General features: G+C 37.6%; 2 protein-coding genes, 1 long non-coding RNA gene and 1 pseudogene across 3 annotated transcripts; 2 read left to right on the forward strand and 2 right to left on the reverse strand.

Moving 5' to 3' along the window:
- Nucleotides 1-21708: 21708 nt before the first annotated feature.
- Nucleotides 21709-21961, forward strand: LOC122280477 (annotated as a pseudogene).
- Nucleotides 21962-27896: 5935 nt separating this feature from the next.
- Nucleotides 27897-29351, reverse strand: LOC122282174. The gene is made up of 3 exons (XM_043094129.1): nucleotides 29034-29351; nucleotides 28908-28988; nucleotides 27897-28796 (listed from the first exon to the last, which is right to left on the reverse strand). Exons 1-3 carry the CDS (start codon nucleotides 29349-29351, stop codon nucleotides 27897-27899), a joined length of 1299 nt encoding a protein of 432 aa, XP_042950063.1.
- A 5435-nt stretch (nucleotides 29352-34786) lies between these two features.
- Nucleotides 34787-35655, forward strand: LOC122282751. The gene is made up of 2 exons (XR_006230462.1): nucleotides 34787-34924; nucleotides 35124-35655. It is a non-coding gene; the product is annotated as an uncharacterized LOC122282751 (long non-coding RNA).
- A 35122-nt stretch (nucleotides 35656-70777) lies between these two features.
- Nucleotides 70778-71819, reverse strand: LOC122282059 (eukaryotic translation initiation factor 5B-like). The gene is made up of 3 exons (XM_043093985.1): nucleotides 71751-71819; nucleotides 71120-71239; nucleotides 70778-70976 (listed from the first exon to the last, which is right to left on the reverse strand). Exons 1-3 carry the CDS (start codon nucleotides 71787-71789, stop codon nucleotides 70911-70913), a joined length of 225 nt encoding a protein of 74 aa, XP_042949919.1. The 5' UTR covers nucleotides 71790-71819; the 3' UTR covers nucleotides 70778-70910.
- Between the last annotated feature and the right edge of the window lie 270 nt (nucleotides 71820-72089).

The following is a 72089-nucleotide window of genomic DNA, read 5'->3' on the forward strand; positions in this document are numbered from 1 at the left end:
TATTTTAGAATAAAGAGCAATTTAAATGATAAACAATAATTAATAACAAGAAAGACACATTGAAATAAATTTCACAACTTAAAATATCATAAAATAATATAACAAAACTCATGTAAATTTTAAAACAACAGGACCAATAATAAAATAAATAAAATAATTATTTAATTAAAATACATGTAAATACGAGGTATCACAAGCACCAATGACCCACATTCTCTGATAGAGGGGACCAGGAGTGATTGCATCGTTCATCTATGGCCAGGACTCTCCCTAGGTGCCACACTACATTAATGGTGTCATTCTAGAAGTCATGCCACATTAATGACTCTGCCATAGAAGACTATCTTATTAAATGCCCAGACTATTACAAACATGGGCAAGACGATTCCACCCTAACAAGGGGAGCAAAATGTCCCCTCGAGACCTCTTATAAAAGCCCATCCCATGTGCAAAAAACTCTCTCTTAATTCTAAATACTCAAGCTATCACAATACGTACGAAGAGACTAACTTAAGTATCGGAGGTTCCCAGGCAACCCCAAGCCCACTTTCTTCTTTGTGTTCGCAGGTGAAGATCTAGGCCTGAGTTGCTAGGACATTGCCTAGACGTAAAAAATATGATGTTAATAGTGTCACCGTCTATGTGATCTTTTCTATAAACATAATGTGTCCTTTGTATACCAGTGACAACAGAGGTGTACAGGAACCAAGAGAACCAACCAAAACCAACAAGAAAAAGCCGCTAGAGTCGAGAACTAACCATAATTTGTTGGGAGGCAGTGGCAATTTGAAGAACCAATATAGGCCGGTTTGGTCCAGGCCAATTAAACCAAATGACATCATTTGGAATTAGGGTTCGAATAAATCCCTCCCCTTCCTCTTCTTCTCTCACCCGATCTCATTTCTCTCTCACTTTCTCACTCTAAGCTCTCTGTTTCTGCAACCTCTATTTTGGTGTTTCCTCCATAAGTTCCTCTTCATGGCGGACAACAAGTGTTTGTGTCATTGTGAATCTTGGCAAACAGAAAGATTTCCTCCATGAGTCTGTAAGTTCCTCTCCATTCCTCATTATTGAGTCTGTGAGTCTGTCAATCAATGATGCTTGTAACTTTGTGAATCTATGATAATTGCATTTGAGTGTTTGTAACTTTGTAAATCTATGAATCTCTGTTTCTCACTCCTCTCTTTCACATTGCTCCACGGCCGATTTCAGTTGACATAAACACATTTCACCTTATCGATGCGGTTTCAGTTTTGGACCAAAACCACATCGATACCTTCGGTTTTCACCCCTAGGTGACAACCTGTTCTAAGACAACTCGAGGACCATAAGCCTTATTAGAAGGCATGGAAGCACACTTTTTGAAAATGGAACAGTTGGTAAAGACACTGATGGCATAAGTGCAAACACCCCAAGAGGAAAAACAAGGCTCAGCGGGTCGATACTAACAAGTTGCCCGAAGAAACTAAACCCAACCATAATAGGCAGGACAAGTCACGAGTCATTGGGAGCAGGGGGAAGGGCGCTGATGATGAGGGAAAAAAAAGATGTAGCACGAACTTTGTAATCTCATGGACAAATACGAAGTGATGGCCAAAAAGGTGTGGGTCCCACTGTTTAATAGGGTAGCTGAATTTTCCACTATTCATGCACTGTTCACGCATGGTTCATACAATGCACGTAAGTGCACTATGAATTTATGTGCACTATGCATTCCACCAGGGGCTTCTTCCTCGGTGCTACACATTGGGTGCATGTGCTTTATGCATCATGCATACTTAAATGTACAACACACTTGATTATATGGTTGAGAAACTCTCTCCCGGGTTTATGTGATTTATGCATTATGCACTTAAATATCCAATGCTTTAATCACATGGGTGAGGAAAGGTTTGTTCGTCCATTCTTTGCAACAGTGTTGCTTATGGAAATAAACGTTAAAAGGCCAAGAATATTTATGGAAAGTTTATCTGCTCAGTCTGAGATGATTTAGCACCTTGGAAAATCATCATTCTCCCACTTCTAGTATAGAAAACAAATCATAGCCTACAGACAGCATGAATTGTAGATGCTGAGAAAATAACAAAACAAGTCGGAATGGGGGAAAGAGTCATTCACTACAAAAAAAGGCGAAATTAGCGGCGTTTATTTATGCAGCGGTAGATATATAAATATGCCGATGAATAATTTTTCCGCCTGTAAATTATTTAGCTTCCTGGCGTTTAAATTTTTACGTCGATAATAATATATGGCATTGGCGGCGTATATAACAACGCTGCCAATTTCATAATGATGCGTTGGGACATTAATGGTGTTGGTGGCGTTTATATTGTTACGTTGGTAATAATATTTTTTTTTTTGTTGGCGTTTAAACAAATGCCAATAATTTATTAATTATACGTCGTTATATTAACCGTGTTTGTCGGCGTTTCTAATATACCGACGGTAGTAACATATAACATCAGTGGTGTTTCACAAAATGCCGACAATTGATAGAGTTTACACCGATAAAGTATTGAGTTTTCAACGTTTATATCATTTAAACAAATGCTGGCCATTGATTAATTTTACGCCCGCGTTTATATTGTTAGGCCAGAAATAATTATATACATTGGCGGCGCTTATAAAATGTCAAAATTTGATCAATGAAACGCTGGTAAAACTATTATAGATTTATTGGTAATAAAATAAATAAAATACAATAACTTATTTAAATGATACGAAAATACACCCAAAAATTGTGCAAGTCTCGTACAATATTTCTTTTGAAAACAATAGAGTCTATTATTTAAAATTTAATCTTTTAATATGGATCTTATATTTATTCTTTTTTTAAAAAAAGTGTGTGGTGCTTGCGAACTTTATGACAAGATATGTTAAACATCATACTAAGATTCACAACTTCCAAAAAGAGTAGTAAAAATAATGCATAATCCAACACTTCTCCTTTAATTTCATAATTCATCCTAATTCCAACTTAACAAAACATAGCAAACGTCGATATATGGCATAACCATAAATATAGTCTCAATTAAGGAAAGTTATGAATACCACCAAAACAGAGCAAATGTCGATATATTGCAAATACCATAAATATAGTCTCACTTATAATCCCGACCCTCAATCATCATTCTCTTCCTTTTCTTCATTTTCCTCTTGATCTTCTTCCTCTTCAGCATTTTCCTCTTCTTCATCTTTCTCTTCCTCTTCATTATCTTTTCGATTTTGTCCTGAAGCCTGAATATAAATTCAAATGAGGGTCCAAAAATTTCAATATAAGGTTGATTTATATCAACTAAACATATGGTGCTAACCTGTGCATGCACGAATGTGTTTACTAAGTTCCGTAATTCAGCTAATTTGTTCCGCATTTTCTCAAACTCTGCCTTTGATACACCATCTTCTTGGTTTGAAGTCGGTAGTGAATGTTGACAAGTTTGCTTTGTAGGGGTTGGCCCAAAACCCAAACCACGCACACGTCCAGGCCGTTATGGTCCCATGACTTTTGAATAAACATCATTTGATGCCCAAGTCATGGTTCCTCCAGACCCCATGTCTATAGAATTCATGTCCTGTGTTAAAAGTTCCTCCATCTTAACTTGTAATAGATAATAAAAAATACACATTATTCTTCATTTATAAAACCTTTAAAATTAAAAAAGTTATAAATTTGAAAATAAACATACCACTTTCTTCCTCGTGTCATCATTGTAGTGTGTGCCATCCTTTCTCTTATAGGTCTTGACAAACAACTGGGCTTGACTTGGCATTGCCCCAGTTGATTTTTTCTACGTCCAATATTTTAGATTAAACACATATAGCGAAAATAAAGAACTAACAAATATTCAACAATAAATAAATACCATATCATGGGCATATCTTGCTAAACTTTTTGATCCTCCGCTATGAACAACCACCTGTTTCTTACGACACTCCTTGTTTTTATTACATTTGGACTACGACATGTAAAATATTATGAGAATTATAATTAAAATAACTAGTTGGTTGACTTTATAAATCTATAATAGAAATACACGCATTGTTACCATATATTCTGGATCAAACTAGAGATTAGCCAACTCTGCTAGTTGCTCTAAGTGCACCATATTGGGACTTGCCCTTGCCACAACTTGTGCTGCAGAGGTGTTTTTTTCATTAAGTAGCTTTTTCTTCAATTCATGCTTATAGTCTTTCCATTTCTTTCCCGAGTCCTTTAGTATCCATTTTTCGAATACATCCAAATTGTCATCAGGAACTTTAAACTTGCCCTACAGTCAAAATAAATTTACAAAGGTGAGTAAGTAGCTTTCTAACAAAATTTTCAAAATATACCTATTTAAATAATAATAATATTTAAATATGAAAAATCGTATATACCTTTATAAGACCCCACGCTTCCTCCGTAATGGTTTTAGGTACTGACCTCCAATCTTTGTAAATTATCGGAACCAACTTATTACTTCTCGCTATCAGACCACCAAACCTTACCACCTTTGAGTCTTGCTTTTTGATGGGCTGACCAAGATTGTTGAGCTCCATTTCAATTCTCTCCCCTTCTGGAAGATGCCAAATGTCATGAATAGAGTGCAATAATCTCTTTACTCGATCTCCATTACTATCTGCAAAAATAGATTTAGTTACAGTGTTAGTATTTCGTAAATCTGCAGTCATTGTGAAATAAATAATAAGTAAGAAAAACAAAAACATGCCGACGATGATGAGAAAGCGATCTCCAATGTCAGAACACATATCGACATTTTCTGCTTCCGAACTAGGTGCTATTGGTACAGATGTGCATGGCTCAGTCTCTCTGCTTATCCCCATGTGTGTGGATAGTTGGCCTCCCATTTGACTCGATGTAGAAGGTTGGGTCCCTTACTGTGAAGATAATGATGGTTGGGAAGGACAATCTATAGAAGGTTGATTCCCTTGCTGTGAAGATAATGATGGTTGGGAAGGACAATCTATAGAAGGTTGGGTCCCTTGCTGTGAAGATAATGATGGTTCTATAGGAGGTTAGGTCCATTGCTGTGAAGATAATGATGGTTGGGAAGGACAATCTATAGAAGGTGGTGACTCCACCATCCTATCAATTGAAAGGGGTGGCCCATCGACAGAGGGTAATGAATGGGCTACCCTATTAGATTGTGGCTCACTATGGATAGCAGCTTGTAGTCTTGTAGATTGTCTTCGCAACTATGGTATGGACATCTTTGCCTTCTTTTTTGGACCCATTGTACCTAACTCGTCCACCTTCAAACCTCTACCCCGAGCAACGTCTGCCCAATCACATTTGAATAACACATATCGAGACCCATCATAATATATAATCTCAATTATGCATGTTAATTGGCCATACCAAGTAGGGCCATCTTGATCAGTACATACACTAACACCACAATTCTGAGTTTTCTTCCCATTTTCATGATTCCTAGTGCGAAATTTTGTGCCATTAATGACAATTCGCTTAAATTCTTTGGGAACTTGCATGGGAACTTTAGAATGCATTACGACTTTATGGCCCAATTCACTTCTTCCATTGTCATCCATTTTCATTACCTGAAAGGTTGGATTATTAGCATTAATTAAAATGACGAAAAAAAGCTACAGAGGCATAATAAAATTGGTCTTAGGTGTAATCCTTACATAGTCTTGGAACCAATTGCAAAATTGGTCTTCATGCCTCTTTTGTAATTCATCATTAGATAAATCATTCCCATCAACTGTATTCCTTATTATTTCCAAGTGCATCCTATATATATTCATGACATCACAAATGTATGTTATAATTACACAAATATAAATGAAACATAATTTGATTCGTACGTATTAAGCATTGCAACTCACATGCGGAATGGAGTGAAATCGTCAGAGTTGAAGAGAATATAGCGATGTGCTTGGGTCCACGATGTAAAATCGAGTCGGACGTCAATTACTTTCCCTTTAGAATCATCCAGGTTTCTAAATGGTCTATTGAAAACCGTTTGAGGGGATTCTAAATAACGAGAACAAAACGTTAATAATTCCTCCAACAAATATCCTTCAGCAATGGAACCTTCTGGTGTAGTTTTGTTACGCACATGAAACTTAAGTCGGTGTAGGTACCTACCACATAAATCATTAGATGACTTTTACAATTTTTTTTTAAAAAAAAAAAATCTCATTCAACTAATATTTATGTGTTTTTAATTCAATAACTATAGCATACCTTTCAACGGGATATATCCATCGATAATGAACAGGTCCTCCAAGCTTACATTCTGCAACTAAATGTATGGTCAAGTGCACCATAACCATGAAAAATGATGGCGGAAATATCATTTCTAATTGGCACAATATGTAAGGTATTCTAGATTCCAATCGGTCCAAATCTTCAAGCCGCAATGTTTTGGAACAAATTCCCCTGAAAAATCCAGATAGCTCAATTAATGGTTCTATTACCTTCTTAGGTAATAACCCACATAATGCAATTGGCAGGAGTTGTTGCATCAGTATGTGGCAATCATGACTCTTCATGCCCACTATAGTACGGTGTTGAAGCTTGACACAACGTGAAACATTTGAAGAATAACCGTCTGGTACTTTTACATTTTGTATAACCTTCAACAAGTCTTCTTTCTCTTTGTTACTCATTGTGAAAATAGCTGGAAGCAAATATGTCTTCTCTGCAACTGTTATAACTGGATGAAGTTGTTGTCTCAAATCCATCTCTTGTAAGTCAAGGCGTGCCTTTATTCCATCCTTTGATTTTGTATCAATATTCAACAATGTGCCGACAATGTTATCCACCACATTTTTTTCAATGTGCATCACATCAAGATTATGACGCAATAAATTATCTTTCCAATAAGGCAAACTAAAGAAAATACTACGTTTCTTCCATGAGTATTCCTTAACATTAGTCGGCCCTACAACTCTTTTTCTTTTACGATCTGTTCTATCGTTGCAATTTAAATCATCTAACTATTCTAAAATTTCATCAGGTGTTGGCATAGTAGGTGAAGGATCAATTTCTCGTGTCCCATCAAATGTTTTTGCCATCATTCTCCACCTATGATCACTTGGCAAGAATCGTCTATGCCCCATATAGGAAAACTTTTTTCCATGTTTCAGCCATCTAGATCGTGTGTTACCCATACAACAAGGACATGCTAAACGATCTTTCGTACTCCACCCAGACAAATCACCATATGCAGGAAAATTATTTATCGTCCACATTAAAACTACCCGCATTGTGAAGATCTCTTTGGAGCAAACATCATAGGTTGGTGCTCCAACCTCCCATAATTCCTTTAGTTTTGATATTAGAGGTTCTAAGTATACATCTATATTCATTGAAGGTGATGATGGTCCTAGTATAATCAACGATAGCATGAAACTTGATCGTTTCATGCACATCCAAGGAGGTAAATTGTAAGGTACCAACATAACCGGCCAGGTACTATAGGAAATGCTCATGTTTCCAGAAGGATTAAAGCCATTTGCAGATAAACCAAACCTAACATTGAGGGGGTCAGAGGCAAAATCATCATGTTGTGAATCAAACGTCTTCCAAGCTATGCCATCTACTAGATGCCTTAGTACCCCATCATTACTACGGCCTATAGCATGCCATTTTATTTGTGAAGAAGTTTTCGATGACATAAAAAGCCTTTGCAACGTTGTCTTTAACGGAAACCACTGTAATATTTTAGCTGGACTTCTTTTACCTTTTCTAGACCTATCATCCATAGACTCTTTTTGCTTCCATTTTGACGCTCCACATACCACTCATGTTTCCAGATTCTCATTATCCTTCCAAAATAACATATAACCATTGGGACATACTAAGATCTTCTCGTATCCAAGACCTAACTCATTCATGTACTTCTTCGCCTCGTACGTATTTTTAGGAAATGATGCTCCTGGTGGGAGCAACTCAAGTAGTTCTGTGAATATGCTATTACTCAATCCACCCAAACACTTAATATTCTAGAGACGTACAATAGCACTAAACTTAGTATGTTTCGTGCACCCTTCATATAATGGTTCATCAGCATCTTTCAACATATTGTAAAATTTATTAACTCTTTCGCTAGAACCTGTATCACCAATTCTCGCATGCAAACTTCAAAAAGTCATTGACACCATCGACATACGCTTGTGTATGTTGAGGTTTTTTCATCCAACTTCTGTCCATAACTTAACTATATAATAAATATGAAAACAAAATAGAATCAGAATGAAAGATCATCAATAATTTTAAACTTCGATTATAAATAGAATAAATTATAATACATGTTGAGATACAGATTGGGAGAACATCTGGCTGGTTATATAGGAGGAATATATATATATACGATGGTGATGGTTTAAAGGCCTATAATAATTTTCTTCTAGAAGTAAGGTGTACTACATGGAGCCGACAACAAACAAATTAACAAGCACCAAAAGTTAACAATTTGAGAGACAAAGATTTCTCCCTCAACATGTATTAATGTTCTACTGTATTAAGACAAGAATATTATAAACATAATTTGAGATAATATCATTAATATATCTATCAATATAGGAATATATATACCCAATTTTATAGCAATTAAAGCCGATAGATCATAATAGTTTTCATTCTTTAACAGAAATCAAGAATCACATTCAACTTTAACTACAAAATAGAATGTTCAAATTAAGGACCGTTAGGGAAAATGAAGAAAATCATATAAGCAGAAATTAATAGAGGAAGCAGAAATTAATCAAGGCATGGTGGGCTTATCACATAAGCAGAAATTAATAGAGGAAGCTCTTATTCACTCATATGAAATTGCACTGGACACCAATTAGCTACCAAAAGTAGCAATCAGAAGTTGAGGTTTGTGATTCTTACTCTTAATTTTTTTTTCTGTTTAATCACATGATTTGGTTCTGCTAAATTATTATTTTTTCTTCACTTTTAGTTCTTCAGTATAATATTTGTTGCTTTTGGCAGTTTACTTGTGTTTATAATTATATGCTTGCACGCCCAATATGGAGTGTGGAGAATTGTATGTGGATTGCTTGTAATGCTATCATTCCCATGCATGCCAGATGAATTGAATGTTCATAAAGATGTTAAAGTGAAGCTAAATCTCATATAGGAGGCAAATTAAGGTAGTCTCATATAAGCAATAGAGAAATGAAAACTTTTACTTTATGGTCTGTGATGCTATACAGCACGGATATGGTATTGATAAAATTCTAGTAGGTACGTAGGGATGCTCTTTGTTAGTTATTTAAGTTTTAGTTATGAAGATGTTTGTTTAATGATGAGAAGTTTGGCCCTTAAACCATCATCTTCCATGCAAAAAATAGATCAACTGAAAAGTTTGGCCCTTAAACCATGACTACTACCAAATCGGCATTCTTACTACCAAATCGGCATTCTTACTTGTTCTGTTCTGTTCCTCTATTTTCATGGAAACCAAACAAAAGAAAATCTACCAAACATACTTAAATAACTATATCAGTGATAATAGTTTGTAGCTAGAGAACTTGTAAATAAAATGGGAAACCATCAAACGGCATTGAGAAACCATCAACTTCTAAATAAAATGGGACTAAATTTAATATTACCTGTATGTATATGGCGCCCTCTGCTACAGCCTCTGTATTACCATGTACCATGGCTTTCGATATTACTAATATGGAGTGCTCTGTTTTGAGCCTACAAAACAGAGCCTGTCTGTTCTATCAATCGATGGACACTGTGACGGAGGAAGGGTGGTGGGTTGAGCGGGTTTCCGTGTGGGGATGTTGTTCTGTGGAGGATAAGATGTGATCAGGCCGAGCGATGTGAAGGGACGATCTGTTGAGGCATTGCTCTGTCGGAACGTAATGCACGAGACAATTATGTGGCGGCAACCCTAGCCATGTTAATTACGGTGAAGATCAAACGGCGAGATATTCCAGCTCTGGTGGTGGAAAAAAATAATAATAATACATGCAATGAATTAAATACCCGACATATTACGTATTAATAAATAGAGAGGAATTACTTTGATCATTGGAATGTGACGTTTATGGGTGAAGATCATTGAAGATTTAAGTATGCATGAGATAATTAACTATGGAATGGTAATTAGATTACTACATTGTTTAATCTTTTTAGTCTTTAAATTTACCAATCCATAAATTTACTGTCACACAATGCACACTCCATAAATTTAGTCTTTTTTTCTTTAAATTTGAAAAAAAAAAAAAAGATTACAGCATTAATGAAGCCTCAAACTTAGTGGACTTTATTATAAGGATTTATTTCCTGTCATTAGTTATTGGCTTAATTTAGTTTTAGACAAATAAATGGTTCTAGTAAATTTGAGCGAATTATATTTCATATATTAAGGTTTAGTGGTCGAGTTGTTTCAAGGTCTATTTCAATCGAACTACATTTTATTATTTAAAACTAGGAGTTAAGAGTTTCTTTAAGGTCTAGTGATCAAGTTCTATATATTTGCTGTCGAAGATCTTAAGCAATTTCTTAATCATTCGATTTTCAAGCATTAGCCTTGTACAAGCATTTTCATAAGTGATATAGTATTAGTATAGTGATTTAAGTCTATAATTTATATATAGACTTAAATTATATTACTAATAGTGTGATGACCCGCTTTTACGTGTATTTTCACTAAAGGGTTGTTTTTAATTTAATTAATATATTGGTTTATTTATTTTAAATTATTTCATTTTGAATTGGTTTTTTATTTATTTGATTTTGTGTTTTATTTATTTAGTCGTTTTACGGTTTTTAATATCGTTTTCGGCGGATCTGTTTTAGTTTCCGGAGTGAGGACTGGACCTCATTTCTTTTCCATCATCTTTTCTTTTTCTCTTTTCTTTTTTTTTTCTTCTTTCTCTATTTTCTTCTTTTTCTTTCTGTTTTTCTTTCTTTTCTCCCCTCCCCGGTTCTCTCTCCCGCGCGACACACTCTCTCTCCTCTCCCTCACGCCGTTTCGTCCAGCTGCCCAGACCCACTGCCGCCGGCCACCGTGCAGTACACCACCCTCACCATTTTCTTCCCCTCCCTCCAGTGAACCACCCCACCAACTTTCATCCCCAACCGTGCCACCGTTTAGCCGGAAAACCACCATCAAGCCACACAGTTTTAGCCCCGATCTGCCGCCGTCGCTCCACCTCCGGCCACCACCTCTTCACCACTTCATCACCGACTCATTTCCATCCTAACCCACCCATTTTCGGCCTCTAACCGTCGCCGGAACAGCTCCCACGAGCTAGCTTTTCGATTTGGGTATTTTGACCTTCTCCGCCGTTTTCACCGCCACTCACGGCCAAACTCCACTTCCAATAGCTTCATAAACATCCCTAGACTATTTCCTATCAATCTCGAGCTTTGGTTTGTCTCCGTTCAGAAGTGGGTATTTTACAACCCACGGCCACAGTGAAATTTCACTGTTACGTTGCTTTTCTTCCACAGTTTGCAATTCTTCGAGCTTTCTAAAAATACCATATAGCGCTGTAAGTATTTTCTAAACTTTACTTTTAGATTTAAATATATTTTGCTCATTCAATAAATATTTATCTGTTGGTTGGCTGATTCCGGACTGAGTCCGAGGAGTTCAGGGGTCGGATGGTTTGAGGATGGAGTGCTTAGTTATGTTTGTTTGTGATTTGGTTGGTTATTCATGCCATGAGGCGTGCGTTGCATATTGCATATTTGTGCATTTTATTTTAATCGAAAAAATCCCGTTTTATTGGTGTAAATGGTTTTTGGGGTGCGTGTGTCTCACGAGCCCAATCCGGGATGGGTTATTATCTCGGTTGAGCTCCTCTGGTCACTTGGGAGTGGATAATACTGAGTGACATCCCCTGGGTTGTCGTAGGGTGACGACCGGATCGCACGATACGGTAACCCTGTCGTGTCGACTCTGTGGTCCCTAGAGTGGCGGGGACTAGAGGATGGCCTGGACAGGTATGCGCGGGGTGTGAGTCTGGACATCGCTCGTTTAGGTGTCACATGCGTAGTCATTACCTGCGGTGTGGCACAGAGCCAGGGTGTGCGGATGATCCCTAGGGGAGATCATGGTGCATGCATAATTGGATGGTTTCTATGGTTTTCGGATACGGGCCATTTTCTGGGAAAATGGCAAGGATGGGTTGAGGCTTTTGATCCATTTTTTGAGAAAATGGTGGTAGCGATTTTGGGCCATTATCTGGGATAATGGCTAGGAATGGTTTTAATGGTAATGTTTTTGGGCCAAATGGGTGTTTGGCGTGCGTGGAAAAATTATGATTTTATGGGACATGTGCATTGGTTTTTCTTTCATGCATATTATTTGACTTTTATATGTTTTTATCTAGTGGCGTTTGGATTTTACTTACCTGCGGCACCATTTTTGGTTCCGTAGATTTTGGTGCAAAGTTCGAGGAGGAGGAGGAGGCTGAGCCCGAGGATGCGGCTCCGCCGGAGTTCTGAGTGGAGTTTATGTTTCGTATTTGGCTTTGAAATAATATTTGTGTTTTGTAATATTTTATTATGTATATTTTGAATAGCTTTGTATTTAAACTAACAAGAAATTTTGGTACTTAGTTATTGACTTTGCTTTTCGCTCCATATTTTCTCGTGCACATTTGTTGCTTATACACACACTTGGCACACGTCGATAGGGTGATGACCCATGATGTCATTATCCGGACGTCTCGTTTTTCCCGTGTTCGTGTGTGGGGATTTGGGGGCGTCACAGGTGGTATCAGAGCGGTTTGGCTCTGGGTAAAACCACATGTCTCGTAGGTAGTACCAGAATGTTTTTTTTTAAGTTGTGTTTTAAAAAAAATTATGTTAAGTAAAGTTGCTATTTGATTTGTTTTATTTGTTTGAGCTTGTTTGCTTTTATTTATTTATTTAGTTATGTTTTTGCAAGCTGGTTTCTTTTTGTTTCTTGTTATGTGGTGTTGGTTTTTGGGTTTTATTTTTTTGTTGTTGGTTTTATTTGTTTTTGTTTTCTTAAAGGGGGTCAAAGGTTGTGGTGGCAGGAAAAATGGTGAGACCAAAGAAATCTACTCACGAGCCACGGGACGATACATCGAGAGATGACTCCATAGCCCAAGCAATACGGCAGATGACAGAGTTTATGCAGCAGAATTTAGGCCACAGCAAGTAGGGCCTTGGCCACAACAAGGAGGACCTTGGCCACAACAAGGGGGTCCCTGCCCACATCAAGGAGGGCCTTGTCCACAACAAGGAGGGCTTTGGCCACAACCAGGAGGTCCTTGGCCATATCAGGGAGGGCCTTGGCTATATCCAGGAGGACTTAGTAGCATGGTGCAAGCCGGATGCACCTATGAGTGCTTTCTGGCGCATAGAACTCCACACTTTACTAAAGAAGAGGATCCACTTCAAGCTGAAAAGTGGATCAAAGACTTGGAAAGAACTTTTGAGGTGTGTGGTTGCACAGAGGCGCAACAAGTACTCTATGCCAACTATCTGTTGCAAGGCACCGCTTCTGATTGGTGGGATACCAAGAGGGTGATGCTGGAATCAGAATTGGGATCTTTCGCCGCTGTGAGCTGGCAGCGCTACAAGAAAGAGTTTAATGATCGCTTCTTTCCCGCTTCCTGTAAGGAAGCAAAAGGTAAGAGAGTTCTCAAATTTGGTCCAAGGGAGCACGACAGTGGAACAGTACGCTCTAAAATTTATAGAACTTAGGCGATTTGCTCCCCACCTCATCGAGTAAAAGGAAATACGAGCTGAGCATTTTCAGGAGGGACTACGCCCTAATATACGCCGTATGGTGGCCAATCACTGGATATCTACTTTTCAGGACTTAGTGGATGTGGCCACTCTTGTGGAGCGAGAGAATAATCTGAGTATGGGCTCCCCTTTGGGTCATAAGAGGCGGAGTTTTTCTGGTGAAGGAAATAGCTCGGGTTCTCCTCAGAAAGTTATTCAGCGGACCGGAACTCTGCCGTAAGAATCCTCAGGTGTTCGCATGGGAGGACGTGTGCCAGTTTACGGAGTGGTAATAGAGCCCGTGTGGGTGAGTGCCCTTCTGGTGGGGCTCAATGCTATAATTGTGGCCAGCAGGGTCACTTTGCTCGTGAGTGTCCCAGACTAGTTCAGGGAGGCCGTGGAGGTAGACGCGGTGGAAGAACAAATCCAAGGCAAGCAGTGCAAGCCCGAGTTTATGCTGTCACACCTGGAGATGTGGATGATGAGGCACCAGCGACCTATGATGCTGGAGTAATTACAGGTATGGATTAATTTAATTTAATTTTATGTTGGATTTAATTTTTGGTGTATTTGGTTTCTCCTTTGTTTTTTGGATTTCATGGGTTATGTGTTTGGTTCAAGGAGAGTCCGTTTATATGAGTTTTATGCTTGCACTTTGTTTGATTCGGGTGCTTCACAGTCCTTTGTATCTTCCACGTTTGCTCGGATGTGTAATTTGGTCACGGAACCTTTGCCGAAGTCATTGGTAGTGGCTCTACCCAATGGTGAAATGATGTGGTGTTCCAAGATTGCTTTGGGATGCCCATTAAATTTTGATGGAAGGTTCTTGGATGCTGATTTGGTGGTGTTTAAGCTGTTAGGTTTTGATATCATCCTCGGGATGGATTGGCTATACCGATATTCTGCGAGTATTAATTGCAGAAGTCGGATAATTAGCTTTCAGCTTCTAGATGGTGATTGTTTGGAATTTGCGGGAAGTAAATTAAAAGAAAAGCCGGTAATTATATCGGTAATTCAAGCAAGAAGAGAGATTGCATGGGGAGCGGATGCATTCTTAGTTCAAATGGTGTCTACACCGTCTGAGAAGAAGTTTTTGGTAGACATTCCAGTTGTGGAAGAATTCCCCGATGCGTTTGTGGATGACTTGCCTGGACTACCCCCTATTCGAGAAATGGAGTTTTTTATAGACTTAGAACCTAGAGCAGCTCCTGTACATAAAGCTCCTTACCGCATGGCACCGGCTGAATTAAAAGAGTTGAAGACTCAGTTGCAAGAGCTGGTAGATAAGGGGTTCATTCAACCAAGTACTTCACCGTGGCCAGTTCTGTTTGTTAAAAAGAAAGATGGAACCCTCCGTATGTGCATCGATTATCGGGAATTAAATAAGGTGACCATAAAAAATAAATATCCTCTTCCACGGATTGATGATTTTTTTGATCAGCTTCAAGAAGCAGCTGTGTTCTCGAAGATTGATTTGAGGTCGGGATACTACTAGTTGAGGATCAGAGACAAGGACGTGCCTAAAACTACTTTCAGGTTGAGATATGAGCATTATGAATTTAAGGTGATGCCGTTTGGATTAGCCAATGCCCCTGCTGCTTTCATGGATTTAATGAATCGAGTATTTCGACCTTATCTTGGGCATGTGATTTCTCGATACGGAGTGGCTGTTGATCCTAGTAAGGTGGAAGCCATTTTGTCATGGCAGCGTCCGACTACAGTGTGCGAGATCCGGAGTTTCTTGGGGTTTGCCGGATATTACCGAAGATTTGTGGAGGGATTTGCTAGCCTATCCGGACCTCTCACAGCTTTGACTCGGAAGAATGCAGAATTTGTTTGGTCAGATAAGTGTGAGAGAAGCTTCCAAGAATTAAAGAACAGGTTGACGACAACACTAGTGTTAGTGCTTCCAGAATCGCATAAGCCATTCGTAGTCTTCAGCGATGCGTCTAAATTCGGATTGGGTTGTGTCCTTATGCAGGAAGAATGGGTTGTTGCTTATGCATCTCGTCAGCTAAAGGACCATGAGAAGAATTATCCGATGCATGATTTGAAATTGGTTGCGATTGTTTTTGCTCTCAAGATCTGGCGACACTTTTTGTATGGGGAAGCTTGTGAAGTATACACCGATCACAAGAGATTGAAGCACTTGTTTTCCCAGAAAAATCTGAACATGAGACAGAGGCGATGGCTAGAGTTAATCAGTGACTACCAGTGCGAGATCAAGTATCATCCAGGGAAGGCAAATATAGTTGCTGATGCTTTGAGCCGAAAATCGCACTTGGAAGATGAAGCCGAGCCGTCAGAATTAGATTCTTTGCTTTGTGGGATGAGAAGGCTCCTTATTGAAAGTTCACAGCAAGAAGAGATTTTATCTTCAGTTCTTGATATTCGGGTAACTGATTTTGAAGAATTGAAGACTCTTCAAAGGAAGGATCTGAAGCTGCTGGATATCAGGAAAAGAGTCAGAAAATCTCGAGGGCCGTTGCATTATAGTATGGATAAAGATGGGATACTTTGGTTCCGAGATCGTAGAGTGGTCCCCAAAGATTCAGAATTCAAGGAGCGGATCATGGCAGAAGCTCGTGCAGCTCCTTATTCAGTTCATCCCGGCAGTGCAAAGATGTACTGAGACTTGAAGAAAAATTATTGGTGGGATGGAATGAAGAGGGATATTGCCTGGTATGTTGAGAAATGCCACACATGTCGTCAAGTGAAAGCCGAGCATCAAAGACCTGCAAGTATGCTCCAACCCCTCCCTATTCCTGAGTGGAAATGGGATGACATCACGATGGACTTTGTAGTGGGTTTGCCGAGAACGCCTAGTGGGAAAAATTTTGTTTGGGTGATTGTTGACCGGTTAACAAAGAGTGCTCATTTCTTGCCTACTAATAACACCGATTCCTTGGGTAAGTTGACACGCTTGTACATGAAAGAAATAGTGCGGCTGCATGGCATACCAAAGATTATAGTGTCAGATCGAGACCCAAGGTTCACGTCTCAATTCTGGAAGAGATTGCAGGCAGCTTTGGGTACTAAGTTGAAATTTAGTACTGTATATCACCCGCAGACAGACGGCCAATCAGAGCGCACCATTCAGACCCTTGAAGATATGTTACGAGCATGCGTCATAGAATTTCAAGGGAATTGGGAAAACCATTTGCCGCTCATAGAGTTTGCATATAATAATAGCTTCCATGCGACCATTCAGATGGCTCCTTATGAAGCTCTTTACGGGAGGAAGTGTAGATCGCCCTTGTGTTGGGATGAAGTCGGGGAGAGTAAGATTATTGGACCCGCAATAATTCAAGAGATGCAAAGCCAAGTTTGGATTATCAAGGATAAAATGGCGGCAGCTCAGAGTCGCCAGAAAAGCTACGCTGATACCAGGAGGAGAGAGTTATCTTTTGAAGAAGGTGATTGGGTTTATGTCAAATTCTCTCCCATGAGAGGAGTTAAGCGTTTTGGTAAGAAGAGGAAACTGGATCCGAGGTATGTTGGCCCTTTTCAGATTCTGGAGAAGGTAGGGTCCGTCGCCTATAGAGTTGCTTTGCCAGAATATTTTGGAGATATTCATGATGTCTTCCATGTATCATCCCTGAAGAAGAGCTTTGAACAACAAGAGCCACGCTTTGTCGACCTAGAGAGTATTCAATTGCAACCAGATCTTACATATGAGGTTGTTCCGTCGCAGATCATGGATTGGAAGGAGCAACAGTTGAGGTCCAAGACAATACCTTTGGTTAAGGTGGCATGGGGAGATCCGTTAGCTCAAGCTTTCTCTTGGGAGCGAGTAGCAGACATGAGGGAGCAGTACCCATACTTGTTTGAGTAAAGACGATACGTTTCTTAATCTCGGTCACAGGTGGTTGATGTGATTTTATGTGGCTTGTTTCAAGTTGGTGTTTGATCTTGCAAATTTCGAGGACGAAATTTGTTTTTAAGGGGGGGAGGATGTGATGACCTGCTTTTACTTGTATTTTCACTGAAGGGTTATTTTTAATTTAATTAATATATTGGTTTATTTATTTTAAATTATTGCGTTTTAAATTGGTTTTTTATTTATTTAATGTTGTATTTTATTTATTTAGTCGTTTTACGATTTTTAATATTGTTTTCGGCGGATCTGTTTTGGTTTCCAGAGTGAGGACCGGACCTCATTTCTTTTCCATCATCTTTTCTTTTTCTCTTTTCTTTTTTTTTTCCTTCTTTCTGTTTTTTCTTCTTTTTCTTTCTTTTTTTCTTTCTCTGCTCTCCTCCCTAGTTCTCTCTCCCGCGCGACACACTCTCTCTCCTCTCCCTCATGCCATTTCGTCCAGCTGCCCAAACCCACTGCCGCCGGCCACCGTGCGGCACACCACCCCCACCATTTTCTTCCCCTCCCTCCGGTGAACCACCCCACCAACTTTCATCGCCAACCGTGCCGCCTTAGCCGGAAAACCATCATCAAGCCACACAGTTTTAGGCCTGATCTGCCGCCGTCGCTCCACCTCCGGCCACCACCTCTTCACCACTTCATCACCGACTCCTTGCCGTCCTAACCCACCCATTTCCAGCCTTTAACCGTCGCCGGAACAGCTCCCACGAGCTAGCTTTCCGATTTGGATATTTTGGCCTTCCTCCGCCATTTTCGCCGCCACCCACGGCCAAACTCCACTTCCACTAGCTTCATAAACATCCCTAGACCATTCCCTATCAATCCCGAGCTTTGGTTTGTCCCCGTTCAAAAGTGGGTATTTTACAACCTCCGGCCATAGTAAAATTTCATTGTTACGTTGCTTTTCTTCTGCCGTTTGCAACACCGCGAGCTTTCTAAAAATACCATATAGCGCTATAAGTAATTTTCAAACTTTAATTTTAGATTTAAATATATTTTTCTCATTCAATAAATATTTATCTGTTGGTTGGCTAATTCCGGACTGAGGACAGAGTGCTTGTTTATGTTTGTTTGTGATTTGATTGGTTATTCATGCCATGAGGTGTGCGTTGCATACTGCATATTTGTGCATTTTATTTTAATTGAGAAAATCTCGTTTTATTGGCGTAAATGGTTTTTGGGGTGCGTGTGTCTCACGAGCCCAAGCCGGGATGGGATATTATCTCGGTGGAGCTCTTCTGGTCACTCGGGAGTGGAATACTGAGTGACATCTCCTGGGTTGTCACAGGGCGACGACCGGATCGCACGATACGGTAACGCTGTCGTGTCGACTCCGTGGTCCCTAGAGTGGCGTGGACTAGAGGATGGTCTGGCCAGGTACGCACAGGGTGCGAGTCTGGGCATCGCTCGTTTAGGTGTCACATGCGTAGTTGTTACCTGCGGTGTGGCACAGAGCCAAGGTGTGCAGATGATCCCTAGGAGAGATCATGGTGCATGCATAATTGAATGGTTTCTATGGTTTTCGGATACGGGCCATTTTCTGAGAAAATGGCGAGGATGTGTTGAGACTTTTAATCCATTTTCTGGGAAAATGGTGGTAGCAGTTTTGGGCCATTATCTGGGATAATCGCGAGGAATGGTTTTAATGGTAATGTTTTTGGGCCAAATGGGTTTTTGGCATACGTGGAAAAATTATGATTTTATGAGACATGTGCATTGGTTTTTCTTTCATGCATATTGTTTGAATTTTATATGTTTTTATCTAGTGGCGTTTGGATTTTACTTACCTGTGGCACCATTTTTAGTTCCGTAGATTTTGGTGCAGAGTTCAAGGAGGAAGAGGAGGCTGAGCCCGAGGATGCGGCTCCGCCGGAGTTCTGAGTGGAGTTTATGTTTTGTATTTGGCTTTGAAATAATATTTATGTTTTGTAATATTTTATTATGTATGTTTTGAACAACTTTGTATTTAAACTAAGAAGAAATTCTGGTACTTAGTTATTGACTTTGCTTTTCGCTGCGTATTTTTGTTGCTTATAGGTGTTCCAAGGTTGCTTTGGGATGCCCATTTCACAATTCTGGTACCTGTACATTCGTTGCTTATACACACACTTAGCACACATCGATAGGGTGATGACCCGTGATATCGTCATCCAGACGTCTCGTTTTCCCCGTGTTCGTGTGTGGGGATTTGAGGGCGTCACAAATAGTATTAGAGTACGTATTAGTATAAGACCATAAAGTATAAATTATAATTAATATACATTATATACTAATGTATATTAGGATTACTTATGTACTAATATAGTCATTAAAATGAATATATTGAGAATTTATTAATTAAGCGATAAAATGTTATTAATATATATATATTATATTTGCTGTCGAAGATCTTAAGAAATTTCTTGATCATTCAATCTACAAGTGTTAGCCTTGTACTCTGCCTAGGCTGCCACAATTTGATTGGCATTATAATACCGTGTTGAAAAGTTTGTGTTGGTAGTATGTTTATATCATTAATAGTTTAGTATTAGTACTATATCACTATAATTAATAGTATCATAGTGATATAGTATTAGTATAACTAATACTATAGTGATTTATATAATAATCTATATATAGACTTAAAGTATATTACTTATAATGGTATTAGATTGTTAGTATAAGGCCATAAAGTATAAATTGTAATTAATATACATTATATACTAATTAATATACATTATTTACCAATATAATTATCAAGAAGAATATATTGAAAATTTATTAAACGATAAAATGTTATTAATATATATATGTTATATTTAAAGCATATGATTAAATAAATATTCATGTTTAAGATTATAATAAATTAATAATTGTCTTATATATATTTTTTAAATTAACATAAAATTATAATAACATTATCTTTTATATAACATAATTATATATATTATAAGATATAATTTATAAAAAATGTTATATTAACATTTCAATTATACATAGGATTGGAATATTTAGATCAAAGAGTAATAAGCAAGCATAATATTATAAGTTGGCGCCTTCAGCCGAATCAACCCACCTCAAATATTCGTACATACCCACACATATAATTTCCCTCAAAATATGGTGAAAACAAAAACTAAGTTGGCGCCCTAAACGTTCCTCAAATTTTCATAAAATTTAAATTTCCCTCCCATGGCTTACACACTGCAAACGTTCCTCTTTCTAGCTTATAAGTACATCGTATTAAACCTTCTTTTTGCTTCTAGGGCTTCAGAGTATCAACCAACAATTTTACCATCACCACACACACGTTGTCAACCAAGGAGATGCAGCCCCAATGCAGCCGAGTCCTCTCCTGCACAACGGAAGTCCCTCCAACCAACGCCACCACCTTCCACACTTGGAGAGATGCATCGGAAGCCATAGAGATGCAATTCAAGAACCAGCAACCACCTACATATAAGTATCGAACCAGCCTCTGTTTTAAGCAAGAAGAACAGAGCATTGTTCTCCAAACCGAGGGCCATGTCTTGCTGTAGTTGGGCCATGTGTTTCTGCATATATGCATAAAAAAATCTTCTTTGTTATTCTCATGGCATTGTTTCTGTGTATGCTTTCTCTATTTCAAAAGCTATGGAACATTTTAAAAAAATTTAACCGTTTTAACTTACAGAGAGCAATGAGTATTACTCCGTCCATGGCACATCAAGTGATACAGGTACCAGGTTGCCATATTTCTATTAGTCTATGCATCTTGATCTAGTTCTAGATAGCGAGTTCATTTCCATCAACACTTTTTTTTTTTTTTCGTTTGGACTAGATTCACTGCTAACAAATGTCTCCTTAGTGACTTTTCAGGTTCTTAGATCTGGGATATATTAGGAATATGTGGTGGCTCCATATAAGGCTGTTGCACAACTAGCATATCTGTGCAGACTTGAAGCTAAAAAGGGTGGTATCATTTCTGTGGTTACAAAATATAGTGATCTAATAGCATATGGTTTCCAAGCTGTAAGAACTACCCATAAATTTTTTGACATTATGCAGATGGAGGTCTACTATGTGCTTCCTGAAAACATTAGTGAATATGGTGTTTTAAGCAATGTGCACAGATTGGTAAGGGTTTGAAGAAGTAGTTTACACGGAAGCCAAGATGTAGAACGAAGAGGGGCTTATTACCGAGCTTTACATTCCTAGGAAATGCATATTTACAAATAGGTTGATTACTTCAAAGGACCATGCTTCCATTCAGATCAATGTCGGGCATGCATTTGGATGAGAATGGCGTGTACAACAGCCATTTCTCCACCTTTGTTCTCTGTGGATTTGTTCGAGCTTAGGGAGATGTTGACAGTGGGCTTGATTGCCTTTGGCAGAAAAAGAAAGTTGAAGTTCGTCAACAGTAGAGTAACGGAGACAGAATCTAGTTCATTATTGTGTTTGAAATTCTGTTCTTAGGTCGATGCAATGCGGTCTAAGGATTTTGACTCCTTTCATTAGTTTTATGAATATTGAAATTACTCTATGATCTTTCATGTGTGGCTGTTTGAATTGTGGATATGGCATAAAATCTAACATACCTTTTACAGAAAAAAAAAAAAAAAAAAAAAAAAGAAGCAATGTGCACATTGTATTAATTTTTAAATGTCGTTAATTAATGCAATGTGCCTGTAATGTATTCGTAATGGCACTTATATTGATGTCGTTAATTTAAAAAATGTATCGGCAATGAATTAGTGGCAGCGTTTACAATAAGCCTCAATACATAAAAAAAAATTCATGGTGGCGTTTAGATAAACGACGTTAATAAATTCAATATGCTGCCAATGTACTATTAGTGATATTTAAATAAATGCCACTAATTTATATGATGTGTTGGCAACGTAATGGGGCGGCGTTTAAATAAATGCAGTTAATAAATTCGCCAAATTACTAGTAGCAACATTTATCGTAACGCTGCTATTTTAAAAAAGTGGTGGCGGTCATATAAATGCCGTTAACAAATTCAATGTGCCGCCGCCAATGTACTATTAGTGACATTTAAATAAATGCCATTAATTTATATGATGCATTGGCAACGTAATGGGGTGGCGTTTAAATAAATGCCGTTAATAAATTCGCCAAATTACTAGTAGCGGCATTTATCGTAACGCTGCTATTTTAAAAAGTGGTGGCGTTCATATAAACGTCGTTAACAAATTCAGTGTGCCGCCGCCAATGTACTATTAGTGGCATTTAAAGAAATGCCACCCAAGTTGTATGATGCGTCGGTAATGTAGTAGCAGTGGCGTTTATGGTAATGCTGCTAGTATATGCTAGTGATGGCAACGATAAATTGGCGGTGTTTCTAGAAATGCTGTTAATGTGGGTATTGTGGTGGCGTTTCAAGAAATGCCGCTAAATTGAAACAAACGCCACTAATGAGATTTACAAATACCGGCGTTTGCCCAAACACCGGAATAATGAAAATAGCGACCCTCCACTACCGGCAGACGGTTACGCCGTTAGAAAAACACCGCAAATTGATAAGCGGCGTTTTTTGAGATAGTTGCCAGCGTATAACCAACGCCGCCAATTTAGCCTTTTTTTATAGTGATATTCTTAGCCTATTATGACAATTTGGGCCTCGATCGGTGTGGTATGAAGCCCCAGGCATTCACTGGGGGTGGCTATATGACGACGGTGCATATATCAATGGCGATGAATAGAAAATAAATGATAAAAAATAAATAAAAAGAGATACATAAATTTATGTGGTTTGGAATAATGCATATTTCCACAAGCATTTGGAGAGAGGAAATCTATTATAATATGATTATTTTACAATCTCTTATAGTCACTCCTTTCTCACTCTATAATGAATGTCGTAGATCTATTCACTAGATGAGATATTCTCACTAGAACTCTCATCATGAGGTTGAAGAAACTAAAGAAGAAGTTGAAGTTGAAGAACCCACTTCTTGTTCAATTTGATCCCATTTTTATCCTTTTGCCTTAGGAGTGGTGAGTAATGATAGTTTTATTCCACTTCTCGTTAGTGTGTCTGACTTACTTTCCTTCATTTCTCTATTTTCTCTTCTTTTCTGTCCCTTCCTTCTTTTTCCTCTTACGCTTTCTCTTCCCTTGTCCCCCTGCCCCCTCCTTATCTCTCCTTCCTCTCTCCTTCTTTTATCTTCTAGTTCAGGCACTTTGATGGACTGGACTGATTATTTGAGTTTAAGATATTTTATCTCTTCATGTATATTGGTCAGAATTTTATGTACGTCACCTGAAGTGTTTATTGACATATTATATATGTTACCTGAAGTAATTTTATTGAAAAATTCTCTACCCTCTCCACTTCTAGTCTTTATATATCTTTATTGGGCTTTGACAGCATGTTAAAATAGTAAGCCCATTGTTTTGGGCTAAAGTAAGGTTAAACCTGTAGGCTAATATTTGGCATCGCCCTATCTATTTGTGATGAAACAAGTAAACTTGCCAGGTTGGCATTTTCATATACTGTGACTCATGAGTCATTGGAATCTATGCAAGATGTGGGTTATATAACAGTGTAAATTTATAAGCCTAAATGATATAGTTGACATATAAAATCGAAACATATCTTATTCACGAAAAAGAAATAACCATTTTAATTAATTGACGTACCTAATATGATAAGCAGGAAATTTTCTCGCAGTCTTTAGACCATGCACCCTTTGCATACACCATCCTTGACTTATACGGTTATTCCAACATCTTCATCATCTAACTTATTGCTTGGGGCTGAGAGAATAAGTTGAATTAGCATAGTTAATAGTTTAATCCTTTTGATTTCATGATGGAAAATAAAAGGGAATTTGTTCAATGAAAATACATGCCTCTTAATTGCATGCTATCCAACGACCAGTTATTGGAGAAAGTCAGGTTCCTCGACGGGCCTGTCCTTTTCCTCTCCTTTTTTTGGTTTTCTTTCCCAAGCAATAAGTTATAGACGAAGATATCCATCTGATTTAGAAAATTTTGTATAGACGATGATAGAATGTGTAAAGGTCTGGTATGCTGGAAGAAAAATGCAGCAGAGTAGTGAAAGAGATGATAAAAGTTACTCTATTATTTCCTTCCCCGAAAAGTAAACTGAGCAAATGTACAGTAGCCTATATATACAAGAGGAAAAAGGAAAAAAGGAATATACAATATTAGAGATGGAATATACAAAAGTGCCCTCAAGCATATGTGCAGCACAAACGTAATGATCAAAACTGTTGGGAATCTGTTAGGCATGTAGTGGTGTTGCTCTCTCTCGGTTTTGCTCTTGTTTGTGTGACAGCTGACTCATCATTCTTTAATATCCCCCCGCAAGATGGAGAATAGATATTTTCTATTCCCATCTTGGACAAAAGAAAGCTAAGTTGAGTAGAAGGAAGTGCCTTGGTGAAGACATCTACAAGCTGAAGTGAAGAACTAACATGAGATGTGCGTAAAAAACCTGATTGAATTTTTTCCCAAATGAGATGACAATCGATCTCAATGTGTTTTGTGCGCTTGTGAAACACCGGATTGGCTGCAATATGTAATGCAGCCTGATTGTCACAATATAAGTCAGCTGGAAGAGAAACCGGGATGTGCAAATCCTGTAAAATGTAGGACAGCCATTGTAGCTCACAAGAAGTGGTTGCCATGGCTTGATACTCAGCTTCAGCGAAGGAGCGAGAAACCACAGTTTGCTTCTTTGAACGCCATGAAATCAAGGAGGATCCAAGGAAGATGCAAAAACCCGTAATGGAGCGGCGAGAATTGGGACAGGAGGCCCAATCCGAATCAGTATAACCCCTGAGATGAAGAGAGCTGCTGGGGGGAAAAGGAGACCCTGACCAGGGGCATTCTTGATGTAGCGGAGAACTTGGTGAGCTGCATGCTGATGAGAGGAAGTAGGAGAAGTCATAAATTGACTTAAGACATGGACAGCGTAGCTGATGTCCGGGCGAGTAATGGTGAGGTATATTAATCGCCCAACCAACCGTCTATAAGGGAGAGGATCCAAGAGAGGTTGTCCATCATCAATGCAAAGCTTCAAGTTTTGTTCCATGGGCAACTTGAGTGGTCGGGTACCAAGAACACCAACATCAGATAGTATATCAAGGGCATACTTTCGTTGACAAATTGATATACCCTTGGAAGAACGAGCTACTTCAATCCCAAGAAAGTAACGAAGATTACCAAGACATTTAATCCGAAAATGCTCACTGAGAAAGGACTGAAGGGCAGCAATGGAGTCCATGCTTGAGCTGGCCACAATGATGTCGTCAACATAGACGAGAAGAGCTGTGAAGGAACCATTGTGTAGCCGAGTAAACAAGCTGTGGTCAGCCTTAGATTGATGGAAACCGTAGGTGAGTAAGGCTTGAGAAAACTTTGAGTACCACTGGCGTGGGGCTTGTTTTAAGCCATAGAGACTCTTGTGTAGGCGGCAAACTTGATTTGGTGAGCCTTTGAAGTAACCAGGAGGCTTCCGCATAAAAACTTCTTCTTCCAAGTCACCGTGTAGGAAAGCATTTTGAACATCAAATTGCTTAAGAAACCAGCCTTTGATAGAGGCAGCTGCTAACAATGTCCGAACAATAACAAGTTTGGCTACCAGGGCAAAGGTTTCGTTGTAGTCAAGTCCCTCTCGTTGTGTAAATCCTTTGGCAACAAGACGAGCTTTGTAGCGCTCAATGCTGCCATCGAAATTATGCTTGACTTTAAAAATCCATTTGGAGCCAATGGTGTGCTTACCAGGTGGTAAATCAACAAGTGACCAAGTGTTATTGAGTTCAAGAGCAAATATTTCAGAATTCATAGCCTCGCACCAATGAGGATACTTGACAGCTTCTCCAAAAGACTGAGGTTCAGGTGTGACAGATAAAGTAGAAATAAAAGCATGATAGGATGGGGAAAGTTTATGGAGAGAAATAGAGGAAGAGAGAGGAAAAGGTTCACCTGAGTTGCGGGGCCTCGCCGTGGACAAGGATGAGGAGGCAGCATTGTTACACGTCTCATTCAAAGGATGAGGCTGCATGGTTTGAGGAGGTGGAGGGACCATTGGTGGAGAGCATATAAAGTCACTTAAATGAGGGGGACGACGACGGGAGCGAGTAGACCGATGAAGTAAAGGAGGAGGAGGAGGTGGAGAAGGAGGAGGTGGAGGAGGAGGTGGTGTGATGGATGCGTTTATGGGAGGTGATGCAGGTGTAGACGTGGTTGTGTTGTGCTGGATTGGTGAAGGTTCGGCTGCTGTGGAGTCTGGATCAGGTAACTGGAGGTTGGGAGAAAATGTAGAAGGAGAGAATGTGGATGACTTAGGAAGAATGGATGGAGTTTGGAAAGGAAATAGTGTTTCATGAAAGATGACATCCCTTGAGAGGAAAATTTTATGAGTGGTGAGATCAAGTAGCCGATACCCTTTTACACCAAAGGGATATCCAATGAAGGCACAATGACGACTCCGGGCATCAAATTTATGACGATGGTGAGAGGTGGTGGAGGCAAAAGCTAGACATCCGAAGACACGAAGATGAGAGTAGGAGGGAGGTTTATTGAATAAGATTTCATACGGAGTCTTGTTGTGAAGAAGGGGGGGTGGGAATGCGATTGATTAGGTAGGTGGCTGTAAGGACACAAGCAGACCAGAATTTTAATGGTAAGTCAGACTGAAAATGTAAGGCACGGGCTACTTGAAGAAGATGGCTTGACTAACCCATTTTGTTGGGGAATCTCGACACAAGATGTTTGGTGAATTATGCCATGTTCAGAGTAGAATGCAGGCATGGAAAATTCTAATCCACTGTCACTACGCAGGAATTTAATTTTTGTATTAAATTGAGTAACAACTAGATTACAAAAGGATTGCAAGCAGGGACGCGCATCAGATTTATTTTTCAAAATATACACCCAAGTGCAGCGAGAGAAGTCATCAACAATAGTGAGGAAAAAAGGGGAACCATTGTGGTCTGAAATGTTGTGAGGTCCCCATAAATCACAGTGAACAAGATCAAAGCAATGAGAAGTCAAGTTAGTGCAAGAAGGAAAAGGGAGCTGTGTTTGTTTGGCAAGAGGACAAGTAAGACAAGGAAAATTTTCATTGATATTCATATGAGTAGTTACATTAGTATCTTGTATGTGTAACATGCGAGAATGGGAAGGGTGACCCAGTTGACAGTGCCATAAATAATGAGCACTGTCGAGAGGTTGTACAGAGGCTGAAATAGAATTTTGATTTGTAAAATGCCGAGAAAAACTATGAGCTAAAGTTTGAGGTGAAACATCTTCAGTGTGGAGGTGATAGAGACCATGTAGCAAGCTACCCTTCCCAATCGTTGTCTAGGGAGAAAGGCCCTGTATGAAGCAAACATTAGAGAAAAACAAGAGACAACAATTCAGTTGCTTAGCAAGCTTAGCAGCAGATAACAAATTGAATTGAAAATTTGGAACACATAACACGTCATGAAGGAGAAGAGTTGCTGTCACTTGCACGGTACCAATGTGAGTGACAGTGGCTACTTCTCCATTTGGAAGTTTAACAAAATTAGAGGTGGTGGATGTTATTGTGGTGAAGAGAGAGGGGCTGCAGATCATATGATCTGTAGCCCCTGTGTCAATGATCCAAGTTTGAGAAGTAGAAGAAAAGGAAGACAAACATAAAGAGACACCAGCAGCGGATGAAATGGGGGCTTGAGTTGGAGGAATAAGTTGAAGTTGGTTTGCAGATGGAGAAGTAGTCGAGTTTGTCTTGTGCAGCAAGGCTATAATCTCTTGATATTGCTCTTTAGTCAACATCTTGCTTGGATCGGTGATTGTTGCTAGAGAATGATTGTCCATGGAGACAACATTGGGGTGTGACTTGTAATACTTGTGTCCAGGAGGATAGCCGTGAAGCTTGTAGCAACGCTCAACCGTGTGTCCAGTCATCTCACAGTGAGTAAAAACAGGGGCTGTAGCATTTCCAAACTTGAAGCATTGGGCCAAAGTATGGCCTGTGATTTTACAATGGGTGCAGTATGGCTTGTCACGCTTGGGAAAAGGTTGAGATGGTCGGCGTGCAGCCAATGCAATGGTCTCAACTGGAGGAGCAGCGGAGGTGATGAGATGATGACGTTCTTGTTGTTGAATGTAGGAAAATACCTTGTTGACAGGTGGTAGAGGATCAATTAACATAATCTGGTCACGAACATTTGTAAACGAGTCATGGAGACCCATCAGAAATTGGATCACACAGTCTCGCTAATATCGGTCAGAGATGACTTTCGTTGAGGCACAAGAGCAAACAGGTAATGGGTCATAGATGGAGAGTTCATCCCATATTGATTTAAGTTTGCCATAGTAGTTACTTACCGTATTAGATTCTTGTGACAGATTGGCAAGAGCTTTCTTCAATTCATAGATGCGGGGGCCATTTTGAGGAGAAAACCGGTCCTATAATTCAAGCCACAATGCACAAGCATCATCAACAAAGGCAACCGATGGACGAAGAGGTAGGCTGATAGCATTTTGAAGCCAGGACACAAGCATGTCATTGCATCGTTCCCACAAAGAGAGAAGGAATGCAGAGGTAGTGGGGGGTTTTTGGATAGTGCCATCCAGAAATCCAAGTTTATTCTTGGCCCTCAGTGCTCGCTGAATGGATCGGGACCAAGTGGAGAAGTTCTCGGTTGTGAGATGTTCGGTGACCAGAATGGTGCCAGGATTATCAGAGGTTTCTAGACGGTATGGGTTGTTTGGATTGTTGAGATCAGTGAGGTTGAGAGTTGGAGTTTCAACCTGGCTCTCTGATGCCATGATAGAATGTGTAAAGGTCTGGTTTGCTGGAAGAAAAATGCAGCAGAGTAGTGAAAGAGATGATAAAAGTTACTCTATTATTTCCTTCCCCGAAAAGTAAACTGAGCAAATGTACAGTAGCCTATATATACAAGAGGAAAAAGGAAAAAAGGAATATACAATATTAGAGATGGAATATACAAAAGTGCCCTCAAGCATATGTGCAGCACAAACGTAATGATCAAAACTGTTGGGAATCTGTTAGGCATGTAGTGGTGTTGCTCTCTCTCGGTTTTGCTCTTGTTTGTGTGACAGCTGACTCATCATTCTTTAATAGACGATATGAGTATTTATTTTTTTCTAACATATTAAGTGTGATGGTAACAGAATCATAATGAAAGGGTTGAACAAAACCATTGACAGGCTCATAGATATCGATGTGAAAGCAACCTGGAGCTGGAATACCTGGTCATGATTTTTTGAAAATCAAAGATAGCGTTGAATTGAGATAAATATACAAGATGAGAGAGTGAGGTTCCCAATGCAAAAACCTATTACCATAGCTGCAATGCTCGGAGAGAGAAGTAAGAACAGAAAAGAAAAAGCTAATGAATCATAGGTTCGATCGGGGCCCTTGTTCCTTAACTGAGCTATATATTGGCGATCTGTGTTGATTGAACAAACAGATTGATAGGGTGTAGTTGTAAAATACATGCGATAAAAATACACTACATTTGAGCATTCAAATACACTCGAAGCGATAAAATAGCACCCAATATTGACTATCGGCCGCATAAGAAACAACAATATAATTCAAGATCGCAAAACATTATTTTACCATCGTTTTACAGAAAGTGAACATTTTCCTCCAACAAATTTTCTTGTTAAAGAAAACTTTTGAAAACAAAGTTCATGTTGTCACTCAAATAAAATAAAAATAATTATATCCATCATCCTCTTAATCACTATCTCCTTAGGCGACATTTAATGTTTGGATCATACATATATTGAATGATAAATAATTTTCCAATCATTTAATATCATGATAGAGGAAAATTACAAAAGTGATGGTGTATAGTACTTCTCAAAAGTTCAAAACACAATAAGAACATATTGAGATAGTTACAAATGGAAAACCCGATGTCAGTAGCAGCCAATAAGCATTGACCACAAAAGAAAAAAATAGCATAATTCGAGATTGCAAAATATTATTTCCCAATTTCTGAATTACTATCATTTATATGAAGGAACATATTTTCCTCTGATTATTTATTTTCTTGTGAAGTAATAATAGATCCTGAAAACAAAGTCCAAGAGTTGTGAGTTGAGGCATATGAACTTGTTTAATGATTATCTGGTTTGCCAAACATTCTGACTGTCATTACAGAGAGTACCCTTCTAATTCTTCTTACCCAACTTTTCCAAAAAACTCTAAAACCAAATCATCACATTTGAGGCTTCAAATACAACAACATACTCGGCTCATATCATAGACAGATCAACAATTTTTTGCAAATTTGAACCCCAAGACACAACAGTACCACCCATAGTGTATACCAAACATGTAGTACTCTGTAACCCTACAGTTCCAGACTAGCTCCAATAAAGCAATGACACATATATGAAGAACCCTTAGGTACCTCAAAATCTACTTTACTGACTCCCAATGTTGCTTTCCTAGATTACTCATATACCTACTCACAACTCCTACTACATGGGCAACGTTTGGCCTCATACATATCAGAGCATACATTGCAAGGCCAATAATTGAGGCATTGGGTACCTTAATCATATAATCATGCTCATTTGTCTTTGGTGACTGATCCCCAATAAGTCTGAAATAACTTTCCAAAGGTGTGCCCATTGGTTTGACTTTGTCCATATTGAACTTGTTGAGTAATCTGTTAACATATTTTGCTTATGAAATTGTCAATGTGGCTTTGATTCTTTCTTCGATAATTCTCATGCCAATGACTTGTTTTGCAACTCCAAAATCCTACATTGTAAACTATTTTGACAATTGTTTCTTAATATTGTTGATTTCCTCAATACTGGACACTGTAATAAGCATATCATCCATATGCAATAATAGAATAATAGAGTTGTCAAAATGCCGAGTATAACAACAATAGTTTGTCTGGCATCTAGTGTAACTAGAACTACACATGAAGTTCTCAAACTTTTTGTACCACTACCTTGGGACTTTTTTCAATATAGATATTTAAAAAAAAAAAAAATTGTTCCATACCATACACATTAAAATAACAATTTTTTTTTTTAATAAAACATCGTCGTTTAGGTGAGAACTCCAAAACTTCCCAAAGCATCTACATTTTATATTAGGTTTTATTTAAAACTCTCCCTCCCCCAGCGCGTGCTCTCTCTCTCTCTCTTAATTTTTCTTCTTTTGTTCCACTGTCTTCAAGGCATCGGGTCAGGTTCTGAACAAAGAAAAACCCACAGTTTTATTCAGCAAGAACAGTAAGACAATAGATAAGGTCCAGATAATGCAGCTAGCAGGTGTCAAGGCAATCAGCGACTTTGAGAAGTACTTGTGGCTACCTGCTCTAATGGGAAGGAAGAAAGTGGCAGCATTTCATTCACTTCTAGATAACACTTGGCCTAGGATGGCAAATTGGAAGAATAAATATCTCTCGAATGCAGGAAAAGAAGTTCTCTTAAAAGCATTGTCACAAGCCATTCTCACTTATTCCATGGGGATTTTTTTGGCGCCAACCTCAATCACACGTAAGCATAACTAACTTATCAGAAAATTTTGATGGGGCTATAACGAGGACACCTCTAAGATACAATGGGTCAGGTGGAAACAGCTCAGCTACAATAAAGAGTAAGGTGGTCTTGACTTTAGAGATTTCAAAAGTTTTAATTTAGCATTGTTAGCTAAACAAGGGTGGAGAATTCTACAGAATCCATCTTCTCTAGCTACTATGGTACTTGAACCAAAATACTTCTCCAAGTTGGGCTATTAGATGCTAAATTGGGGTCAAGGCCATCCTTTGCATGGAGAGGCATCTGTGCAAGATTGGAAGTGTTGAAAAAAGGGCTCATGTGGTGGGTGGGCAATGGACACAAAATTAACATATGGAAGGACTATTGGATAGCCTCCTTACCATCAAACAAAGTAGCCTCCCGTCGACCAATTGACTGTGGGTGTGAACAAGTAAGTGATCTTATTGATACAAACCCTAAAATCTAGAAGCACCCTCTCCTCCAGGAGCTATTCTCTCCACAGAAACTTGAAGCAATCAAAACTATACCTCTAAGCATTGGAGGAAGAGAAGACAAGATGGTATGGCAACTCACCACCAATGGTCAATATTCAGTAAGAAGTTGATATCACCTTCACAGACAAAGGGAAGATGATCTTGAAGGGGAAACATCCAGTAGAGCACAAGTCAAGCATGTATGGAAAAGTATATGGAAGTTAAGGACCACTCGAAATGTCAAATTGTTCATTTTGAGAGCATGTAGTGAGGCTCTCCCAACTCTAGCCATCCTGAAAAAAAGAAAAATTGTGGAGGAAAGTACATGTTTCATTTGCACACAAGCCCCAGAAACCTCGAGTCATGCCTTATGGAGGTGTGTTGTTGCTCAGGATGTGTGGAACCAGAGTTGCAGAAAGGTTCAAAAAATGACTTGCCATAGTGACCTGTTCTTTGATATTTGGTCTACTCTAGTAGAGAGTCTAGATGATGCTGAACTAAAGGAGACGGCTGTTACACTGAAAAGGATATGGACCAGGAGGAATGATTTATGTCATGGTAAAGCTTTCATGCATCCTACAAGAGTATACTAGGATGCCTTAGAAGAGCTATCTACATTCAAAGAGACCACCAAAGTATCAAATGGGGTAAAGAGACAGGCTGCTGCAGTATAAGTGGTCTAAACTAGTTCAGCATTACTTCAAACTCAACTGGGACGCAACTGTCAAAGCAAAGGAGGGTAGAATTGGGGTAGGAGTGATAGTCAGAGATTACGAAGGCAGCTTATTGGTTCTTTACGTGCTCAGAGGCCACCAAGAGGTAGTCCTTTCGATGTTAAAGCTTATGGCTTATTAATTGCAGCTGCTTTTTGCAAAGAGTTAGGACTGCAACAGGTCTGTTTAGAGGGGGATGCTAAACATGTAGTGGACTTGTTGCAAAGCCAAGCTCTGGACTGGAGTTTGGGGTTTGCAAGATGGGTGCTGAACTCTAGTGTCGACTGGACAGTAACACATATCCATCGAGAGGCAAACATGGCAGCCCACCAACTTGCAAAAGCAGCTATTGAAGAAGCAAAGGATGTTTATGATATTGAATGGTGCCCAACTTGTATTTTCTGTATTGTGTACAAAGAAATGATGTAACCATGTAACTCTATGTCATTTTGGACCATAGAGTGTTATGTTCTATTGTTACCCTTATTAATGATATCAGTCCTTCAAAAAATAAATAAATAAGTTTCTATCCCACAGGAACAGTAATGAACAATAATTTTCTTTTTTTTGTTATGTAGTTACGTTTCTGCCCCTAAGTTACTTTTACTTTTAAACCAATTAAAATCTTTGCTTTTACTTTAATGGTTTTTGCCCCTTCACATTCTAATACCACAAATATTAATTGCTCATTAAAAGACATGCATGCAAAGTGTAAGAATACATTTATAAGCACAAAGATCGTATGATCAAGATGTGCTAGCTGATATTTTTCTTTTTCTATATACGTGGGTCGATTAGAACATATATAAATATATATTCCAATTACATTAAAATATGCAATAATAAAAACAGTTTCAAAAAGCTTACCAAAATAATTTCCATATCCCAAAAGAAAATTAAAAAAAGAAAAAAACTACTTACACGTTAGTAAACTATTTTCATACTTTGAAACCTTTCATCTCTATATAGTATCTATTGACATTTGTGTAAAAAAAAAAAAAAAATAGGTAAAAAACAAACAAATAGGCCAGAGAAAGAAGATGATGGGAAAAAAATAATCCGAACGTACGTAGAATTTGCAGGTATATATATAATGTTGTATATTTGATTTTAAACTAAAATATAATTTAACTACATACGTAAATTAACTATTATGACATCTGGCCAAAATATATATATTAAAAGATATTATATTTCATTAATTTATTATTATCTAAAAATATTTCTTAAAATTTATTTTTTTATGCATTAATTAATTATTTTTATAAAAATTATTTTTTTATTAAAAATATTGTCTCACCGAAAACGTGATTTATACGTTGTTCGAACTGGTATATATATAAATTAATGTTTCTTTATTCTAGAACTCTTCCATTTATTGCGCTATAACCCGTCCCATCAATTAGCTCCGTGTTAAAGGGCTCCAGCTGACAATCCAATTACAAGCTTTGATTGCGTTGCGTCATGCGTTGCGTCAACCATGAGCTTTGGCGTTCGTGAGAAGTCATATAAAGGGGGTGTGGATTCCTCTTCCACGCATCAAACTCAAGAAAAATGGCCCTCAAAGTTTCTACTGCCATTGTATTTTGCTTCATTGCGTTTCTCGTCCTCGCTCATCCTATAATTGCTTCCCGACAAATCGAGACTGTTCTTAGTGGTAATTTCAATACTCTCTCTCTTATAATTTTAATCTCGTCTCTGATGTTTGCATGGATCCCACTTTTCTGCCCATATATATTCTTATAATCGATCTTTGTCGTCAGAAATTAAGCAGATAATAGCAGTAGTACTTGCTACGTAGCAGGGACCTATGAATTAGTTATCTTATTTATTTAATTAACTTGGCTGAATTGCAGAGACTATAGCCCCATCGAGTGTTGTCATCCGAAGCCCGTCTCCCGAGTACCCGTTGAGTTTCATCGGAAGCCCGTCCCCTGGAGCCGGCCAACCTCAATTCTTGGAAGAATATCGAGGAAGCCCGTCCCCAGGGGGTGGAATACTCGCATGACATAAGTCTCCATGGCGAGGCAAAGATCATGATATACAGTTCATGAAAAGTTCAGTTCGATCATCCAAATTAACACAATTACAGCCTTTTTATGATCTGTTTGCATTTGGTACGTACGTTAATAAGCATGCATGCATGGTTCTTGCACCAATCCTTCATACAGACAATCATAATATTATTAATATCCCCATTCTGTCTCTAATCTAGCATCGTTTGTTGTCATCAATAAGAGATCATTTCATCAGATCTGGAATTTGTTTCTGTCCAAAATCTCTAGTCTGGATCGATGTGATCACCAAAGATATATCTGGCATTTGTTTGATCTTTTCATTGTTGTGTACAGCTACAAATATGGTTCCTTCGGCTACAAATTTAGCAAATAACTACCAAAATTTGGTTGAAATCATGGATTTGAAATTCTTGAATTGCGTATTTGTAGCTACTTCCACGAGGGAAATACTCACAGAATTAAGGGCTGGACTTCCAAAACTATATATATATAGGTGGCCTGAGTACTAATTAATAAGGGTGATTTTATTTTTCAAGTCATGTTCTTCTAAAGTTTTTCCTTTGCGCACGACCTAACACTACAACAAAAAACATTTTTTGGGACGAAATTACTTTGGGACGAATTGGAAATCGTCCCAAAAAGTGGGATTTTGGAACGAAATTTGAATTTCGTTCCAAAATGACGACGGTTATGCCAGACCGTTCGAACGCGTTCGAACGGTATTCTTAGGGACGAAAATTTTTGTCCCAAATAAGTTAACCGTTCGACCGTTAATGATTAACCCTTCGAACGTTTAATTTTTCCCGTTTGAACGTAATATTGGCGCGATAGGCAAAAATATTTTGGAGGGAAATAGATAAACCGTTCGAACGGTTAATATTAACCGTTCGAATGATGCATATTCACCGTTCAAACGTTATTTGAATCGGTCGAACGGTGACAAAGCTTTAATTTTTTAAGTTTTTTGCCAAATTATATTTAGATTAACTAGTAATTATAAAAAATTGGTTAATTAAATAATATGAATAATCTAAATTAAGAATTAGTTTAGAAAATATAAAACAATACTATTTCATATAACTTAAATACTGAATTTGCAAAACACAAAATATTGTCCATACAAAAAACAGGAAATAAATAAATAAAATTGATCATAAAGTAATTAAGACCCCAAGTCTTTGCACACTTCCTCAACTGCAGCTATACGTTCCTCTATTTGTGTCAGTCGAGTACTGATGGTGACCTGAGTCGCAGACATGGCAGCAAACTCTGTACGAAGCTCAGACATAGCAGAATGGATCTCCGTACGCACTGCATCAATCACTGCTGATGTCTGCTCGCTGATCGCTGCACGCACTATGTCAGCCATCTCCTCACGAGTAACACTGTTGACTGATGCCTCAGCCCGTGTAGATGTCTCTGCAGCTGCAGCTGAGACTCCATGATCTCCCGGCTGTGCATCTCCGTGAGGATCAACTGGTTCTGGAACATGTGCACGAAAACGCAGTCTCGAGTGTCCCGTGCTGCGTGAGAGAGTGGTGCTGTTTATCGGTCCCATCGGCTCCCGTTTACGCTCAGCAACATCTGGCACAACACCAGCACATAGTAGATATCGGGTGATCAGGACTCTGAATGGTAGTATATCCATCGAAATGTACCGAGATTCTGATTGAATCCTATCGAATATATACCCCACCAAGTCGATAGGAATGCCACGAGCGACCCGTATCATAAATTTCGTCCGATCAATGCCAACTTCTGTCTTGTGCTGCCGAGGGTCAATGTTATTGGCAATTATCAAATTTAATATCTTAAAGAAAGAAGATAAATCTGCCTGTTTGATGCTCTTCGTCCCGTCATACGGTGGAGCATCTGGACCGACAACCAAATCCCTCACCTCATGATCAGCAAGGGTATCGACCTCATCAGTATAAACTGATGCCTCCTCCTCAGCTGTCTCCGCCTCAACTGAAGGATCAGACTCTCTAGGCACCACATTCGAATATGCATCTGGCAGCCTAGGAATACCGAGATGCTCAGCAAGTCCATCTCGTGAAAATACAACGGGTACTCCTCGAACAGTGATACTGTAGGCCCCAGAATCATCTGCGCTGGCACTGTCGAGTTCTCTATAGAACTCAGCAACAATGTCAATGTAGGAGACTGGCTCCCATGCTTCCTCCCGTTCATCCAAGATAGGTCCCCAACCACGATCACTGAATATTGAGGGCAATGAATGACCCTCCCAGAGAAGAGTTTGGAAATCAGAAATCTTCACTGGTCGCTCTAGTGAAACTGTCCTCTCCCAAACTGGACCACTACTACTCTCACCAAGATTGCGTCGCTTACGTGCCGGTCTAGAAGTAGACATTATAATCAACCTGAAATTTATAATTACAAACTAGATATATAACATTAACAAGAAAAATACAATAAAGAACTATTTACAGTAGTTTAAAACAAACAGCAATTTAATAATATTTGATATTCTGAACAACATTATCAACAATAAATATATTTCTCAATATCAATATTAATAATACTAATAAATTATTAAAAAACGTTCGAACGTTTACTGTAATGGTCTAACGGTTAAAGACAAACCGTTCGAAACCGTTCGACCGTTAAGTTATACCGTTCGAACGTTTACCGTAATGGTCGAACGGTTAAAGACAAACCGTTCGACCGTGAAGTTATATCGTTCGAACGTTTACTGTAACGGTCGAACGGTTACAGACAAACCGTTCGACCGTTAAGTTATATCGTTCGAACGCTACGCATAGCGTTCGAACGATCTTCGTGTCGATCGGGATTCTAGGCCGAGTCGACTCGGCCATTGAAATCCATGGAATCCTTCGATTCCCTGGATTTCACACCAAAATAAATGCAATAGAAACCTAAATAAACGTTCCTAACATGGATTTATGCAAATCTACCGATTATTTTGATGTATAAATCGGTTTACCCTAACTTAAACAATTAATCTATCAAAAACCTAAATCTAAACGGTAAAATGCTTTAAAAATGAAAAATACCGGTAGTTAGAGGTAGGGGCTTCGAGTGGGCACTGTTGACGGCGGCGAAGACGGCGTTCAACGGCGGAGATCGACGGTTTGGAGGCTTAGAACGGAGGAAATGCGTGAAAATGACGTCGAAATGGGCTTATATATGCAGTTCCGTTCGAACGGTAAGTTAATACCGTTTGAATGTATTAACTGAATATTAATATCCATCCCTAATTAATCGGTTTTCATGATAATAAATAATATTTAAATGCAATATTCGGTATTAATTATATTAAATATAATAATTAATTCAATTATAATATATTTTAATTGTTAAATATATTAAATGCAATATATTTAATACACTTATATATTATTAAACACTATGTATTATATATATAATTTTTTATATATATAGTATATATTATATTATATTTCATTAAAATATATTATACTATTGAATATTATATAGTATATAGTATAAGTTATATTATATAGTATAATTAATATAATATAGACTACTATATACATGAAGCTATGTTCATGTATTTATATAACATATATATTATATGTGATATTAACTAGTATCACATATATATACTAGTATAGATGACACTATATATATTAATAGTAGATATTCTATTATTAAATATCTACTATTAATATTATAGTACTAAACATTATATATATATGCATGTGATACATATAACCCTATGCTATGATACCATATATATGTTATATATAATAGGTTAATATATGTACTTGACTATAACATTAGATGTAATATGATATTTTATACTATATATGTTACTAAACTATATAATATATGTTTGATTATATATTATATAGTTATATTACTATGGCTCTAAACTATAGTACATTTAGAAATTATTATATTTAAAGAATTAATTCAAAAAAATACTTTGGATCAACAATATAACTTAAACGTTTGAACGGTTTACTATTGGCGTTCAAACGTTTAAGAATACGTTCGAACGTATATATTAACGTTCGAACGTTAAATTAGGGGGGAAATGTTTCCCGCTAATCGATTTGACGTTTGAACGGTCTAATATAATCGTTCCAACGTTTAATAAAAACGTTCGAACGTATATTTTCACGTTCGAACGTTAAATTAGCGGGGGAAATTTTTCCCGCTTGTCGATTTGACGTTCGAACGTTCATTAAACAACCGTTCGAACGTCAATGTTTTTCATTTACACGACAGAACCTCACAATCTCGCACTCGTTCCAGTCGACCGAGCATCACTCCCACGCTCATTTTGTTCCAACCAACGCCATTATTCTTCAATATAGCCTTCAAATATTACTAACTCCTATCAATCTCTTATATTTTCGGATTAAGATGTTGTTTTTACCGTTTGGTGGATTTTCCGCTTTATCTCTCCAAATCAGGTATTTTCCTTAAATTTGACCTCATTTTAGTTTTTATATAAGTGTTTTCGTTTGCTTACATGAGTTCGTCATATAGTTTGCTATCTTTTGATGTAATATGGACTGTAAATTTTGGGGTTTTCGGAGGTTGAAGACGAGTGATTTCTAGAAGTAATACGTTCGAACGGTATTCGTGTTCCCATCGAACGGTATGTTCCGTTCGAACTGTATTCGTGTTCCGTTCGAACGTAATATATTAGATCGAACGGTGACGAGCACCGTTTGAACGATTTCTTGGGCAGTGTTAAAATAATTAACATTTTAAATACAGGAGTGTAATTAAAAATTAATTAATTATAATCTACATTTAATAATACTTAAATACTTAAAAAATTCAAATAATCAAATGAGAATAAATTAAATTACAAATCATCTAAGATTTGTTACAAAACTTAATTATTTATGATGTTGAATTATTTGTTTGATACATGTTAAATATTGGCATATCTTATATTGCTCGTTCATCAATATTAGCCTTAGACCCGTTCGAGAGTTATCAATCCGCCTTAATTGAAAGATTGATAACTCCTGAATTGTCCAGAGTGGACAGTTTGGAATTGTAAGATCATTCTCGCAAACTATCGATCTATATCTGTTATACGTCCAGCATTAAGATTTTGGCAGATTTATCCCTTGTTCTCTGGATATGCAGTTTCGGTGATGTTGTATCGACGATGGATAAGTCGGTGCACACAACCAGACGAGCATATTTGGAGAACTATGGGGAGATGCTGCCGAAATTTTGTTGGGCGTGACAGATTATAGAGGATAGGTTTGCGACTATGATCTTACAATTCCGAATGGGATAGGACCAACTACCCGGTGTAAGGTGGCATACTCCTTGATTGATACATGATACATGCTTGTTTGTTGATGCACACGTGATTGTTTATAATAAAGATAGTCAGCATGGATAAGAGTTGGATGCGAGTTAGTGATCGTTTGGCTCAGAATTACAATGTATATGCTGAAGGTGTTAAGAAATTTTTAGAGTTTGCATTGGGTACATGTGATAGTGATGGACGTATTAGATGCCCATGTAAAGAATGTAGGAATTTGCGCTCTCATAAGATAGACTTGGTGAGAGAGCATCTGTTTGTAAAAGGTATTGACAAGGGTTATACTGATTGGGTCTTACACGGGGAACCAAATCCAACTTCATTTGATGCTCCACATGAATAAGAAGCTATCGATGAAGATGTACAACCAGATGTTGTTGGAGATGAGTATGATGAGGATATGGAAGAAATGTTAGGTGACATCGGTGCGGGAATGTTTATGAATGAAGGTGGCACGGACACATCAAGTTCAAATGATGGGGGTCATAATACTTTTGCACAGTTGTGGAATGAGTCACAACGTGAGCTATATCCAGGATGCAGAAGACACAGTAAGTTGTCATTTACCGTAAGACTGCTACACATAAAATCAATGTGCCGATTATCAATTAAGGTTGTCAATATGTTACTCGAGTTGTTTAAGGAGGCACTGCCATCAGATAATACACTTCCTCGTAACTTCTATGAAGCAAAAAAATTGAAGCGAGGACTTGGATTTGATTACAACGTAATACATGCATGTAAGAATGACTGCATATTATTTTGGCAAGAGAATGAGCAGTTGAACGAATGTCCCATATGCCACGAGTCAAGATGGACATCTGACAAACAAAATGTGCCGCAAAAGGTAGTACGCCACTTTCCATTGACACCTAGATTACAACGATTATATATGTCACGTGCAACAGCTGCAGACATGATATGGCACTCATCAGCCAGAGTTAGAAACGATGATATTTTATCACATCCTACTGACTCTCAGGTGTGGAAGGAATTTGATAAGGAGCATACATGGTTTGCAGAAGAACCACGTAATGTGAGACTTGGGTTGGCAACAGATGGATTTAATCCGTTTGGGAACATGAGTACTAGTCACAGTACTTGGCCAGTCGTACTTATGCCGTATAATCTACCACCGTGGAAGTGTATGAAAGATCCATATTTCATGATGAGTTTGCTCATTCCAGGTCCGAGATCGCCGGGAAATGATATAGACATACACTTACAGCCATTGATTGCAGAATTGAAAGATTTGTGGGAGAATGGGGTTGTCACATTTGATTCATCAACAGGCAAGTCGTTCAAGATGCATGCTGCCGTTTTATGGACAATAAATGATTTTCCAGCATATGGAAACTTGTCAGGTTGGAGTACTAAGGGGAAAATGGCATGTCCAACTTGTAACAAACATACTAAATCTGAATGGCTCACTTACGGGAGAAAATTATGTTTCATGGGTCATCGTCGATTTCTACCTGGTGATCATAGATGGCGGGGAAATTCACAAATGTTTGATGGTACTGTTGAATGGGGCCAACCTCCACCATATTTGTCTGGTGAAGATTTACTTGCACAATTTGCAGATGTTGGTTGTAATGAATTTGGTAAAAAACAACGAAAGAGAAAACGAGCTACATCTGAGTTGAATTGGACTAAGAAGAGTATATTTTTTGATCTTCCATACTGGTCAAAGTTAAAATTACGGCACAGTCTTGATGTTATGCATATTGAAAAAAATATATGCGAATCCGTATTGGGAACATTGATGTCAATTGAAGGAAAAACGAAGGATACATTAAACTCAAGGAAGGATTTGAAGCGGTTGGGAATAAGACCGGAAATGCAGTTGCAAGAAAATGGTTCGTCCGTTTACATGCCGATTGGGTGGTATACATTGTCAAGGAATGAAAGGGCTACTTTTTGTGAGTGGATAATGAAAATTAAATTACCGGATGGTTATGCCTCGAATTTGACAAGGTGTGTGTGAACAAATGACTGGAAAATAACTGGGTTAAAAAGTCATGATTGTCATGTCCTTTTGCAGCGTATCTTGCCTATTGGTATACGTGGGTACTTGACTAAAGACGTGCGCGTGGCTTTGACTTAGTTGGGTTTATTTTTCAAAGACTTATGTGCACGGACATTAAATGTAGAAGCTTTGGATCGAATGGAACGGGAAATTCCCATCATATTGTGTAAGCTAGAAAGTATTTACCCACCGTCATTTTTCGATGTCATGGTTCACCTGGCCGTCCATTTGCCACGTGAGGCTCGACTTGCAGGACCAGTTCAGTATAGATGGATGTATCCCATTGAGCGATTTCTTGGGAAGTTGAAACGAACAGTTGGTAATAAAGCTCGCCCAGAAGGATCAATTGCAGAAGCATATATTGATGATGAGTGGCATACCTTCTATTCCAAATATTTCCACGGAGTTGACACTTGGTTTGATCGGCCAGAAAGAAACTTTCACGTTGACAGAGCAAGACAACGAAATGTGTTTTCCGTGTTTTCCCAACAAGTACGTCCACTTGGTGCAGTGCGTGGTTATGACTTATGTGGAAGAGAGTTTGAGAAAGCTCAGTGGTACGTGCTGAACAATTGCCCTGAAATAGAGATTTACTTGAAGTAAGTATTAATCTTTTCTTAATTTAGTATTCGCTCATTTACTTTCGCAAAATTCTAATAATATAAAATACATGTGGTAATCATCAATTTCAGTGATCATATTAACATGCTCAATGAACTAGGAGTAAATGATATAGACCGGAAACATGAAGAGGAGTTTCCGAGATGGTTTGAACAACGGGTAATGACATTACATATGCGACACTTCATTCAATACAAATAGAAAATATTGATTTTTTTTTTATTGATATCATAGACGTTTTACTTAATATGTAGGTTGTACAAATGCATGTCAATAATCCAAACGATATATCAGATGAATTGTATGCATTAGCGCGTGGCCCATCGAGACGGGCTACAAGATATTCTGCATGTCTTTCTCGTGGTAGTAGGTATCATACAATAGATCGAGATCATTATAGGAAAACACAAAATAGTGGTGTACTAGTTGAGGGAAGTCATGATGGAGAAAATATTGATTTCTATGGAGTGATTGTTGATATAATTGGAATGAAATATTTGGGGGAGCTTGCAGTGTATCTGTTTAAGTGTGATTGGTGGGATTTAAGCAATCCTCGAACTGGAGTCCGTGATGATGAATATTTCTTGAGTATTAATACATCAAGAAAATGGTACGAGGATGATCCATTTATTTTAGCTTCTCAAGCATCTCAAGTATTCTACTTAGATGACCCGAAGTTGGGAACTCAATGGCGAGTAGTACAAAAATATGCTCCAAGAAATATATATGATGTTATCCCTCAGGCAGAAGGGCGAGATGAAGAAGAAGATGATGCCTCTACTCAAGAAGCATACCAAGAGAGTCAGCCCGTCTTTAATTTGTTTGTGGATTTGAGCCAGTATGAGATAATTCCATTGAATAGAGAAGATATTGAGGCTGAAATTGTTGATGCGACACTTGAGCAAAGTGTTGATTCATCTGAAGTATCTACAGAAGATGAGACTGAATTGTCAAATGATACTGATACAGATAGTGATTGACGAATTATATTTTCACATTACGTGATGATGAGCACTATTTTACTTAATGAATATTGTATCAGTTTTTTGAAATTATGCCTCCGAAGAGAAAGGAAGTGCGCAACCCATCTCCACCTGTTCCTAGCTCTCCTTCAGACTCACCATTAGAGATTGACTCTACAGAACAAGGTAAAATTCTAATAGTCATAAAAGTTATTAATTAAGATTATAATAGAAAATTGATTATAATGTTATATATCATGATGACTTCACAGTACAATCTCGTCAAGGTCGAGGCACTACGAGAGGCGTGACGTTGGAAAAATATCGTAAGGTGGGTAAGATCAAAGTTAACATTCTTGATGAACATACCGGAGGCGAAGGACAACCAGCAGCTTGGCTTGCATCGCATGTGGGTGCTCTTACACGAACTTATGCACCTTTGGCAACAAGTTCATGGAAGAAAGTCCCCCAAGATGTTAAGGACCTTATCAAGAAGCATTGTTTGGTAATGTTTAATAAATGAAATTTAATTGGACTTATAATTTTATTTTACTTTAAAGTTAGAATATTATAAATGATAATATTTTTGTCCAAACTTTTTTCTGTAAGGATGATTTCGAATTAAATTTTGGTCGGAGAGAGGAGCGTAAAACTGTGGAAGAGCTTATGAGTAATGCATTCCGCAAGTATAAAGCGAGGTGTCATGAGCATTATAATAAGTTTGAGAATAGTGAAGAAGCACGCCAACATCCTTTTCAAGATGTGCAACCTTCTGATTGGGAAAAACTTTGTGACATGTTTGAGGATCCATCATATAAGGTATAATTAATTTAATTATTTTAGTCCTATTTTTAATTTCGCTTTCTAATATTTTCAATTCTTATGTAGGAGCGAAGTTCTATAAACAAAACAAATAGATCAAAATTGAAGATTACTCATCATGCAGGCTCAAGATCTTTCCACCGCCTCTCTAAAAAATTGGTATTGCTATTCTTTCATTTGTATATAGTTAACTGAATATATCAATCATAATGACTTTATATCTTAACAAATCTTTATTATAGCAAGATTCAGATGCCAATTATGATCTGACAAAATTATATGCTGCATCACATACTAATCGTAATGGAGAGTGGAGTCATCCTGATGCCTGTGAAAATTATGTAAGTATTATAATTTGTTTTAAATAAATATATTTGAATATTTATGATGATATTAACTCTTTATCTTATGTGTAGGATAAAATGGTTGCCCTGCGTGCTGAATCTGCGTCAGATCAAAATTTCTCAAATACAGAGGTTGAAATTTTTACACAAGTTCTGGGTGAACGTTCAGGATATTTGAGGGGTTTGGGTCGCTATGTAAAACCTTCTCCCTCTTCCTCTTCTTCCGGGTCTGCCTCTATAGCTCAAGAGAATGCGAATCGTAGAATTGAAGAATTGGTTGCAAAACAACAAGAGTTAGAGGCTCAATTGGTGAGACAAGGAGACATGGAGATGCGCCTCAAACAACATGAAGAAGAACAAGCAGAGTTCAGGAGAGATATGCAACTCCAAATGCAACAGCTTATGCAACAGTACAGGCCTCCGACCAACTGATGGTTTTTTACGTCTAGCTTATGACATTATCTAATTATGTATGAACAATGCTAGTTTTATGGTTATTTATTTCTTCACACTTATTATAAAACTTTTGTGAGTAATTAAACAGTTCTTAATTTATGTTTTTCAAATAATATGGATGTCTATTTAATTTTTTTATAATTATTGGTTTTAATAAAAATAATATCCGTTCGAACGACCGAGTCACGTTCGAACATTAATGGGCATGCCGTTCAAACGATAATGTACCGTTCAAACAACAATGTGCAAACCGTTCGAATGATACCAGATGTTCAAAAAACCGTTCAAACGCAAGACAATACCATATCGTTTGAACGTTGATCATCACCGTTCCATCTCTTATACCGTTCGATCGTCTCATTTAACGTTCGAACGTATTTCTACTGATCGTTTGAACGTATCTTGATAACCGTTCAAAAGAAACGTTAACGTTCGAACGGTATATGAGAAGCATTCGAGCGCTATTCTGGAAAGAATTTTAACCGTGACAAAAAAATCCATCGTTCGAACGGTATCGAACGGTCAATTTCAAAATCGTTCCAAAAGATATATTTTGGGACGAAATTGTGATTTTCGTCCCAATATATCTTCTGGGACAGTGATGTTGGGACGACCTTGGGACAAAATTTTTTCATCCCAAAAAATCTTTCAGAACGAAATCTATATATTTTGGGACGAAAATTTTCGTCCCAAAATATGTTTTTTGTTGTAGTGGATAGAAATTAAGAGCACGTCATATATATATACATATATCTGTGTGTGTGTGTGATTTACATATATGTGTGACATGCAGTACCAAACTAGCAAACTATTTTGACAATCAAAAATATAGAATGTAAATAAATTTTGAACTCTTACGTACCCAAGGCCGTAAAAGCTGTTGGGTATGATTATGTTCAATAGATGAGGAAGGAGCCCGGGCGACGAAAGGCAGGTCACTTGCAAGACGCTCATGTGAATTTTCACTACAAGAAAAATGACTTATTTGTATGTAATTAGTTATTTGCTACGAATTTCTATTTCATATTAAAATGAGTCCATTCCCATTGTAAATAATCATCTTCTTCACAAATACTTGTTTTTTTTTTGTGTTTAGCTAGATTAATCAATAAAGGATTAGCACTTATCTTTCCAAGGTCTAGTGAAACTCATCTAGCAAATTCGATATAATTGTAAAAAAAAAAAAAAAAAAAAAGGAGAAGAAGGAAAAATCTCAAAATGCAAAAGCAAGAGCCTGGTCCATAGCACCACTCTATTAATATGAACTACATCAGCGTCAATGGGGAAGATCTCCCCTTTGCCAGCTGGCTTCCCTCTCCATGCATGGTACTAATCTCCCTCTCTTACTACAACAAACTTTTCCTTTTGGGACGATATTTTTTTGGGACGCAATAAAAATCATCCCAAAATATGTTTGTTAGGGATGAAAATTATATTTCATTCCAGAAAGTTGACAGATGTGATCAATCGTTCGAACATATCATTTTCTGTTCGAACGGAATATTTGGGACGAAGAAATTTGTCCCTATATGAAATATCATTCGAACGGATATTTAACCATTCGCTTTAACAAAAAAGGAACGTTTGAACGGGTCTTTGGAACCATCAAACATTAAATTGGCGTTTTAAGTTACATTCATTATAGTAGGAATGTGAGGTACTATTCGAACGATTAATGTGGATGTTTGAAGTTACCGTTCGAACTTAATTTAATAGTTCAAATGATAATTTTTGGCAAGTTAGATGAATAAAACTATGGCAGGAGTGGAAACATGTTCAAAAGCTTCTATCTGTCCATTCGTACGATGGTCCATTTTTTAAAATTTTTTTAACTTTTTATCTGATGATCCCACTGGGAGGTACCATTAGTCATTTTAGAGTGTTTTTTTATCACTAATTTAGAAAATGAAAAGGCAATGAATATATAAATTAATTATAGAAACACAAATAGTCATGATTGTCCATACAAAAAACAAATCAAATGCAAATAAAAGATATATAAGACTACTGGCCCAGATCTTGTAGCACTGCCTCGAGGGTTTACAAGATATATCTATAAAGCTAACCCAAAACCAAGTGTCAAAACAAGCCAAAACCAAAATAAAACAAATTCTAACAAGCCTAAAAAAATAGTAAAACAATCAAATTCTTATATATGGAAGACCCAGTTTATCAATTCTAATCAGACCCCTTAGTAAAGGAGGGATCATATTCAAAGACTCCCAATTATTAGCACAATCCTCATACACCAGCTTTGCCAAGAAGTCTGCAGGGCTTTTTCCTTACCTATAAGTGTGCCGAATGGTGAAGTTTATATTCCGAATTGAATTAATTCCATGAGCTCAATCCAATAATCTTATAAATACCAAATAGGACAATTTGAAGCTAAAATCCAATTTACGACAACTATAGAATCCATCCCTATTTCCACATTTCTGAAACCCAATCTGTTCAAGTGTCTAACTCCATGCAATAGTGACATGAACTCGGCATAATTGTTAGTGCCAAAATCAAGAGAGCAGAAAAAGCTAGGACTAGATTACCTGAAGAATCACGTATTAAACCACCCGCACCAGCTTTCCTCAGGGCCTCTCACTTGCTCCCATCAACATTTAGTTTTCCCAACTTCCCCTTGGGTGGTTCCACCACACTACTTGAAATTGTTTGCACCTGTTTCCTCTATAAGGAATATTTATATCCGCCAATAAAGTTTCATCAATTCGAGATAAAGGCTTTGACACCTTTAATATTTCGCTCAATTTAGCAAGCCAAAATTTAATGCTTCTCCAAATATCCTCCATTGACTCCCACTTTCCATTCATACAAACACAACACCTGTGAATCCAAAGCTACCAAGTTACAATAGAAGGAATAAGACCCATAAGTTAACCCCTGAACAAAGACAAGGAGACTTTGGTAAACCAAGAAAGACAATTTCTGTCCATGTGCTATGTTAATGTCGGAGGAACCCCACTTTCATGGCACATCTCTTCCAAATTGTCCTTGATACTTCACCCGTTACCAAAACATGGTTCATATCCTCATATAATCTTTGTAAACAACAGTTACATTTGGAAACAATGGGAATGACCACACTCCGAATTTTATCATCCACAAAAAGAGCATTATTACTACTTTTCCACATAGCAGTAGCCATATTTTTTGGAAGACAAGGATGCCAAATCCAATTTGCCCATCTAACCTTTGGTGCTTTAACCCAAGTAACCTCCCAAGCACTCTTAGAAGAGAAATTACCATCATCCTTGGCCATCCATATTAGTCGGTCTACCCCATCTCTCGGTCTATGGAAGGTACAAGAAATTTTTTGCACCTTTTGACAACCCACTAGCCGAACAAGAAGATTCATACCCCACCCACTTGTCATGTGACAGTCTTTCAACTTTATGTCTAGCGAAATAATAGAAAATTAAGATGCAAGAGGCTCATCCCCAATCCATTTATCCAACCAAAAAGAGATATCCCTTCTCCTTGGTTTCCATCTGGACTGATCAATGACATCCAGCAGGCTCCTCATCACCATCTTCCAAAATATAGATCCTTTATTGGGATTAACAGAAGAAATATGATTCTGCTTTATATATTTGGCCTTGAAAAATCTTGACCAAAGAGAGTCCTCTGTTAATAATCTCTAAGAAAATTTCACATGAAGAGATTTTTGTACCCCATCTGAATTCCGAATGCCTATACCACCCTCCTTTATTGGTTTGCACATCAACTCCCATCATTTCCAATGTTTCTTTGGTCTACCATCTTTATATCCCCAAAAGAAATTACTAAAACTCCTGGAAATAGAGGAGATGACAGATTTAGGCACTTGCAAAATTGAAAGAAGATGAATGGGGAAACTACCAAGTGCATGTTTTAAAAGCAAAAGTCTAGCACTGCTAGACAATAGCCGAGATTTCTTACTCCCAATTTTATCTCTGATCTTGCTAAGGAACTCATCAAAATGCATTGTTTTAAGTCTCCCGGGCACAATAGGAACCCCCAAATATTTAAATGGAAGAGACCCTTAAGAGAATCTGGAGCTACGCAATATGTTTCGACGCTTGGAACATGGAATAAGACTCGAGAAAATAATAGAGGATTTCTCCTTGTTGACCAGGTGACCAGACCAGCTTTCATAGACTACAAGAACCTCAGAAATGGCTTGTATCAACTTTTATCACCACTAGTAAAAATCACAATATCATCTGCATATAGCAAATGAGATATTATTAGTGCCCCTTTAGGATGCTGAAAAGGAATGATCTTCATATCCTGAAAATTCTTTTTCAAAAGTCTGGAGAGAATTTCCTCCCACAAGATAAAAAGATACTGCGATAAAGGATCACCTTGCTACAATCCACTCCCTTCCCTAGAAGAAACCCTTGGGAATACCGTTCATGACTATAGAAAACCAAGGTGAAGAGATAAATTGGCTCACCAAATTACAAACTCCCTCAGAGAATCCAAAACTAGCCAAAGAATGAATAAAGAAATCCCAATTAATACTATCATAGGCCTTTGCCATATCTATCTTCAAAACCACATTACCACCACGAACTAGTTTGTTAATGTTCTGAATCATCTCTTGTGTCAAACTCACATTCTCAAAAATGCTTCTCCCAGAAATGAAGGCCCATTGTTCCTCGGAGATGAGGAAGCAAGGAAGATATATATCTGGCTTACCAGAATTATGGTACATATCTTGTAGAAAACTGAGCAAAAACTAATAGGGTGGAATTTGTCAAAGCTCTTCGGATTATCAACCTTGGGTATCAACACCAAAAAAGAGGCTGTGAATTCCCTCATAATTTTTCCCCCTTTGAAAAAATCATGAACACCATCCACCACATCCGTACCAACAATATCCCAACAAGCTTTATAAAAACCCGACCCAAACCCATCGGAACCCAGACTACTATCCGTAGGAATAAAAAACAAAGCTTGTTTTACCTCTTGGGTTGAAGGAAGTTCTAGGAGAGACACATTGTCATCTGCATGAATGATTGAAGCAATAAGAGAAGATAAATCCAGTAAAGACGAATGATGATTAGAAGCCAAGAAGTTCTAAAAATAAGTCAAAGCCCCAGAGTGAACCTCCTCTTGAGTTTTCAACCAAACGTTCTCACTAATTTTCATCTACCCCACCACTCTATGATTTTTTGAAGCCATGGCCATAAAGAATTTTGAGTTTGCTTCTCCTGATTGAAGCCATTCTTGCTTTGCCTATTGAGCCAGACTGATTTCTTCTCTAAGGCATGCACCCTCTCCTCCAATTGCTAAATGTGCAACCCATTCTAGCCAAACACATTTCGGTTCCATACTTGAAGAGCCACTTTCAGTTTTTTTCAGTTTTCTACCCAAACGAAACATCCCACAACAACCCTGATCCTCCTTCCAGTCATTAGTAACAAAATCAAAAAATGAATCATGTGTTGTCCACATTTGTTGGAACTTGAAAGGGACATGACCATATCTCCTGTCCTCTGGACTCAAATCAACCTGTAAAATAGCATGGTAAAAAAAAATTTTGGCAAATATATTCCTCCTGCTTAGGGAAACCCCAATATATGAGTCGAATTAACAAGAGCTCGATCCAATCTTGCCCAACTCCTAGACCTCCCTTCATGCTCATTACACCAAGTCATATTATTTCCTTGGAGAAAAACCAATTCAGATAACCCTGACATATCAATGAAAGATTTAAGTTCCTCCATGGCAATACGAGGACAAGGACGCCCTCCAATCCGTTCATCATTTGATCTAATTATATTAAAATCACCAATAACCATCCATGGAACATTCAAAGATTGTAAACTGCATAAATCATGCCATAATTGCCAACACTCCCCATAGTTACATTTTGCATAAACAAAAGAAAGCCACAAACATTTACCATTCAACTCTATTTCCATAGTAATGCTTTGAGAGGAAAAACATATCACAGACGATTTCACCTCTTTAGACCATAGCACCCAAAGTTTTCCCCCTAGCTCTTGATTCGAAACACTGCCTTCAAAAGATACACCACTCTGCAAACGACTAAGATGTTGTCCATCAACAAAAAGCTCAGCAACTGCAAAGATACAAGCTTTACTAGATCTCACCATCTTCAACAATCTTTTTCTAGAGGACCCAAGGCCTCGTACATTCCAGTAAATAATTCTATGAATCAAAAATTAAAACATGAGGGCTTGGTTCTAGCCCTGTTAGAAATCCTCACCTTATTTCCCATCTTGACATTAACAATTTGGGTAGAATCTTCTGGGTCTGAAATAACTTCTTTTGGAATATGAGCATCCTGTTTTGCACTCTCTGAATCAAAGTGAGAGATTAGCCGTATTTGCTCTTCATCTAGAACCTCTAGTTGAATGTCACCAATTTCCATCAGGGGTGGTATATCAGAATCGATTTCAGCATTCACCTAGGAATCGAGTACGTTAACTTGTTCTTCCTCTTGTACATTCTTATTCACAACTCCAGCCTCTGTCTGACAAATGGCATTGTCAATAATTAGAGCCACTAGAAGATCTTTATTTAGTAACACATCCACTTCTTCCGCTTCCTCAATTAATGCATTAGTCACCAATTCAGGTTCCTCCACAGGGCCTATCTGCATTGCAACCATAGCCATAGACTGGCTAAGGACAACCTCATTAGTCACAACTAGAGTGTTTGAAGTGTCTTAGTTTGGTAACACTTCCCCTTCTTCCACCTCCTCATTAAGAACTGCTACATCATCCATCAACACTATCAGATCCCCTTCAATCCTATCACTTTCCTGAAAATTAGTGTCTTCAAGAGTTACACCCACCACGGGCACTTTATTGCATTGATCCTCTGTATTCGAACTTTTCAACATTAGTTCCCCTGATGATTTTTGCATGCCACTCCTTTTCAGATTCGGTTTGCCTTTCTCACCACTAGCTTACAAGTTCTCTCATTATGTCCTTGTAATTTACACTTTATGCAGAAAGCAGGTAGCATTTCAAAAATGAGTTCCTGTAATGAATTAGAAGGAGACCCAAGAGAGCCAATCCAGAAAGAACTCAGTAGAGGCTTCGCAGCATCCATCTCCATGCAAACGCTAGTGCTGTCAGTTCGTGTAGCGCACAGAGTAGAATTGTCACGGTACATAAATCTCCCAATAGGCGTAGTGAAGATCTTTAGAAAGGATGAATGGTAAAAATTTGGTGGAAGCCCAAGAAGGTTGTTCCAAATAGGGATCAATAAGGATTCCTCGCTCTTAGAAAATTCAGTCGACCAACAAAAAGCCTGATAATGAACTCCATCAACATTCATTGCTTCTCTGGACAATGCTTTGTTTAAATCAACTTCAGATTGGAATCTAATAAAAGCATTCTGAGGCATACTCATCAAGGAAACTACAGGGATACCAAAAAAACCACATCGAGAATGGATGAATGATCTAATGGCATCAACCAAAGGTCATCGCTGGAGAAACTTCAGGACAAGAGAGAAGTGGAAACGTTCTGCAGATCTCTTAATTTCATCCTTTGAGAACAAAAAATAGAGTTCACCGTCTACAATTTTTGGTGCACTAAATGGCACTTCAAACTCTGGAATTGGTTGGGAGGCCACTGAGACAAGGTCCTCGAACATCCAAGAATGGCCCGGTGGAACCACAGATCCCACAGTGGCCATAAGAGGGGCAGCCGCATCTGCTCAGAGTTCTTCAAACCAATCGCCCTAATCGTCAAAAGAATATTTAGAAAATTATAGAGCCCTAAACTGTCGTTTCTAGTTGAAACCCTAGCCGCCATTCTCTTGCTATTTGGATTTACTATTAAGGTTAGTGTATATATTGTTTCTATATTTTATTTGTTGATTGTTTTTTAAATATTTGTAAAATATGTGTGAAATACTTGTGTTTGGATGTGGGAATATGGAATAAATATATACGTGTCTCGGTTCTATTTCTATACATTTTCTTTGACAAAACGGGAAACTGAACACCCATGTAGTTGAATCTGGAAAATGCAAATGGTACCTGAGAACTAAAACTAGGCATGTACCATTCAAACGGTTATATAGTATAGTTCGAACGGAATATCACACTGGTCAAACACTTGTTTTGTGTTCGAACGGAAAACAATATTATTGAAATTGACAAATTATAATTTCGAACTAAATGAAAGAAGATTTTAAATTAATAAACTTAGAAAAAAAAAATTAATCAATTGGAAATGATCTATATATTAAAGATATTCTAAAGTGACTAATAGTATAATAATGCTATTAATTAATCAATTTGAAAAAATTTAGAACTAAATGAAAGAATATTTTGAATTAATAAATTTAGAAAAAAATAAATTAATCAATTGGAAATTATCTATATGTTAAACATATTCTAAAGTGACTAATAGTATAATAATACTGTTAATTAATAAATTTGAAAAATTTTTGAACTAAATAAAAGAATATTTTCAATAAATAAATTTACAAAAAAATTAATTAATCAATTGGAAATTATCTATATGTTAAAGATATTCTAAAGTAACTAATAGTATAATAATACTACTAATTAATAAATTTGAATAAATTTAGAACTAAATGAAAGAAGATTATTAACACCTGTTGTGTGATATATTCTTATGTCTTGTATTGTGAGATATGTGTTATATGGTATCTAGCTTGTATGTTGCATGTAAATTAACCTTAGACTTGTTTGAGAGTTATCAATCAACATTCATGGATTGATAACTCTTGAATTGTCAAAAGTGAACAGTTTGACATTGTAAGATAATTATGGCAAACTTATCTAATGTGTCTGTATCCATCTGACATTGTGATTTTGGCAGTCTTCACATATAGTTCTCTGGATATACAGTTGAGGTTATGATGCATCAATGTGTTACTAGTCAATGCACCCGACCAGGCGAGCATATTTGAAGAATTATGGGAAGATGTTGCTAAAATTTCATTGGATGTGATAGATAATATTAGGTAGGATTGCGACAAAAAGCTTACAATCTCAAATGGAGTAGGACGAGCTACCTGGTGAAGCGAAAAAGAACACATTGTTTTGTTTGAGTATGTTTCTTTTTGGTAGCTGAATTGTTTGTAATAGGGTTTTAGTAATGGATAAGAGTTGGATGCGAGTGAGTGATTGATTGGGTATGGATTACAATGTATATGATGAATGTGTGAAGATATTCTTGGAGTTTGCACATGGTACAATCAATATTGATGGGCAAATAAGATACCCGTGTCGAAACTGCAAGAATTTGCGTTCTCATAACATAGATTTGGTGGGTGAGCATCTCTTTGCCAACAATATTGACTAGGGGTATACAGATTGGGTCTTACACGAAGAGTCATATCCAACAATCGAGCTTTTGTATGGACTTGTAGAAGGCATCGATGAAGATGCATAGACAAAGGATGGTGGTCATGATTACGACGAGGATATGGAGCAAATATTGGGTGACATTGGAGCGGGAATGTTTATGGGAGAAAGTGCTGCAGACAATTCAACTTCAAGTGACATGGGTCATAACACGTTCCAATGCCTGTGGAAGGATTCACAATGTGAGCTATATCCAGCATACAAAAGACATAGTAAACTGTCTTTTATAGTGAGACTACTTCACATAAATTTCATGTGTAGAACATCTGTTAAGGTAGTTGATATGTTACTCGAACTATTTAAAGAAGCACTTCCATCGGATAATACATTGCCTCAACTTTTATGAAGCTAAGTAGTTGAAGTGAGATCTAGGGTTTGACTATAATATAATACATGCATGCAAGAATGATTGTGTCCTATTCTAGCAAGAGAATGGAGTGTTGAACAAGTCTCCCGCGTGCCATGAATCAAGATGGACATCAAAGAAGTAGAATATACCGCTCAAGGTGGTACGCCACTTTCCATTGAAACCGAGACTACAACAGTTATTTATGTCACGTGCAACGACTAAAGACATATCATGGCATTTGTCAGATAGAGTTAGGAATGAGAACTTTTTGTCACATCCTGCTAATTCTAAAGCATGGAAGGAGTTTAACAACGAACGCCCATGGTTTGCTACATAACCTTGTAATGTGCATCTTGGGTTGGCAACATATGGATTTAATCATTTTGGAAATATGAGTACTTCACATAGTACTTGGCCGATTGTACTTATGCTATACAACCTACCACTATGGAAATGTATGAAGGATCCATACTTCATATGAGTTTGCTCATTCCTAGTCCAAGATCATAGGAAAATGATATAGACATACATTTGCAACCATTGTGAATGCTGAGTTGAAAGATTTATGGGAGAATGGGGTCGATACATTTGATGCATCAATAGGTACTTTGTTCAAGATGCATGTTGCAGCCTTATGGACAATAAATTATTTTTCCGCATATGGAAACTTGTCAGGTTGGAGTACTAAGGGGAAAGTGGCATGCTCGACATATAACAAACACACACAATCTGAATGGCTTACGTATGGGAGGAAACTATGCTTTATGGGTCATCGTGGCTATTTACTTGTTGATCATAGATAGCGTGGAAATTCTAAAATGTTTGATGGTACTCTTGAATGAGGGCACCCTCCACCATATATTTTTGGGCAAGATGTACTTGTACAATTGGTGCATGATGCTAGTAATGAATTTGGTAAAAAACAATGGAAGTGAAAGCGAATTGAGAATGACTTCAATTGGACAAAGAAGATCATATTCTTTGAAGTCCCATACTGGTCGACGTTAAAATTGCGGCACAGTCTCAATGTTATGCATATTGAGAAAAATATATGTGATTCCATGTTGGGAATATTGATGTCAATTGAATGCAAGTCAAAGGATACATTAAACTCAAGGAAGGATCTTAAATGGTTGGGAATCAGACAAGAAATGCACTTGCAAGAACATGGTTCATCTGTCTACATGCCAATTGGTTGGTATACACTGTCAAAGAATGAAAAGGTAAGCTTTTGTGAGTGGTCATTGAAAATTAAATTACCAGACAGCTATGCCTCGAATCTAACAAGCTGTGTGCAGACAAATGATTGGAAAGTTACTGGATTAAAAAGTCATGATTGTCATGTTACAATGTGTATTGCAAGTTGGTATTCGTGGGTTCCTGACGAGAGATATATGCATGGCTTTGACTGAGCTGGGTGCATTTTTCAAAGATTTATGTGCTAGAACGTTGAATGTAGAAGCTTTGATACCATGATTTATTTAGCTGTAGAGTATGAATCATGTAATCTGTAGAGTATTTACCCACCATCGTTCTTTGATACCATGATTCATTTAGCTGTTCATTTGCCATGTGAAACTCGACTTGCAGGACCAGTGTAGTATGGATGGATGTATCCTATTAAAAGATTTTTTGGAAAATTAAAATGCACAGTAGGTAATAAGGCTCACCCAGAAGGATCAATTGTAGAACCTTATATTGACAATGAGTGGCATATATTTTGTTTAAAGTACTTCCACGGAATTGACACGAGGTTTGATTGACCAAAAAGTAACTTTGATGTCTACCAAGCAAGACAAAAGAATGTTTTTTCTATATTTTCCGAACATGTACGTCCACTTGGTGCAAGGCCTGATTATGATTTGTCTATAGTAGAGTATGAAAAAGCTCAGTGGTAAGTGCTAAACAATTGTCTTGAGATAGAAAGCCACTTGAAGAAAGTTCTATTAATTTAATAATTGATCTTGATAAAACCTATGTGAGTTATAAATTATATACTATATTTCTATTTCAATGATCATATTAACTAACTCAGAGAACAAGGAGCAATTGATATAGACAAAAAACATGAAGAGGAGTTCCTTAAATGGTTTGAATGGTGAGTACTGGCTTATATTTTTAGTTAACTTTAATTTATCTAGTGATTATTTAGTTTTGTATACATTCATACTCTATTCAATAATATAGGTTGTATAAATGCATGGTAGCAATCCTAACGATGTCTCAGATGAACTGTATGCATTATCCCATGGTCCATCAAGACGAGCAATTCGGTATTCTACGTGTATTTCTTGAGGAAGTATGTATCACATAATGGATCAAGAGTCTTATAGAAAAACTCAAAATAGTAGTGTCTTAATAAAAGGAAGTCATGAGGGAAAGAACATAGATTTTTATGGGGTTATTATGAATATATTTAGTTTGAAGTATTTGAGGGAGCTTGTGGTATATTTATTTAAATGTGACTTATGGGATTTAAGACATCTAAGGGGGGGAGTGCACAATGATGAATAATTCTTGAGTATTGATACATTGAGAAAATGGTATGAAGATGATACTTTTATTTTAGCTTCCCAAGCATCTCAAGTATACTACTTAGAGGATCCTGAGTTAGGAAATCAATGGCGAGTAGTACAAAAGTTTTCTTCAGGAAATATATATATGATGTTATCCCTGAGGCAGAGAGACAAAACAAAGAGGAAGATAATTCCTCTACTCAAGAAGCATACCAAGAAAGTCAGCTTATCTTCAACTTATTTGTGGATTTAAGCCAATATGAGATGATCCCTTTGCATAGGGGAGATATTGAGGCTGAAATTGTTAATGCCACAGTTGGAAAAAATGTGGATTCATCTGAAGTATCTATAGATGAGAAGGGCGAGTGGTCCACTGAAACTGATACGGATGATTGATGTGTTTTGTGTTCTCATGACACTTTTATGATGGGTCTTTTATGTGATGCATGTATTAGTATCTTCAAATCATGCCACCTAAGAGGAAGGTGATTCCCATCCCATCTCCACTTATGCCTAGCCCTCTGACTGACTCACCACTGGAGGTTAACTCTCCAAATCAAGGTAAAAAATTAGTATAATATTGTTATACTACAGAATAAATGACACATAAGCATACTAAATTCTAACTATAATTTTTCTCATGTGTATATTGCCATTTCAATTTTTTAGAGCAAAACTTACAATCTCGTCAAGGAAGAGGTACTACGAGAGGAGTGACATTAGAATAATACCGTAAAGTTAGTAAAATTAAAGTTAATATTCTTGATAGTTATATCGGAGGTGAAGGACAACCAGCGGCCTGGCTTGCTTCTTGTGTAGGTGCTCTTACATGGACTTATGCACCTTTGGCTGTGAGTTCATAGAATAAAGTTCCACAAGATTCAAAGAGCTTATTAGGAAGCACTGTTTGGTAATAATTTAATTAATTTTATATCAAATTATTTAATGTCTATACAAAATATAGAATGTGCAATTAACTTGTTCGTGAGTCTTATTTTCTCAAACATGACTTCGAATTAAATTTTGGTCAGAGAGAGGACGGCAAGACTGTTGATGAGCTTACATGTAATGCATTTCGAAAATATAAAACTAGATGTCATGAGTATTAGAATAAGTTTGAGAACAAAGAGGATGCACGTCAAAATCATTTTCAGGATGTTCAACCTTCAGATTGGGAGAAACTATGTGATATGTTTGAGGATCCAGCATTTAAGGTAAATAAATAACTTATTTTATATATCATGGTTTATAATTTCTCTTGCTAATTTTTACAACTTCTATGCAGGAGTGAAGTTTTATAAACGAAACAAATAGATCGAATTTGAAAATTCATCATCATGAAGGCTCAAGATCTTTCTATCGTCTCTTTGAGAAGTTGGTGAGTTTATTTTTTAGTAAAGCTTATTTTTTTTTATTCTAATGACTTCATATCTATAAAATATTTATATTGTAGCAACACTCAAATAGAAATTACAATCTGACAAAATAATATGCTGCATCACATATTAATCGTAATAGAGAGTGGACTAATCTTGATATCCGTGAAAGTTATGTAAATATTATTATCTGTTTTAATTAAACTTATTTATATATTTGTGGCAATATTAATTATTTGTCTTATGTGTAGGAAAAAATAGTTGTTTTGCGTGTTGAATCTGCAATTGATCAAAATTTTCACAACAAGTGATGTGGAAATTTTTACAAAGGTTCTAGGTCCATGTTTAGGCTATTTAAGGGGTTTGAATCGTTGCATCAACCCTTCTAATTCATGCTTATCATCCAGAGATCCAACACTTCTAAAGCATTAGAGGAAGCGAGGTTAGAGATTGAGGAATTGAGAACAAACCAGCATGAGTTAGTGACCCAACGAGCTGATTTAGAGATGCAAATGAAATAACTAAAAGAGCAACAAGCAGAGTTTAGGAGAGAAATGTACCTCCAAATGCAAATGCTTATGCAACAACTCAGGCCTCCAAGCAAGTAATTTAATTTATAGATCATATTTTCAATTATAATATTTTGTATTATTATAACAATTTCTCACAGTTTTATTTATTGTGTTTGCATTTTTGAGACTACTAGTTATGTTTGATGAACATATTTACTAATGAATTTTAAGCTGTTATTTTTGTGATTTCTATTTTCTATTAATGGGCTGAATAAAAATTAATGGGTGTTCGAACAGTTATGCAACGTTCAAACACCCATTAATACATTCGAATACTACATTAAAACATTCGAATGTTCATCAGATGTTAAAATTTCCCCACACACAAGTTACTTTCAAACGTTAAACTAAATACGTTCGAACATCAAACGGTTTCTGCTCGAATTGGATGTCTCCCATTTGAACTTTTACTCGTTTGAACAGCAAATCTACCCACCTATGTTAGAATGGTAAAATTATATCATTCGACCGATAATCTGAGAAGAACTACAATTGTCCCAAAAAAAACCATTCGAACGTAATTTGATCGATTCCCTAATATATTGTCCCAAAAAAGTCTTTTTGAGACGAAAATCCAAATTTCATCTCAAAAATTCTTTCAAAACAATGATATTGGGACAATTTTGTGACAATTTTTTTCATTCCGAAAAATACTTTTGGACGAAACAACAACTTTTAGGGATGAAATGATGCATTCCAAAAGACACAATTTGTTGTAGTGTCTGCATGAGATGACAGCTACACGATGGGAATCACCCATCGCCCTCTGGTGATTCATGCCCACCTACTATTTTGTTTGCTATTAATAGAAGGTAGAAATATAATTTAATAGTCTTAAAATATGTATATATATATATATAAACTTCCATAATAAAAAGAAAAAAAAACTGGTGTCCCAAGCTTCCGCAGGGATTTTTATTAAAATTTAGTGAGAAGAACAAACCTTCAACTTGCAAAGAGATACTCCCAAAAGACACTATGGGAGATTGGTGTAAACTTCAACGGGAAGTACTAGAGACACAAAGGGATTACATAAAAATAAATCTACAAACTGACATGGCTTCATGTAATCCGTTAAATCTATTTTATAATAAAAATAATTTTACAATCTGACGTACTGCATCAAACTATGTCCATTTGTAGATTTTTTTTTGTATAGTCACTTTGTGGCTAAAGTATTTCCCAACTGCAACAAAGAGTATAGTTGGAATTGAATTGAAGAACATAACTTAAATTATAAATAACGTAAGAATCCCAAAAACATTCATAAAATAATTGCCAATTGAGGCTACACACACATATAGTTGGGTTGGAAAGAAAATGCTCTAATAATTAAGGGTCTTAGACTAATACATGATTTTAGCAATTATTTTCATTAATTATTATCGGCATGGTCTATAATCTTCAACTCTCTTTCAAATTGGCAATGCACGTCTGGATGGCTCTAGGAATGTACAATATTGGTCAATAACACGTTAGAAATCGTGTGCATCATCGGCCTCAATTGTGGACAAACATTTAAGCATTTCAAGGCAAGCTGTAAATATTATAAGTTTATTCTCGACATGACCTGTTGGATATGGGAGGCATTGGTCCAACACATCTTTCACCTTTATGTTCTCTATAGCTAATAGCAATGATAGTGAAGAGATGAAATCACCTGGATGCTTCCCTTTAATGACTTTGATTGCCAATAACCCAAAGCTATACTCATCAGGTTTTTCAGTTACCTTCATTGTATAAGGAAGCTTTGCAAAGAAAAGAAATGAAGGGAAGATGGACAAAATCAATACATATGCAGAAATAAGAATCGGCAACCAAGAAATAAGAATCGGTGCCCTATTGAAAGTCAATCAATTGCATGTAAAATTAGATTGCGTAACTCTTAGAGAAAAGAATAGCTAGGCACATGAAGAACGACAATCCAGAAATAACACCTAGTGCCATATCAAAAGTCAATTGACTACTGCTTGTAAAATCAGATTACATAACTAGTAGAATAAAATAAAGGCACATGAAAATCTACAACACAGAAATAAGAACCAAAGACATTTTGCTTTCAATTGACTATAGTGGTGATATCAAGAACGAAAGGAGAACATGCGACTTTACAATCATCAACAACCATTCCAAGCATTGGTCATGAATTTGCTTACCTCGTGTGGAGGTCTTTTGGCCAATTGGTCTTTGGTGCTCTAAACTCCTCATCGATTCCACTTAGCACCAGTGTCATCCTTTGTACACCTCAATGTTGGACTGTGAGGCTTTGATAGTGGCACGCATTTTCAATTTGAACAAGGAGTGAGGGAATGCAAGAGAAAGCTTCAGGCTGGTGTGGTAACAAAGTTGGAACTGGTGGGTTAAGCTCAAGGGCCTATGGTTCTCTTCTCTAGAGTGAGGATTTTGGTTAAGAGAGTAGGAGATGGAGGGATTTCAGAGTTATGGGGAAAAGGAAGGAGTGGGGAAGGCTATTTTTAGAAGGAGAGTTCATGGGACTAACAGTGCTAGACATGAGTTGGGCGTATTGGTCGGTGGGCATCTACGGTACATTCATGACAAATGAAAGATACGGTAGAGAGGGAAGAAGCTTGCTCTCTGTCTCAAGTGATTTGACCAAGGGGAGTGAAATTCAGCCCTACCAATTGTGAACGTCACCCACGTGTTGTAAAAGCTCTTCACATGGGAGGGCAAGGGAAGGGTGGGTACTGTTGAAAATACAGAAAGAAGATGCTTGAACGTGCAGCAGCAGAGGCAGAGGATTATTCTTCTTCAGCTTTTGGCATGTGAAGCAGCAGACAGCAGGAGAACACACACATGCAGACCAGCTGGACACTCACTTGGACAGCAACTCACAGCAGCTCATGAAAAGGGAAGGAAGATGCTTGAACGTGCAGCAGCAGCAGCAAAGGATTATTCTTCTTCAGCTTTTGGCATGTGAAGCAGCAGACAGCAGGAGAACACACACATGCAAACCAGCTGGACACTCACTTGGACAGCAACTCACAGCAGCTCATGTATTTTTTTTTTCGTTGGAAAACAGCCTTTGTTATCATCAAGTGTCTCTATCACTTCAGTATAAATGTCAAGCTAGAATGTATAGAAAACAACTATGAAAAACAGTTCAATGAGAAGATTAGAAAATGACATTTCTGATTTTTCCTTACTCACTTCCTGTTCTTCAATAACAGGATAGTGTTTTGCAATTTTCTAAGTTTCTTTTTCTTATATGGTATCAGAGAAATGGCTGATTCCATCAACTCAAATGCCAATCAAAATGCAAATCCAAACTCAAATATTTCTGATCCATCCCAACCAAACAGCCCCTATTTTATTGGTTCCAATGACAGTTCTGGAGTCCTTCTTGTCACTCAAATGCTTGATTCAAGTAACTATCATTCTTGGGCACGTTCAATGAAAAGAGCTCTTCGCATCAAAAACAAACTTGGGTTTGTTGATGGAAGCATTTGTGAACCATCTGAGGCTGATAGTCCATTGATGGATCATTGGCTTCGATGCAATGACATAGTCATCACCTGGCTGCAAAACACCATGTCAGTTGACATTAAGAGCAGCACCCTTTATGCTGAGACTGCTCATCAACTGTGGAAGGAACTTGAGCAACGACTTGCACAGCAAAATGCTCCAAGGATTTATGAAGTAAAGCAAGGTATTGCTACAATAATGCAGAACCAAGACACTGTAAGTATGTATTACTCTAAGTTAAAAACTCTGCTAGATGAATTGATGAACTATGAGTCTATTCCTAACTGCACATGTGGGGGTTTGAAAACAATAGTGGATAACCACGAAAGAGACTGGGTGATGAAGTTTCTTATGGGTTTAAATGACACATACAAAGCCCTTAAGGCTCAGATCCTTCTAATCAAGCCTTTCCCTAGTCTAAATGAAGTGTACTCCATAATACAACAAGAAGAAAAGAGGCGACAGATTTCTGTTGACACTTCAGTTGGTGACTCCATGGCTATGATAGCAACTGCTAGAGATGTAGAAAGGCAAAATATCACATCTCAGAGAAAGTATTATTGCACTTTTTGTAAAATGCCTGGACATTCCTTAGAAAGGTGTTTTAAGGCTAACCCTGAGAAACCAGTGTGCAGTCATTGCAGAATGCCTAGCCATGTTGCAGAAAAATGCTTTAAACTTCATGGTTATCCACCAGGCCACAAGCTCCATGGGAAGGGCAGACCAGCTTTTGCCAATCAAGTCACTACCCTCATGCCACCTGGACATGAGCAAATCAACAACAACCAAGCAACACTCACTCAAGAGCAATATTCACAGCTGATTGCCTTGCTCAAATCACAACCCAGTCATTCTCACACAGCTTCACTTAATCAAGTGCATTCCCTCAGTCATTCTGAATCTGACATGTCAAAAATATCTGGTATCTCACTTTGTCTCTCAGCTTGTAGCATAAACTCACACAACACCTTTGATGCACCTTGGATAATAGACACGGGGGCAACAGACCACATGGTCTGTTCAACCTCCCTTTTCACCACCATCAGAAGTGTTGCCAAATATTCTGTAGCTCTTCCAAATGGTGAAACTGTCAATGTTTCCCATGTTGGAACAGTGAAGATGTCAAAACACTTGACCTTGCATGATGTGCTTTGTGTTCCATCCTTTTCTTTTAACCTCATATCTGCAAGGAAACTTAGTCAAAAATCAAGATGTTGTCTTATTTTTCTACTTGAAAACTGTTTTATTCAGGACCTTTTAACTTGGAAAACGACTGGAATGGGTGAAGTGAGGAATGGCTTGTATCACCTACTGAGGAATGAAGTCTCCCCTACAGCTTTAGTTGAAGTCCTATCCTCTCTAACCACCAACACTGTCATTTCTGCTTCTGTCATCAACAACCATGAAGGTTTCAGTCTATGGCACTATAGACTTGGGCACCTCTCAGATTCTAGGATGAACTTGATTAGCAAAAATGAAATTTCTGATTTTGATGTTGCTACCATACCCTGCTCAGTTTGCCCTTTAGCAAAATTACACAAACTACCTTTTCCTACTAGCCATTATAAATCAGAAAAATGTTTTGATTTAGTCCACTGTGATCTTTGGGGGCCTTGCAATGAAATTAGTCATGATGGATCAAGATATTTTTTGAGTATAGTTGATGATTTCAGTCGATGTACTTGGGTGTATATGTTAAAACTGAAATCTGATGCAACTGGGGCTTTACAACAATTTTATGCAATGATTGAAACCCAATTTGACTCCAAAATCAAAGTAATTAGAAGTGATAATGGAGGTGAATTTGACATGAAAGACTTTTATTCAAAAAGAGGCATAATCCATCAGAAAACTTGTGTTGAAACACCCCAGCAAAATGCTATTGTAGAAAGGAAACACCAGCACATCTTGAATGTAGCAAGAGCCCTAAAGTTTCAAAGTGAAATTCCAATGAGATATTGGAATGACTGCATCCTCACTGCAGTATATCTCATAAACAGAACCCCCTCACCATTACTTAAAAACAAGACCCCTTTTGAGCTCCTCTTTGGGACCAAACCTATTTACTCTCATCTTAGGGTATTCGGGTGTTTGGTATTTGCCTCTACTCTGATAAATAACAGGCACAAGTTTGATCCTAGAGCTAGGAAGTGTGTGTTCTTAGGTTACCCTTTTGGGGTTAAAGGCTATAAGCTTTTGGATCTAGAGACAAAAAGAATCTTCATCTCTAGAAATGTAGTCTTCCATGAGAAGATTTTTCCATACAAAACTAAGACTACAACCACTCCCCATAACCTACCAAGTCCAACCACATTATCCTTTTCCCAACCACTAGATACTGCTCTTGACCACACTTCTGAGTTGCCTCACCTTGAACCTGAACCAGATATCGATATAGAGAATGTAGCAAACACCTCAAACACAGAAAATCCACCAGAACCTCTTGAAGAACATACACATCCCACCGATCCTCATATGCCTAGAAGGTCCACTAGAGAAAGACGTACACCACCTTACTTGATGGACTTCATTTGTCAACAAGTATCCTCACTCCCTCATTCACAGAAGTTAGACAAGAAGAAAGGATCAAGACTTTCAGGTAATGCCTCTCCTCTTGATGCTAATCTCTCTTATCATAAACTGTCCAACACACACAAAGCTTTTGTCGCTTCAATCACAAAGCAAATAGAACCTAACACATATGCACAAGCTGTCAAAACCTCTGGTTGGTGCAAGGCAATGCAAGCTGAGATTGAGGCCTTAGAGATGAATGACACTTGGACTGTAGTTGATTTGCCTCATGGAAAGGAAGCTATAGGGTGCAAATGGGTGTATAAGGTCAAGTACAATGCAGATGGAAGTGTTGAGAGGTATAAGGCTCGGCTAGTGGCAAAGGGATACACACAACAGGAGGGGTTGGATTACCATGAGACTTTCTCCCCTGTAGCAAAGCTAGTGACAGTGAGAACATTGCTTGCTGTAGCAGCAGTTAAAGGTTGGAATTTACATCAATTAGATGTGAACAATGCATTCCTCCATGGTGATTTGGAGGAGGAAGTTTATATGAAGCTTCCACCAGGATATGCTGATAGTAATTGTGCAAAAGTTTGCAAACTTCATAAGAGTTTGTATGGATTGAAACAGGCATCGAGGCAATGGTATGCCAAACTCTCAGATTTCATTGTTCAGAAAGGTTTCAAGCAGTCAAAGGCAGATTATAGTTTGTTTACAAGGTCAGTGGGGGAATCCTTTACAGCTGTGCTTGTCTATGTGGATGATCTTATTATAGCAGGTAATGACATGGACATTACTCATTCTCTCAAATCTTCCCTACATGACAGATTTAAGATAAAGGATTTAGGTGTTTTAAAGTACTTTCTTGGGTTAGAAGTGGCACGATCAGAAAAAGGGATTTATGTATGTCAAAGAAAATATGCATTGGACATATTATCTGACTCAGGAACCATTGGAGCTGCACCTACTAAGATACCTCTGGATCAAAACAGCAAATTGCCTAAGGATCAAGGTGTCCTACTTAAGGATCCTTCTATCTACAGAAGACTCATTGGGAGGCTTCTTTACCTCACCATCACCAGACCAGATTTAGCATATTCAGTCCAATTGCTTAGTCAATTCATGCAAGCTCCTAGAGTCCCACATTTAAATGCAGCTCATAAGGTACTAAGGTACATAAAGAGAGCTCCAGGACAAGGCTTGTTTTACTCTTCACAATCAAACCTACAACTTGAGGTGTACTGTGATTCAGATTGGGGAGCATGCCCAGATACACGAAGGTCTGTGACAGGGTATTGTGCCTTTCTTGGTCCTTCCTTAGTGTCTTGGAAATCTAAAAAGCAAAACACTATCTCTAGGTCCTCAGCAGAAGCTGAATACAGGGCCATGGCAAGTGCTTGCTGTGAATTAACTTGGCTAAGGTTTTTACTTCAAGACTTAATGGTAGATCATCCTCAGGCAGCTGTGTTACGCTGTGACAACAAGGCTGCATTACACATTGCAGCAAATCCAGTATTCCATGAACGTACCAAGCATATAGAGCTCGATTGCCATTTGATCCGTGATAAAATTCAGGAAGGAAGTGTCATTACTGAGCATGTAAGTAGTGAATCACAAATTGCAGATATATTGACTAAGGCACTGGGATCTAACAGCTTCTACACACACTTGCACAAGATGGGAGCAGAAAATATCTACTCTCCACCTTGCGGGGGGCTGTTGAAAATACAGAAAGAAGATGCTTGAACGTGCAGCAGCAGAGGCAGAGGATTATTCTTCTTCAGCTTTTGGCATGTGAAGCAGCAGACAGCAGGAGAACACACACATGCAGACCAGCTGGACACTCACTTGGACAGCAACTCACAGCAGCTCATGAAAAGGGAAGGAAGATGCTTGAACGTGCAGCAGTAGCAGCAGAGGATTATTCTTCTTCAGCTTTTGGCATGTGAAGCAGCAAACAGCAGGAGAACACACACATGCAAACCAGCTGGACACTCACTTGGACAGCAACTCACAGCAGCTCATGTATTTTTTTTTTTCGTTGGAAAACAGCCTTTGTTATCATCAAGTGTCTCTATCACTTCAGTATAAATGTCAAGCTAGAATGTATAGAAAACAACTATGAAAAACAGTTCAATGAGAAGATTAGAAAATGACATTTCTGATTTTTCCTTACTCACTTCCTGTTCTTCAATAACAGGATAGTGTTTTGCAATTTTCTAAGTTTCTTTTTCTTATAGGTACAGTCCACGACTCTTCTAACTATGCATATTGCTCATAATAGGACACCACGCTGATGCAAGATGGATTCCAAACGAGTATTGGTGTGCATTTGAGTACTTTGCTAATTTTTTATCTCTTGGATGGAAACAAATTTAGAATACTTGCTTGATATTTGAATGAAGCTTGAAAACAGTTTACAAGCAATGTCTATAAAAATGATGCATCAGAAAGCGTGTTTTGAGCATTTTCTTGGACTCTTGATTTCAGACAAGCAAGACGACCTCTGAGCACTATCTCAAGCTCTTGATATGATGAGGAAAGTATTCTGAGCACAAGCTCAAACTTGTACATTGTTCATCTATTTCCCGATTTTCCTTATGCCTTGCTTGCCAACCTCGTTGCTTACGTCCGTGCATGGCTTACCTGGAATGTGCCCACTTAGCCCTTGCTCACCCGAATGCTTTGCTCGCCTTGTGTCATGATGTCCTAAGTTGTTGCTTGCCCTTCACTAGAAGGATGCTTATACAGGAACAATTCCACACATAGAAAATCTGATATAAGGATATTGCTTATATAGAAAGTGTTGCTAGAATTAAAGTTAAACTAGGTTTAAGAAACCTATTAAAAGTTAAGACATGGTACTCTAATACAAATGACATGGTACTCTAATTCTATCACAATATGCTGTGTAATTAAAGTTATTTATGTAAGCATCAAACTTAATTATCATGACAACATATACATGATAGGATGTGAGTACCACTTGGTAGCCTCCCCATGTGCGGTGATTTGCCCCTCGATCCACGGGGAATTACCTCCCACCCTTCATTATTGCTAGCCAGAAGCTACATACTATTTGTTTTGCATATTTTATAGAAGATATAAAAAGTCTCATTCGGCTCTAAACAATTATATATAAGAGTACTTCTAAATTAAATAAAAAGTAAAAATTGATGTCTCAAGCTCCCACTTTTAAAATTAAGGTCTTCAACTCCAAAAGTTTCTAATCACATGGGTTCTAGTAAAAGGATTTATTGAGAACAAACAAACCTTTGAGTTACAAATAAATACCTTGTATGGAAAGAAAATGCTCTAATAATTAAGTATCTTTTAGCACTAACACATGATTTTAGCACTTATTTTCATTAATTATTATTTGGATAGTCCATAATCTTCAACTCTCGACTTTCAAGTGGGCAATGCTTTTCTGGATAGCTCTAGGAATATGTAATATTGGTCAATAATAGTTTAGAAATCATGTGCATCGTCGGCCTTGATTTTTCACAGACATTTGAGCATTTCATGGCAAGCTGTACAATTATTATAAGTTCATTCTCAACTTGAACGGTTGGAAATGGTGAAGGCATCAGTCCAACCACTACAAGATATTTTGGTTTTCCCTGAGCAGGGGATTCGTGGCAAATAGTCATTTTTTTGTGGGAAATCTCTTTTTCCCACTAATTCAGCCCGTGGGAAGCTCGTGGCGTAAAACTCACTGCAAAAAGTATTATTGCCCACGAAAGGTTTAAGTCGTGAGCAATGCCTATGTTTTCCCACGACACATCCCATGGCAAGAGCAGATGAAGATCGTCGACAAAGCACATCCATTTTCGTTTATGTGAGAATAGGAGCAAATGTCACAAGAGGTACTGGTGGGTATTAGTATTACCCACCAGTACCTCTCGCGGGAAAAAACTTCTGCCGACCAAAAAGAAAGTATTTGCCATGAGTTGTCTTCATGCAAAATGCTAAAAGATTTCAGGAAAAAAAAAAAAAATACAAATTGTAAAGGCAAAAACAGATGAGATCAAGTAAAAAATTATCTAATATAAGCCAAAAATTTATATACAAACCAACGTAACCATGAAATGCAATAAACCACCATCCATTAAAATTGAATACATAACAACCGACACACCAATGAAATGCAATAAAACCACTTTCAACATAGTTTGTCCAGCTGTTATATATCAATCTATAAATGTTTTTTCAAGCTTCATACACACCAACAATAATCCCAACCAACATATCACTTCAATATTTACTACTAATTCACATCATTCCACTTCGCACTCCCATATATATAACTCAAAATCTTGCATTGTAAGTCATATCAACATGATTGCTGCCCATGTAATCCAATCCAACACAAAAGTAAATATTTTATTCAAATAACACTTGAGTGTTTGAAATGTGTTCATTACATACAACATAAATATATTTGCCTATAGACTATTAGTAAGCTAATAAGTCAGTATTTGTGATAAAGACATTGGCCTATAGACTGTTAGAATGCCATAGCATGTCCCAAAGAACAAGCAGCCATGTGAGCAAGATACTTTATTCAATCCCTACCAATATGCAAAGCAATCCATTAATTAATTTTCACATGTGCTCTGAACAGAAATCCCACATTTTACTTTGAACAGAAATTTTTGGTTCAAATGTAAATTCAAATGTAAAAGATGATGATAAAAGGTAACATGAAAACCAAACCAGACTAAGATCTGCTATGGATGGTTGAAAGACGCCAAGCAAGAGGCGTCCATTCCCAAGTCAAACCAAGTGGCCAAATGATAGACAAAAGCTTCTTCTCCACCACATTCCTTCTGCATCATTGTTTGTAACAGAGCAGTCTCGATGAAGCTCCTTTGTTCTTGGAAAGCTACTCAAAGTTGCCTCATCATTGTATCTTGAAAAGTCTCTTCAATGTCACAACCAACTTCCACTCCTCAACAGACAGATCATCCTGCATATTATATAGAGTTACAAAATAAGCAACAATTTAAAGACAATGCATGAAGAATGGCAAACCAAGCCACCCGATGCCACCCAGGGTTAGCGTGATGAAAGGTCAGTATACAACTCGATGTGTGAGATTCAATCACTTACCCTATAATTAGCTTTAAGTACATCAATTGACTTCCTCGAGATGTGGCTGACAAGTTCATCCTCAAGCTCAAAGTGCCTACCAAACATCTTTTGCTGTTCCTCAGGATTGGTGCCAACTATCTGAAAATGTCAACTAACATTATGGAAGCAAGGGCATTGCATTGAGACCAAAAATTCCCATTTCTTATGTTCTTTTTTCTTTAAATATTTTTTTTTATCAGTGCAATCAAATATTTCTTTTTATCAATGCAATCGAAGATTTTATTAAAAAGTTCAAAAGGAATAGTCTGAGTTATGTATACTAGAGGAACACCAATTTTTTTTTATAGGTACCAAAAATAATTAGGATTTACCAAAAAAAAAAAATCACTTTCAAAAGCTTTTTGATGTTACTGAATCTTGTAAAAATCGATTTATGGAGTCTGGTGATTTCCCAAGAAATTAAGAAGGGCCTGGCATATTTATTTTATTTGGAAATGCTAGTGTCTCAATGATGACGTGCACATGGCGCAAAACAAAAAATTGTATGGACTCTGAGAACAATTTGATGTAAGATTTTTAGAAAATTCAGCACTAGACTAGGTTTGTTTATAAAAAGATTGAATCCTGCATCATAGGTACGAACATATACCTTAATTGCAACCTTCTGCCCTTTCTTTGCAATATCCATAGGTTTATGATTATTTTCAATGGATACAATTCGTCCAATATCAATAAAATCCCTCTCAGGAACACAAATCGGAGTCCCAACCTGTGCAGAAAGCAAATGGCATCAGTCGTGCTACACAAACTCTATGGGCATCTGATAATAAGCATCATCTGAAGCCCACAACTAACCCATAGTTATAAAAGTCAACATTGTAGAGAAATTTCAGGACTAGTATTCATTCACATCAAGACAACTCAGGAGTTCTGTTCCATACATGATATTTACAAGTTTACAACAACACAAGCTGTAAAATCAAGCAAA

The sequence above is a fragment of the Carya illinoinensis genome, chromosome 11, assembly GCF_018687715.1.
Source record: "Carya illinoinensis cultivar Pawnee chromosome 11, C.illinoinensisPawnee_v1, whole genome shotgun sequence".
Lineage (NCBI taxonomy): Eukaryota > Viridiplantae > Streptophyta > Magnoliopsida > Fagales > Juglandaceae > Carya > Carya illinoinensis.

Bases quoted from the DNA above. Each gene is read 5' to 3' on its own strand.
- LOC122282174 (XM_043094129.1), bottom strand. From the start codon at position 29,351: ATGGCATCAGAGAGCCAGGTTGAAACTCCAACTCTCAACCTCACTGAT. The intron at 28,989-29,033 runs GTTGCCTTTGTT...CTTGAATTATAG, and splicing joins GCCTACCTCTTCGTCCATCG to GACCGGTTTTCTCCTCAAAA. The intron at 28,797-28,907 runs GTAAGTAACTAC...GACCGATATTAG, and splicing joins TGTCACAAGAATCTAATACG to CGAGACTGTGTGATCCAATT.
- LOC122282059 (XM_043093985.1), bottom strand. From the start codon at position 71,789: ATGGATATTGCAAAGAAAGGGCAGAAGGTTGCAATTAAG. The intron at 71,240-71,750 runs GTATATGTTCGT...TGACATTTTCAG, and splicing joins GGCAGAAGGTTGCAATTAAG to ATAGTTGGCACCAATCCTGA. The intron at 70,977-71,119 runs GTAAGTGATTGA...TATAATATGCAG, and splicing joins TACTTAAAGCTAATTATAGG to GATGATCTGTCTGTTGAGGA.